The sequence below is a fragment of the Gymnogyps californianus genome, chromosome 1 (genome assembly GCF_018139145.2).
Source record: "Gymnogyps californianus isolate 813 chromosome 1, ASM1813914v2, whole genome shotgun sequence".
NCBI classification, from domain to species: Eukaryota; Metazoa; Chordata; class Aves; order Accipitriformes; family Cathartidae; genus Gymnogyps; species Gymnogyps californianus.
In genome coordinates, this window is record NC_059471.1 from 206,930,307 (window position 1) to 207,002,395 (window position 72,089).

General features: G+C 40.0%; 1 protein-coding gene across 1 annotated transcript; it reads right to left on the reverse strand.

Annotated features, from left to right (window-relative positions):
* Positions 1–28,618: 28,618 nt before the first annotated feature.
* On the reverse strand, positions 28,619–55,087 carry GNAT3 (G protein subunit alpha transducin 3). Its single transcript, XM_050915249.1, has 8 exons — positions 54,970–55,087; positions 48,194–48,236; positions 43,032–43,173; positions 38,974–39,131; positions 34,905–35,033; positions 30,564–30,693; positions 30,208–30,361; positions 28,619–28,809 (listed from the first exon to the last, which is right to left on the reverse strand). The coding sequence occupies exons 1-8, from the start codon at positions 55,085–55,087 to the stop codon at positions 28,619–28,621; spliced, it is 1,065 nt and encodes a 354-aa protein (XP_050771206.1).
* Between the last annotated feature and the right edge of the window lie 17,002 nt (positions 55,088–72,089).

A 72,089-nucleotide genomic window follows, 5' to 3' on the forward strand; every position in this document is an offset into this window, starting at 1 on the left:
CAGGGAGCTGTCTCACTTGGGACCCCCAGTGCAGTTCTCTGTTGATAACTGCTGTTACCCCAGCTGCTACCCACAGTGCCTTTTCCTCCCCTATTTGAGGAATGAAGTATTCAGTACAGAGGAATGAACAGAGGTGAGGGCTTCCACATTTTTTTTCCACTTCCTTTCCTCAAAATGTTCCCACCACAAAGGTGGCTTAAGTTTAAATATCCTTTCCTAAGCCACTGTTCAAACTGAGCTCAGGTAAGTCATAGGTATTTGATGGGAGAGGAGAAAATAATGAGTCATCTCATCTCAAATTATTATGAAGAGGAATGTGATTAGTATCCCCTTACTCTAGTTGTCTTCAGTATGGCTGCTTCCATCAGAGTTAGTCATCCTTGGAACTCCTGTTAAAACCAAAGGAGAAAAATAGGCACCTTTATAGCAAGCCACCTGGCCTATTTTATCTTTATTAGGCTGCTCCAAAAGTGCCTCTTTCTCTCCATGAACTAAACAGCCTAAATGACTGGCTCTACGCTGGGGATGCTTGCATTTAATGAGATAAATTCCACTGCTGCTGACATTTTTTTGGAACGTAATGAAGAGTCTCCTGACGGAGCAGAGACCCCAGTACCTGTTTGTCACCCACACTGCCGTGAAGCATCGTGAGGGGGCAGTGGAAGGAAGTGATCGCTCCCGATGCTATTTCTGGCCTGAAAATGCATGCCTTACTTGGAAAATGGCAGTGGGATTTTTATCTGAGTAAGGATGGGTAGGGAGAGGGGAGAGTCAGCCAGTTATGGATAAACAAAGGATTTGTATCCCTGTCAGCATCAGTCTGACATCTCTCACCTTCTCCTATTTTCACCAGAAAACCACACAGGCAGAGAAGTCAAAAAGCACAGAAAATTTAGAATGCTGCATGAAAATAAACTAAACGGTTATGAGAATTTGTCAGAAACATGGTTTCCAGAGCTAAGATGCCTATTGTTACCTATTCTTATCTGTAACTGATGCTGTTCTCTGAAGTACCAAAGTATGCTGTTTCTCACTATGTTTTCTCTCATACTTGCTAGTTACTCATCAACAAAATCCAGCTTCTGACGGTAAGAAACATAGCAAAAAAAATGTTTCCTCGAGTTTTGTTATGCAGCTCACAAGCTGGTTCCAGCTACATGTGAATCACTACCTCCTGGCTGGGCACAACCCATCCATGGCTTTTTGTGGGAGGCTTTGTAATTTGTTTTGGGAGCCAGATATGAGAGACCCTGTCACCTCCTTGTAGGCAGGGATTTTCCTGGGGTTTAGGTGACCTGCTAAAAAGTACTTCTAGGTTTTGTTTTGCCCCGTGTAAAAAGTGCCCTAGAGACTGCAGAGTACTGCTCCATTACCTAATTAATATTTAATAATTAATATTAAGTGGAGTATTTCTCATGAAAGATTAGGAAAGAATCACTCCCATAGTTCGCTTGCAGGGACAAGCCCCTAACGCTAGTGCTCTTGATTCCCAGCAGGCTCTGACCCTAGGTTGCTACAGCCGAAGGGAATGCTCTTAGCATAATGAAATCAGTATGTTTTAATAAAATTCCAATTTTCAATGAAAATTTTCTTCCAAAATTGTTCAGCCAGCCCCACATTCTGGTTCCACTAATGGGCCATTGTGGCTCAAGTGTATTTTTCATTCAGTGGAGAATGCCTCCTGGGTTTCAAATGAGTGATTCCGAAATAAGAAGGTGAAATAGTAGCTTGAAAAAGATGACGTTTTGCAATGACCTTTCTCTTTAGTGTCCTGAAAATTGCAGCCAAAACCTAACTTGGTGGAGAAATACATGACTGGCTGATTGATTGATAGCCTGAAGGCAGCTTTTTCGTAAGTTAATTCATCCAGGCAGATTCTTCAGGGAATTCTTAAATACTGTGAAAGTTTCTAGGAGGTAAACTGGATGGATGAATCTTCAAATGTTAGTCACATTAAAAAGACCTAGTTTAAATTTGTTCTCTGTCTTGTACTTGCTATAATTGCCTACAGACAGTAAATTGGATGCCATATCTGAACATCAGTGCGGTGCATCTTTTTTGTGCAGATAACAGTGCTTATACGGAACAGATAGCATGGAAAACTCAGTCTGCGGATTGAACACCCATGTGCCAAGACTAGAAGCACAGAGCTTAATTTAATACGAGTTGTGACAGTAAATTAGTGACAGCAGGGTTATTGTTCTGTTTCACATGTAGGAATTCCTGGCCTGCTACCAAAGGAAGAATAAATATTCAGGGAGAAGCAGCTGAAAAAGGAAGTGGTTGTATTTGGTTATTCCTGATTCCCTCAGCATGTAAAAGCAAAAGGGGAGAATCCTCCAGCTCCATCTCGGAGATGCTGAGTTCTGCTCCGACAGGACCTCTCGCTCCGGGCTGGGATGGCTAACAGGCGAAGGCAAGAGACTCGCTAGAGGAGCGATGAGGGAGTTTAGACACTCAAAGCCAAGATGTGCTCAGTGGTGGAAACAGGCGGGATGAGCTAGCCGAGACAAAAAGTTTCTCAGATCAGATGAACCAGACCACTAAAAGCAAAATCTAACTGGAATGGTGTCTACTTCTCTTGATCACAGGAAAACACAAACTGAAGCAAGATAGTTATTTTCAAGTAATTCTGTGTGTAGAGCAGCCATAGGTAGACAGTCATGATAAAACAGCTGGAATCTCTGAATCTCAGAAGCAGTCCCCCACTTAGAGAAGTTGTTTGGCTCTGGTCCTTCAGCTTCTCTGATGCACCAGAGGGGAATAAAACCTCGCCACACTCAGCTGAACTCTTGTGCAATCCTCAAGGAACCAGCAAAATGAGCTTCCCCAAACCAGCAGAGCAAAGTGAGATGATGTGGGACTTGGCAGGGCACCGGTGGCTGAAAATAAAGCCCCTAAAAGTGATGTTAATGTTGTGATCGACTCCTGTGGTATTTGGATTAGGCTTTTAGTGGAAGAGAGTTGCTGGCTGTGTTGTGTCTTAGGACATATGAGTGCTAATCCTAGTGCTTCGTTCAGGGAATTCAAGTGACTAATAAGGGACTTAAGATATTGGATTAAAAGATCTGTAGAGATTATTTTCAGGTAAATCCCCTCTTGTATTTTCCTTAAGTCTCAGCATAACCTGTGGAGGAGAACGGAGCTGGAAAGCTTTATCATTAGGGATCCCAAGCAAACCGGCATCCTCTCCCTCCTCTGGGCAATCCCCTGGGGCTCACTGTCAGAAGTGAGCCCACTGGCTATTTTTTTCAGTGTCCCTTTAATGCATGCAAGCTTCTCCTCAGTGTGCATAGAGGTGGCCGCCGGGGAAGTAGAGAAGTTGAGGGACGGGAAAGGACACAGTGAACCTAACACAGGAACCAAATTTAAGCATTAAGTCTTAAATCTGCCTCCTCACAGCCACGGCCGCAGCAGGGGGCGGGCAGCAGTGACTTCAGTCCTGGTATAAGCATTTAATTTCCACATGCTCTCACAGGAAGAAGGTTGCTCCTCAGCAGATGTCCAGAGGGAGACCTGGTTCACCTAAATTATGCACCCATTCCACTGAGGGTGTAGTGAACCAATGTGAAACGTTAGGTGTGATACCCGGTCAATATAGTTCTGAAAGCAGATGTGCAACGGGGAGAGTTGGCTTTAAAAAAATGGTGTCTGTACCCTGCTGTCATTTCTGTAGCTGCCTGGGAGACGTTGCTATTTGAGGGGGCTTGGACCTACACTTGCCCCCTTTTAGAGCAGCGCCCTAACAAGGAGGCTGATGTGCAGAAACTATTCACAGCCGTCCCCAACTGCCACAAGAAGCTCATAGTGGTCAAAACAGTAGTTACGCAGTTGAAGGGAAAGGCAGGTGCAGCTTAGGTAGCTGCCTTGTATCCAGCTTTTGTGTACCCAGCTTGGAATCACAACAGCGTTCTCTAGGTAGCAGATACCTCTCAAAACCACCACTTCCAGTGCAATTTGGGGTAAGCAGGGGAGCATCTAATAAGCTTAGCTGCCTACAGACTCAGCTGTTTTGTCAGTCTTCTTTCCAAGATCCCCTTTGTAACATATCCAACAAGCCTCACTTTAAGCTTTTTCATAAACTTTATTATATTTCTGTCTAATTCTTCTCACCAAAAGAAGTCAAATTTAGTGATGGTAATGATAATTCTTTTTGAGATTCTGATATTTTTGGACCCTGAATTTCAAAATGGATAGGAAAGTAAATATTGCTGGCCTATATGAAGTGATGTACAAGATAAATAAAAAAAGATTGTCACACAACCTGCAGTTGAGATTTACCACCATTTGTATTTCTTTGCAGTTCATGAATACCACACTTCTGATATGAAAGACCTATTAACTTTCTCTCTTTTTTTACCTATCAGTAACATTCAAACTGTGATCAAGTAACCTTCATTCTTCCTGTTCAAATATCCATTAATATGGAATATGCTACTCAAGGGATTTGAACTGATTCCCAAAACTACCTGTAGATTTGAAAATGCTTCAGACTATGATACAGTACCAAAATCCAAATGAACAGTTCCTATGGCAACTACTGTTTACATGTGGAAATCATCTGTCATAAACAATCCATTCAGTGATGCCTGAATCAGATACTAGTAAGAATTACAGGATTTTCTACGACATTAATTTAAAATCCTAATTCTTTCTCACTAAGGCTAAGATCACACGAGGTGGACTATTACCAGACTGTTGCCTTGCTGAGGTGCACTTAAAAGACTGTATCATCTGTAGCAAGGATGCTGACAATTCATTCTAATAGCATTTGGCAATTTATAATTGCTATGTTCTGTCTGAAGACCTTCTGTCATATTCACATAATCACTATCAGAGATTTCCAAACAAAATGAATCATAAAGAGCCATAATTAATTGGAAGAAAGCCAGATATCTAAAACAAACACTACCATTAGCATCTCTGGCAAGCCCAAAATAGCCTCTAGAGATGCCACTGTCACAATGAAAAAGCTTTCAAAACAGTATGAAGACGTATTCTACATGTTAATGGAATGATTCTGCACAGTCCAAGACCTTGAGAGCTATATTTAGAATACTGTTTTGTGAAACTAAGGTGACTACATCATTGCTGCTAGCTGTGTAACAGCCGCCTCTAATTTAAGGACCAGGTCATGGCACATTTTGTTTGCCCAAAGTGCAAAGGGAACCCAAAATGCCACCTTAACCCAGCTGAAAGCTCCAGCCTAGGAGGGCAACATGAAAGAAGGAGATTTCACTCGACCACCATTTGCTGTCATCTTTATGTATATGAGAAGGTGTGAAGAGTGTGGAAATTCAGTACTCAATATAGCAGCTAATTTGGATGTGCAAACATTAGGGTGCACTGTAAAGCCTATAATCAACCTTACCGTATTTTTCTCTTGTGTATCTGAATTATGGGAAAGGGCATGTACCTTGGATAAGCACATAAGCATGTTACTGGTATTAATTCAGGAAAAAAACTATTAGCAATCAAGAGAACATTTCATACAAAAAACCCACAGGAAAACAGCATAGATAAACGAGATGGAGGGTGTTATTCAAGACTTCTTTAATTGAATTAAACATGCTTCGTCAGTAACTATTCTAATCAATAATGATACCGAAAATATACATAGTTCACCTTTTAATATAACAGGCCAAATTTCTACTTCATCAGCAAGAGCTGTAAGCAGCAAGTTACGGCTTCCTGGTCCTTTGCCCAACATTGGCTTGCGAGCTGGTTAGGGCACCCTAGACACTGCTCCTAAGTGCATCTGCTGGCCAGGGGAAAATTTAGAGCTGTGGGTTAGCCAAGTGCACAGTTTTCTAACCACATTTCCTCTCTGCCCCTCCTTGTGCCTGACAGTGACCCTGCCGTTAGAGGAGGTAGGAGGGAAGGGTAAAAATTAGCTTAACCTGTTATATGCATAAGTGAAACTGTATACTATTGGCTTACTTGTAAGCTCTTTAGGGTAAGGGACTCTTAGTCTTTTTTACAGTGTATTTTATTGATTCAGATACATTAATGATTTTGTAATATAAATAATTAGGAGCCTGATTCTGTGGGTAACAGGGAGAGAAAGCTTTATGTGCCTTCCCCTGTCTTGCAAAGTAGATACCAACCAGATTGTTCAATACCAGCAATCAGTGAACTGGAGCAGGCAGGTTTATCTCCTTAATTTTGGAGGCCTGAAATTCACCTGAGTGAAGGCTAGCAATGTCGCCTACTTCTGTACTTTCTGTCAAATCAGACAGTCCTTTAGCTCTGAGCTTTGAAAGGCTGAGAGGCTTCTGTGAGCATGTGCTCTACTCAACGTCATATTCAAATCTATGTTTTCATCAACGATATACTTACTATAAGTGGGTCTTGTAAAGAGGTGCTTTCATGCCATGTTTTTTCCTTTCTGAAAACTTTAACAATATTGGCTATATTGAATAAAAGGGGGTGAAAGGAGAAAGAACTTTATTTGGAGTGTGCATACTGCTTGACAGAAATCTGAATTAAATGGATACTTTCTACTCAGTAAGACTGAATCTGAAATTCCTCACAAGCTCTGTATGTGCCTAGACGAATTTAAGATATATTTAAGCTACTGATGGAAAATAGATCCAGTTTTCTGATACACCAAAAAGAATCAAGTTCTGTGGTAGATCTGCCTGCAGATATGTAATTTCATATAGCATAGTGCAGAAAGAATTGCATGGAATTGACTGGCTGAAGAGGAAAGATAGGCGAGTATGGGAAAGCTGTGAAGTGAAACATCCTGTCCTCAGTGAATTAAAAATCTACAAGTCTGTGTCAACCTATAGGTGTGAACATTCCTCCTCAAATGCAAAGTGGAAGCCCTAGCAGCAATCAAGGGCAATCCTAGAGGAGATTGAGGAGAAAAGCCTGTTATTACCATTGTCAGGAAATGTAATGAAGCACTACCCCTCCCCATTAAAATGGGATGCAAGCCTGAAATATAAGCATGCTAACCATCAAGGAGTAAGGCTAGCTGGGGGGGATGAATTTGTGGATGAGTTGTGCTGATTAGCAGGCCTATAAACAAAGGTTCTTTCAAAGGTCTATTTTGCCTCTGTGCTACTGTCAAGTTCTCAGACAGAAATAAAAGATATGGAGTAAAAATCAAAGGGGATTTAAAAATATCTAAAATCAGTGTTTCATCCATTTCTGTACAGCTTTCAAGACACATTGGTCTGGTAACGCAGGTAATAAAAGCAACACAACTTTACTTCAATCGGCTGCTCCAAGGGCAGAGCTACTCACTGTGTGTTCACTTTCTCTGCATGCAGTAATTCACCTCCTCATCAGACTCAGCCTCCTTGTTTTCCCAGTCACCTCTTCCTAACTGTTTCCTTGCCTGCACCCTGCATGTGATAACACTAACCCCCTTCAGGAAAGCTGTTGCTTCCCTTCCAGGCACAACTAGAATGGGTATGAATAGTCCGTATGCTGTGACCCAATCCTTTTCAATTTAAAATAAAACAATTTCAGGGTCGGTAGATGGACAAGATTCCTTCAGCAGATTCAAGAGTGTTTGACTAGCTAACCTGGATGAACTTGAAGATTTCTGTCAGAGTCCACTAGCTCCACGTGCCCTGATCTCTAACCTCTTCAGTGCAATCCTATGCCATTGCCCTCCTGATATGCTTGCAGGAAAAGCCACCTAAAGACGGATGATTTGCTCACATTCATTCCCAGCCATTGATGTGCTTTTTTATTGTTAGTAAATTAAAAGTGGCTAAAATCACTCTTGGTTTCTATGAGAAGTGCTTAACTTCTGCATTGCAAAAATTAGAAGGAAGTATATCCTGTCGTGGTTTAACCCCAGCCGGCAGCTAAGCACCACGCAGCCGTTCGCTCACTCCCCTCTCGGTGGAATGGGGGAGAGAATCGGAAGAGCAAAAGTGAGAAAACTCATGGGTTGAGATAAAGACAGTTTAATGGGTAAAGCAAAAGCCATGCACACAAGCAAAGCAAAACAAGGAATTCATTCACCACTTCCCATCGGCAGGCAGGTGTTCAGCCATCTCCAGGAAAGCAGGGCTCCATCACGCGTAACGGTTTCTTGGGAAGACAAACGCCATCACTCTGAACGTCCCCTCCTTCCTTCTTCTTCCCCCAGCTTTATATGCTGCGCATGACATCATACGGTACGGAATATCCCTTTGGTCAGTTGGGGTCAGCTGTCCCGGCTGTGTCCCCTCCCAGCTTCTTGTGCACCCCCAGCCTGCTCGCTGGTGGGGTGGGGTGAGAAGCAGAGAAGGCCTTGACTCTGCGTAAGCACTGCTCAGCAGTAAGGAAAACATCCCTGAATTATCAACACTGTTTCCAGCACAAATCCAAAACACAGCCCCATACTGGCTACTATGAAGAAAATTAACTCTACCCCAGCCAGAAACAGCACAATCCCATTTACCTGCTGCATTTATCCTGGATGATAATACTGCCTTTTGTACCCTGTTCTCCTTTGGAAGCCACAGAATCAGTGACATTGCCATGTCTCATTCACGAATATGTTGGCACTGGAGCTGCCTTCCAATAAACACAGCTGGGAGATAATTCTGTGAAAGGTGTTTGGGAGACGTTAAGTCTGGAGGTAAGCCTCTGAACATGCAGATATGCCAATATGATTAAGAACTTTAGTTGGATCAATGCATTTGATGGACCAGATGGACACAGTGCTGGTTGTGAGTAGCTATCGCTTTATGGCTTAACGGCACAACCAGAGCAACATCCTCTGTTGAGATGATTAGGAAACAGGTTTTGTTTTGAATCATACTTGATAAAAGATAACAGGAGTAAAGAAAGCCATAGAAGGTATTTGATAATTGAATATCAGGAAGTTCAGCAAGATATGCAGAAAGCTGGAAGCTTCTCTGTCTCTTATTTACTGCCCACTGCAGTATGGACAAGTGGTTCCTCCAGGACAAGGCTTTTCCACGATGGTTGGCTGATGGAGGTGTAGGTAGAATCTGAATGGCTGTCTGCTAAACTTAGACCACACTAGAGATCTTATTAGGAAGTAAGCACCTTTCTCCCCAGAATTGTAATCTTGGAGCATGAATGCGCGACAAACTACTCACTTAGGGTTGCATTAAGCAGGGACCTACTTACAGAGTTACTGCTAGGAAGTTGTCAGATGAGAGCTAAGTGGTCTGTACTCTTTCCGTGTGTTAGCGGAGATAGCTGAGCACATGAAGACTCAGAACTGATTAGCTTGGTTGTCGCAAATCTAATACGCGTGTCTCTCTCTCCTTAGGCCTAAGAAGGCATAAAGTCTAACTCACCCAAAGAGATAACTTAATTTTTAGAAATTTTGGATGTATCTTTGTATCTTAACTCAGAAAGGGATCTCTGAGAGGGAATTGAGAATTAGTATCTCTGTCCATGGAGTACCTGATATAGCTGAGAAATGCAGTGGAATATGGAGGCATCTGTGGACTGAGCAATATTTTCCACTAGCACAAAAAATGAAACTTCTGTGATGTATATTACGCTGCTGCCTTCCACCTTCATTACTTGTTTTGCTCAGGGATCTTCAGGATGCAACTGTGGCTACACTGATATCTCCTGCCAGAGTGAAAAACCCTATTGTGTCTGAAAAGATTTGCCTTTTCCAGTGAGGAATTGTGCTGAAATGGGTTATCTTTCAAACCCAGGAAATGTTACAGGATATCTGCTGATTTCATCTTGCTTTGCTCCAGATGATTTTGCCTAGGCAATGAAAACGTTTAGACTGTGACCCTTCCCCTCTCTAGTATTTGTTGGTGGTTTTTTGATTTTAGTCTTCTGATAAGAATAAAAGGTCCCCATACCTTTGTAGGGAGATGGGAAGTAAGAAACAGTTTAAATGCTGCTCTTGCCAATAGAAATAGAAGTGAGTGAGAATCTTATTCTCCTTATCTCTAGTGGGCCACTTTTTGCATCTGGACTAGAGCAAAATGAAATAATCAGCATCATATGTCATCTTATCCCCTAGCTGAAACAGATAAAGAATGATAAAGCAGCTGTACTGCTGTCCTGGAAGAGGAATTCAGCTCTTCAAATGGCCTTCTACATACTGTTTTGGTATACCTTGCTCCTAATAGTGCATATACCACAGCTTGAAATTCTGGAAGAGACTGAAGACTACGTATTAATGAGCCTTTGATAAAAATTTTCACACAGGTCCTGCTATTGATATATCAAAGACCAAATAACATGCTAGGAACTATTTAATGGCAGTAGCGCTTCAATGATTAGGAGAAAATGTTAAATACATTGGGTAAAAACACATCTGGTAGGAAGACATCAGTAAGTCACACTCATGAAAGTCTTTTTTCAATAGAAGAATATAATATAGATGCAGAGCCTAAGTGAAATGTCCCTAGAACTATGATCTCTGTCTCCTGCGGCATCATTCATGTCACTGTAGATATTTGAGTGAAGTGTGTGCTTCACTTCATTTTTCCTTTCTTTTCATCTACAAAGGGAAAAAAAGCATTAACTAAAAAACTCTGTTCTGTCAATGAGAAATAAAGTGTGCAAGCCCTTGTACTCTGAGATCCAAAGGTATCGGACAGCAAAGTGAATTCACCTCTGGAAATACAAATTAAATTTAAATTGAGGTGATGTGTTATCATTTTAATATGCAATAGTAGTATTGTTTTCAATTGGAGTCTACTAATCACTCTGTGAAGAGTTAAAACAGGACTTTCCAAATGAAACTGGTCATAAAAGAGAGAAAGCTTTTCTGGTTTTTTTTGCCAGCAGAAACCAGTTTGGAACTTAGCTGAATATTCACACTAGCCCTTCTTAGTTTTTTTTATTTTTACAATTTTATTTTTGTAGTTTGGAGGTCACGGAAAATAGGAATATGAAAAAATTCCATTGTGATGTACTCTACAACTGAGTCAAAAAAGAGCCCTGGATTCTGGGAAATGCACCACAACAGAAAACAAACTCCATAAGGCCGTTGTTTATCTTATAAAACTATGTAACAAGCAGATACCTACATATGAACGTGTATTTTCTATCTTCTCAGATAAAGTAATTAGTGTTTAATGTATACACATTTATACGTATGAAAAGTTTAATGTGTGTATATATATACACAAACGTTAATGAACAGCATGATAGTCATAACCAGCTGGACAAATATGGCAGGTATCACTTGGCATTAGACTTTGCTCCTAGTGCTTTTTGACTCACCATTGGATCAATTCCTTGTCCAGAAACATCGTGTCTCATATGGGTAAGCAGGGGAATGGCGTGATGGAACAGCATCAACATCAAGCAGCAGAGGTTTCACCAGCACAGCAGAAGAGCCTCGGGCATGGAACTTTTTAGAACGTGAAATTAACAGCCAAGGTCTCATTCATTGATTTTTGGCCTTTAGAAAGGACAGCAGAGCCACTGATTCCTGTGGGGTATCTGCTCTGAGAAGGGCTAAACTTAACAAGGTTGCTTCCATTGACTGTACCAGTCTTCACGTTGGGAAGCAGAATGGCTATTCTGAGTCAGACCAGCCTCTACCTAAAGTAGAAGCTTGTCTCCAATACTGTGATTTTAACCTTGAGATAAGTTCAAAAGAGCTACAGAGGACAACAGCAGGATTAACATAGCCCACAGCATGCTTTCTACCAATCTGTCATACTTGGAGGTGGAGTGCTCCCCTAATGAAGCAGATCACCTAACATATTGGATCCTCTCTCAGACTTTGGGCTATTTTTTAAAATCATACCTAAGAATATTGTTTTTCACAAACCCATATATTTTGACTGGTAAGGTATGTTTTTATGTGCAGTTGCAGTTGACCATGCTCCCCCCATCCACACAACAAGCAAAAGCCAATTTGAGATCTGGAAGCTGTGTGAATACAGTTCATTTGCTGAAGAGTGTGACCTAATTAGCCATGCTAAAGGGGAATTGTACTAACTGAGGAATGGTGTTTATTATGACAGTCCAGAATACAGATGACCCACTCCTCCCCTGCACCTGTCCCCACAACCACAGGGATGTCTGTTACGTGACTTTTGATCTCTGAAACACCCTGTATGTCTTTACTTCTTTTACATCACTTTAATGTTCCACCTTTTCTTTTCAATTAATGTCTTGCTAGTTTTGAGGGTGCTTCTGCGGACTGATTGTTTTCCCCTTCTTATAAAACAGGCAGAGCAGAAGTTTTTACTTTGCTGCCTGTAACCTGTACTTTTCTCTGTGTGTGTGTTTGCATGTGCAGTTTGGAGGTCATGGAAAATATAAATGTGAAAAAAGTCTATTCTGATGTACTTTCTCTTATTCATCGTGTTCCTTCGGTAGCCAATATCCCACTCTTTATACACAAGTTATTTCGGAAATAATACTTTCCCAGAATTCTGACACAGAATTATGACACTTTTATGTGTTAGGGATAACAATAATCACCTAACAGAGGATTTATCTTTTTAAGTGCACTGAACTAAAGTAAGGCTGGATCGCTTTTTCCGTTTCCATTGTTCTTTTCTCAAGTTTCAAATAGACTTAAACAAAACAGACAAACACACAAAAAATTCCTTTACTCACAAAAAAGCTTTCAAATTTCTTGAGGAAAGCAGAAAATAATTTATAGAAAGTCCTTGATGCCTACAAAAACATAGAGGCCTTTGGGACTTCAGATGACTGAAATTCTGATAACTGAAATGGAAAGACAGAGGTCAGACCTTGAGATCTGCAGAAGCTTGGATGGAATTCGGTTGCTAGGAAGTCATAAATTTTTAAATTTACTATATAAAAATATTTTGAAAGGATTTAAAAAGATTTCATATAAAATATTTTCTTAATTTACAGAAATAAGTTATTTTTATTATATGCCCTGCTTTTATTGATTTGAAATGATAACGTCAGCTGCTTTCTATCTTGCAAATGTAAAGTTATGCAATTTAACCTCTATGCTACTATGTTACTAACACACCAGAGAGTATGCCTGCAAATGCTTATTCATCCATGTTTGTACATGTGGGTGATCCCATGAAAATCAATGGGAAAGGTCCTGAATATGTAAAGTTTTTCACCTGTTTGAACTTTCTTCAGAAATCTATTTGCTTTACCACTTTTTTGTACTAGAGGCTAAGGAGAGCACCCTGCTATCAGCAAATTCACTGTAAATCCAAAATAAATCTCCTAAATTCACTGGAATCATCTGGGATTTACACCGGTGTGTACAGGGAATGGCAACACTTCACTAATGACCGTGGCAGGAGGAGCCCACATGCAGCGCTGCAAAGAGCACAGGCAAAAGACAGGAGCAAACCCGGGCAGTCAGCCGGGAGGCAGGTCCCTTGGATCTGGTCTGTGCCTCCAGCACAACCCCGGGGGCCGCTCATGATGAGAAAAGGCAGCAGACTGTGCACACAGCATCTTCCGCTTAAGGAAAATATCGCAACAGCAAAATCCCCTGCTAAACTGCATGAAAATAAAACCATGAATAGACTTGAAATATTTGATGCAAGGTCGGTTTCACATTCTTTCTACAGTCTGGCTGCAAAATGACATCTGCAATCAGCTCAGACTTTATAGCTGTACATTTGTCACCATGCCCAGAATACTCCCCTAAGGCTGTGTAGTTTGTGTGATACAAACAAGACCCCCAAGGTATGGCAGGTGGCTATCTGTCCAGAGCACCTTCCCAGTGATTCAGATTCCATTCTACAATTGAGGAGGGGAAAAACAGGATCACATCCTAAAAACTTCTGCCCTGAGAAAGAGTCCAGCAGACAGAAACAGAGAGAAAAATTTGCCGTGATCTAATATTCCTATTATGTTATGATTATCTGCAGAGCTCTGGCTCTGCAGTCTTTCTCTCTTTCTCTTGCTCTAATCTATGTGGGCATTTCTATTATGCCTGTCAGCACAGTGCCTGAATGCCTTCCAAGCAAGAAGAAATACTACCTCTTTCCCCCCCCATCAGCAAAATATGGACTTTATCTCAGCTAGCATGGAGTCTTCTAAAAATGTCAGTGTGCCAAGAAGGAGAGTATGGAGATTTATCATAGATATAACACCTCGTTCTCCAGTCTGTTTTCTGTTCTGTTTATGCATTGCATTGGGTGTCTCTGTGACAATGAGAACAAGCTGATGACTATGGTACTTATAGGGTATTTATATAAGCAATAGTTCTTTACGTACAGCGACAAGGTTAAGTGTGATGTAGCAACTCAAGAAGTGCTTTCAATAAACTGGGTAACTCCTCCCAGAAAAGCATTGTCTGCTTTATTTATATTGCAAAGCTCACTGAAATGTAAGATACTTAGCGATACTACTTGCAGTACTAGGTCTGTCTTCTATATGGTTTTGTCGTACACAGTCTCTGTAGAAAGAGACCCACAATAAGCCACAAAGTAATCACAAGTCACTGTGTAACAGATGCTTTAGTTGTGGTTTATATGATGTAAAGCTCATAAAAAGATGCTCACAGTAAGTTATGTTGTCTTGACAGGGCTTTAATTAAAGTTTCAACTCAGTCAGCCCCTGTTCTGCTGCTGACCAAGGAAGCAGAGTAGAGCCCTCTCACCTCCATTCACATTTCAAAATGAATGAACCTACCGACAATACTTTCTTTGCACCTTCACTGACTAGAGAGAGACAGAGAGGTAACGTGTAAAGGTCCTTATAATTTTAAGAACATTTATTTTACCTTCTACTTCATATTAGTAATTCAAACTGTCATACAGTATACTTTAAGAATGAGGCAGGAAGGAGCTTGTTCACATCTTCGTGTGTTTTGTTTTTTTTTTTCTCAGAACAGTCCTTTGAAACCTTATTTGCATTGAAAATACTTATTGAAAAGCTGAGTCTCATGTCAGGGTTCCTATTCTACTCAGAGGATGTAATTTTGCTTTGTAAATTGGTCTCTCATCTTGAATGAGCAAATAAGCATCCCGGTGGATGCCAATTAGATGAACTTTTGTATCTCAAGTAGAACTGCTGAGAGCAATTTTGATGGACTGATTTTGCATTTGAATATGCTTTCAACTGGATCTAAAACACATTGTAAAATCAGATTGATCTCTCCAGAGTTTCTCCAATGAAAAAGATTCCAGTAATGTTTAGACATTTTATTTGGACAGATTCAGAGCAAGACATTTTGATTTCTGTTTAGTCCCTAAGGCTTTTTTTTCTTTTAACTACCCAAATATCATATCTTAAAAAGTCAGTGTGAAAATATTTCAATTTTGCCAAAAGTAAACATTGACAATGGCTCCAGCTTTTTTGTTTGTGTGCGTTTGAGACTTATCTTCAAGGAAAAATCTGGAACACTGATTCCTATCAGAATCAAGTCAAACATTGAAATCCTGAAATTCTCTTTTGAAATGCAACTTCCATTCTCACTGCTTATCTGTAGAGGGAAATGCATTGGTTGCTTAAAATGTTTCCAGCTGCAATAGTCTAAATCAGGAATTTAAAAACATTTTTGATAGGCGCTGCCTTTGGTAATGGCAGCACTGGGTATAATCACTGACAGGAATAGCACTGATTACTGGTATCAGTCAAAAGCACTTCCAGCTCAGACTGTCTGTCATTTAGAGCCAGCTTCCATACCCTTACTGTTTTATGTAGTGCCTCCAGAACTGCTGGGATTGGTACCAGGGTTTGTGGTTACTGGAGTGTGTACTAACCTGGACTTTCACTGCTTCCTCACATCTGAGTCTGATGTTAAGGGAATTCTAAGTACGTTCAGGGAAACTATTTTTCAGGAGGAGGTGTTGATCATCATCCTTCCAAGAGCAGGCAGGATTAGTGTGCACTTTTAAAACCTGTTCCACTGCATCCTAAACCCCCCAAGCTCCAGTGAAAGCACGTACTTACTTCATCTTGCCTTTGGAAAAATGATATACCAGTCTTTCGCTGTAAAAATACTTTTCTCTCAGCTCCATGGAGCTACAGACTGGTGCTATTGATGTACTGCTGTAATTCTTGTTCATCTGGACTCACACACATAACACCAAATCTTTTTGGAAGCAACTGTCAGGGAAGATGAAAGGTGCCGTACTTCTTATAAAACCGCTTGTGAATTGTTAATTCTGCTTGGGTTTAAAAGATCAGATTCAGCAGTAGTGGGTGTTGCAGCATAAGGACAGGCACTGGCCAGTGCTCTGTGATAAGGGATCACACCATCTGGCTGAACAGAGGTTACCCAAGACATCACTCTTATGTAGTTCCTGAAGTTTACAATAAAATCCTGTATCAGTGAGAGGCATTGCGTCCAGCATTGCGGGCTAAAAAGGAATCGCTAAAGGAACGACAGCTCAGTGAACATAGAAAGAATCTCCCGTTCTTAAAGTAGCAATAGTAGAAGTTACTGTACTTCATTGAAACAGAGGGAGAGTGAGCAAGACACGCCTCTCTCCCTTCCTTTATCAGCAGTCTATGCTACATCAAGGACATTTTTCTAAGGACTTCCCAGCACGGCTAACCTCATCCCAGTGCTAGACCTGATGGGAGCCCTGGTGAAGACATGTGGCTACTACTGTTGTTTTATGTAACCCTGATCAGAATAAACATAACTGAATCAGTCATTTAAAATCAGCAACCAGAGGCTGAGCTGGAGGAGCCATTCTGCGGGAAGCCTTCTCCTGCGTCAGGCTGCACAAATCAGCCAAGGGACTGCTCTGTAACCCAGAGCCCCCGAGAGTGCCCATCCTCAGATGGCCGCTGTCTCCCCCACAGGCTCAGTTCCCAGCCCCAGCACCCCTTCTCTGCTGGAGTTTGCAAGAGATGGTGTGTAACACCAGCCCTGAGGCGTTGTGCTGCTTCCACTGCCTCTTACAGCACCTGTGTGCGCTCAGGAGAATTGGGGAGGAAGGAGAAATGTCTTCCCTAGCTTTTTGCCCTTTCTTTTGAAGGGAGCTATTTCTTCAGTCACCACCTTTACAATTCCCCCACGCTCCTGTGCCGTGAGCTGTTTCTTTGTAGCCAAAAGGAAGCTGAATTTATCAGATGATGTCTGTTCAGCCACTAAGTCTGTATCACGGTGAATGTTTCTGTGGGCAGCCGATGTAATGACAGGGAACCTTTGAAGGGCCTGGAAGGGAGGAAGGAGGGAGAACTGTGTCATCTTGACGTCTCAAAAGCCTATCGGTTTCCAGGAATAAAGATCGCCCTTACCCCTTCCACACCCTCCCAGCCATCAGGTCCCACCTCTCCAGGCCCATCTCCCACAAACCCCTGGCGTGCACTGCTCTGTGAAGGAGAACCCCACATTCTTCACAGTCTTTACATAAAGATCTGATGCACACAAAGGCAAGCCTGTGTTTATAACGGCAGCTAGACAAACTCATAAACAATACCTCTCGTAACAGCCCAAGTTCATATGAAATCCTCGTCTTCAGGGAGCTGGAGGATAAACATGAATCTGCGTTGTTCTTTGCAAATGCCAAAGAGCAGAGCCTTAAATAGAAAGCTCCACAGCAAATGATGGCTTTGTCTCTTTAAATGCCTGCCCCACAATTTTGGGGGATAAAGTTTGAGTCTTTATTATAGGTTACTAGAAGCACAAGAAACACTTTGCTACAGCTAAGAAAAGCCTTCACATCATTACGATTTTAAAGCTTCATGTTGTTCATGCTGCTGGCTTAGCAGCCTCCTAACTGTGCTGTAATTTTTGTAGCTGCAGAAAATGGTATGTTGCAGCTCAGAACTGTTTGGGAGAAAGTATCTACTGCATACAGATGGAGGGGTTGGGATTTTTTACCCCCAGGAGGGCTCTCTGAAATGGAATATATCAAAAGCAACCCATAAACTTTTCATATTCTCATATAAAGATGCTTGCATGTATCCACACATGCACATTTTGACACACCACTTCGTTCTGACTTATGTCCAGTGACAGCACTTCATCTTGTGGGCCAAGTTTGCTTTAGCCATTTCTTTTCCAGACAGAGCCAGCCTAACATCTTCACCTCACTTCTATTCAGCTAGCCTGCTGAGAGGTCAAAGTTCGAAGTATAGTTTCCAGAGACTCTCTGTATAATCAGTACCAAGGTATAGTCACCTTCAGCAAAATTATCCAGGTCATCTTGCCCCTAGGAAATCTGGAAAATGGCCAAAAAAAAAAAAAAAAAAAAAATCCTTTCCAGAAGGTTCAAAAGCCTTTGGATTGCTTGTCACAAGGCGTGGGAGAAAACACTATCCTAATGCTCTGCTTGAGCTTCTTTCTGTTGGTGGTCAGCTGGTGCTGCTGACCTGGACCCCTCCTCAGACAACACAAAGGGTTACCTGGCAAATGTTTGTACAGTGCTTTGCAAACATGAAATGGAGATTTGATGCAGTCCTGCTGAAGGCTGCAGGCTTGTCTAGGAGAAATTGAAGGCAAGATCTGCCCTTGTTACATTGCATGTTTTTCCTCTCATCAAACAAAATTGCCAAAGTGCAGAGTGTTTCATTGGAAATCACTTTCCTCAGAGGAAGAAAGCGAAGCTAATGAACCTGGGAAAGGAAAACTCAGTGTTAGCAATACAGAATCTCTCCTATTCATGAGGAACCCTCTGTTTCAGCCTGCCAGATTGAACAGTCATTATTAATCTCATTTCACAGCACTGATTACATTAACATTATTCTTTTGTATTGTACAATGCTATGTAACACTGAAACCTTGAGGAGACAGAAGCTAAACAGTGAGGCTAAGAAGAAGAATCCATTATTCCACAAGCTAAAAAAATCTGACCTGTGGCTGCTGCAACTTGAGCAGGAAAGATCCACTTCCTAATAAACTATTCAGAGAGAGGGAGAAAGAGAGAGAGAACAGGCTGAACCTTTTACAAGATGCTAAGTGCAAATTTTTTCTTGGCTAACATTTTTTCAGTCATGACAGCGCTCAGTCAATTCCAGATGAAAGCAGCTGCTTCCCTAGAATGGGCTGCAGCTTTCCTGACTTCTGTCTCTTGGCCTCATGTCTGTCAGAATTCGATATACAAACTTTCACTAAAAAGCATATGTAAGCCTTTTTTTTTGCTTATGAATATATTCTTGCAATAATCTTTAAACCTACCACATGTTCCATTGCCTCAGAAATGTGTTCTCTGTAATACCTTTTTCCAATATTCTCTTTATAACTATTCAATGTGCGGCTTTTTTACTTATTTTTATTGTACATGTAAATTCCATGATATGTTGCTGTTTTCTGTCATTAGGTGGATGTTATTTGATTTTAGCATTCAATTACCATTAAGAAAATGGAAACACTGAGGCACATTCAGACTTTTGGCACTTTTGCTTATTTTCACAAATCCTATACGCTGTTCTTGTTGCAGAACCCATTTACAAAGCAAGTAACATTTCAGGGCCCAATTCTATCAAGTGCTGAGTACTTCCAGCAAAGCGCTCGAGTCCCTTTACAAAGGGACCTAGGTAGCAAGGTCTTTTTTGGTATTAGATTCTCCTTCAAGGAGGTGTCTGCGTTCCCACTTATGTTTAGAAAAGTCAATCTCTCGGCAGCAAAACCTTCTCTACAGGATTTCCTATTGACCGCACTGAGCTCCTTCTGCAGCATGCAGGCTCTTGCTACCTCAGTCTGACTTGCTGAACTCTTCCCTCTCACTTTGTAGGCAATTTCACCACTGTACTCAGGGAAGTGAATTTTGCTTCAAGATCTGCTAAATCCCTTTGCTCCATGTAAACTGCAGGGCAGAAGCATTTCCCAGCACCCAGGCCTGGATGTCTGAGCTACCTGACTACGCTGCAATGAGAGCCACCACCTTATTTTGGGTGCTTAAAAACTGAGAAATCTAAAAGCAAAGGCAATCTTTGAATATGCTGTACTTTAAAATCAGTGAGTCTGTTTGCATTTTGCTTTCTGCCTCCTACTCCTTCACAATCCATCTGTTGGATTTGTACCAGCAGTCAGAACCACATGACTTGCACTACAGGATGAAATGACTTTAAATGGCAACGTGGCACTAGTACAGCATTAACATCTCAGCAGCAGACACTGTGAGATTAATGTCACAATTAGCAAGTGGATGTTTGATATCTTAACCTCAAGGATTCATTGGACTTGTAAATCTGTAGGGGCTCAGTTGGGTGTTCAGTTGTTACAGATCACAGAGATAATGTAAACAGGCATTTACTGGGGCCTGGCGGAACCAGAAGGTTTCTGTTTGCACAAACAGTCTTTTTAAAAGGTAGAAATCTTGTTATAATATAAACACCAAGGTATATGCAGATAAACATTGTTTTATGGAAGAAAAATTAATAAACCTAAATTCAGTAAACAGAAATTAAAAGCAACTCCATATTAAACATTGAAAGGGGAAAGCAGCAGCTCCTTCATACTTGTGAGCTCAGAGATGATAAGTTTAAGCAAATACTGTGGGCAGAATTCCTCACTGTTCCTGTCAACCTGAAGAAAAATATAAATGAGAACGGCAAAATACTGAGCACTATCACCTGTGCAGACCCTGAGCAGGGAGGACTAAGGCATAACAAGCAGCCCTGATTTTGAGAGAGCTTTCTGGCTGCCACCTGGAAGTTAGTGCCCACAGGCCCCACGGTGTACCTAAACCAAACAAAAACCACTTAGACCTTGCAGGCTCTAGCCCTTAATGATGGGGGTACTACTGCTCTCTGCTGGTGCAAAGTCAGACTTAGTAAAACATTGCTGCACGCAAACCAACTCGGAGAAAATGAATGCTGCTGCCTAGAGCTCTGCAGAGAATGGGCATTCCCCATCAGGGAAGATTTTGAGATTTTCAACATTTGTCTTTGTTTCTGTTTTTAACAGACGCTGGTAGTTCTTCACACATGAAAAGGGAAATAATTGGCATCGATCAAAATATTTTATTTCAACAAAACAAACTTTTGTCTGAGCTTTGAAACTTTTCAGTTATAATATGCAAAATTAAAAAAATAAAAACGGTTTTGAAAGGGAGAAAATGGGTGTTATTTAGTCTGAAAATGTACCTGTCCTTCATTTAATTCCTTTCCTTTGAGCCTGGCCACTTTCACCTTGTTTGTCTGGTTCCTGTTCTCTGAAGCCCCAAAATTGTTATACAAGTATTTTCTCTGCCTCATGTGGCTTTTCAGAGGGAGATTTCTTTAGAATTTCAGATTACTTACAGTATGAAAAACAGTGGCTGTAAACGAGCTCTAAAGTAAATGATAGTTCGTTTATTCCAAAGAAGTAGTGTAATGTATTTTACTAAGATCTAGCTGTCATTTTACTTTCATGTAAGTTCTACTTACAGTTTCTATTTAACTAATGGCTTCTTTTTTTCAATGGAAGAAACCCTGTTTTTTCTAACTGTTCTCTACTCTAAGCACTGAATTGAAGCACATTCGATTAAACAACAAGACACATTATTCAACAGGGTCATTATTGATCCCATGTAAAATAAAAACAAGGAAAGAGAGAAGAAAATAAACTTAGACATTGACACACACATATACATAAAAATTCAGTGGAAATTCTTGAAGACCCAACATATAAACTGCTAATTGCTGTTCTATTACTAATACAATATATAGTGAACATCAATTTTAAGCAGAACTCCTAAACAAGGTTTGTATTGGCTTTCCAATAATAGCACAATACGGGAGAAAAAAGTTACCGGATCAAACTAAGCACAAGGAAAAAATATCCCCTATAGTACATCACGTTATTGATGTTAAGCAGAACAACCCACTAACTTTTAATTCATGGTGAGCTCTGATCAAAACTGAGTGGCATGACATGATCCACCTATAACTACAGTGGGTGTAGCTCACAAACCAACTAACCTCCTGTTTTACAGGGAAAACATACACTTAAGAGAGACATTAAGGTTTCCTTTTTACAAATCTCTATTCGTAATAGGAATAAACATGATGTCCCCTTAAGCTGCAGCTCTTTAGCACAGCTTCAGTCAACGCACACAAATTGTAAAAATATCCTCAGCTCTACTATATTCTTTCCCCTCATAAACCAAATAGAGTTATCCGTCCATCTCACTCCTCTCTACACATCCTGCTATCACAAAAGCAGCCACTGAACAGTGGTGCTAGGTAGCAAATTGTAGTTTTGTATCTTTTGAGTAAGATCCCATATGAATGCATCTCCTGGCTGTGTAATTTCATTTTACAGCTTCTTGCTCCTGTGTGGACAGGATTTGCATCCATGGGTAAACACAGTTAGCGGTTTTGATCAATGCGTGTTCAGCATGTAAGTGCCCTTGGATCTTAGGTCTCAGATGATCCTTCTATGTGCTCCTTCAGAATTTATGATTTGTTTTTAATGGACTGTACCAAGGATAAGAAGCTTTCGCAATGCTCATCATCAGAGTCTCACTGACACGTAATGTGTCTTATAGATACACATTATAAGGAGGGTATATTATCTTTTCTGAGTGTCTTGCAACCTTCATTGACACTAATAAGATTTACATGTCCCAGTGGGTGAAAGAATGGACTGCAGAGTCTTTAATTCAATTTATTAGAATGAGTGGCTGACTCAGAGTTGAGAAGGAGCATGACCTTTCCACATCAGTCGTTTGCTCCTAGGGCCAATGTAGAAAAACTCCTTGTAATCCCCAGGGAAAAAAATATTCTTTGGGTGGTTCTTGAGTGGCTTTTCTGGCCATTTTGGGCCTAGTACAGCGGCTCTACAGTACAGCAGTTTCACGTGCTTAAACGGTTCTTTTCACGTTCTCAGCGACTGATGTTTTTGCTAAATCAGGGCCCTGGGAAGTGTTTCAACTTCAAAGATAAAGCAGTGCAAAAGTAAGTACATCACAGGATGACTTGTTTCCTTCTCTAGGACTTTGCTTATTGCCAGTTCTCAAGGGAAGAGTTGAGATTTTTTTTTCCCCTCTTATGATAAAAGGAGTCAAACATTGGAGCAGGTTGCCCAGAGAAGTTGTGGATGCCCCATTCCTGCAAGTGTTCAAGGCCAGGTTGGACGGGGCTTTGAGCAACCTGATCTAGTGAAAGACGTCCCTGCCCATGGCAAAGGGGGTCAAATTAGCTGATCTTTAAAGGTGCCTTCCAACCCAAACCATTCTATGATTCTATGATCCTTAATGCCTCTGGATGCTTCCCAGGATTAGGCACAGGAAAACAGAATGAATGGGGATGCAGTAAAAGGAAGCAATTAGTTAAAAAAAGAGGAAGAAGACTGACAGAAACCTAGGAAAGGGAAATCTAGAATGCATGTAGAGACATCTAGTCGCTGAAGTGGTCCATGTCCCAGATAAGACCTCATGGATGTTTCACTTGTAGCTTTTGAATTTCAGAAAAGGTGAAAGTAGTCAAGGTCTAGTCTATTTCTTGAAATTGTAGGGATAATAATATTAGTAATCGATCAGACATAAAAAATAAAACCCTAGTGTCATTGCCTATATAGAAGCCCTTTTAGTAATGTTTAAGGTTGACGCACAGCGCTTCACGCCCTTTATGTAACAGAGGGACACACCATCAGCACAAGTTCAACGCATGAACAAAATGATCTCACACAGCCAATTGAGCTGGATTTGCAGTGCTATAGAAAGCAAAGCCTCTCTGTGAGGTTTTGGATGCCAGTTTCAAGTTAAAGATGGGTTATTCCAACATTCATGGACTATCAAAGCCACGTGTACAATACTGTAACGATGGTACAAACTAAAACCAACTTAATGGCAATGCACTGAAAGCTGGCAGCTTTTGAGCATTCCTTCCGTAGGTTAATGATGCCTGTTGAAGAGTTTGCAAAGTAAGCAAAACCAATAATGTTCTTTGTAACAAATCCATTCTTTTCTCTTTTGCTTCCTGGAAGAGTCCATACCCACAGTAAATGCTGAACAAACTTAGGAAATGGAATATACAGAATTGGAACCGTAGTTCTTGAAATGAGAAGCTCAAAGAGAGTTACAAAGAAGTGTGATGTCAAATGCAGCGAATCTTTTGTCATCTTATCCTATTGCAGTGCATGCATTCCTGGAGATCATCTGAAGTGCAAGGGCAGGGATGAGATTACCGGTTTGATACCACTACTACCCCAGAGTATCTGTACATGCCACATATGTTGTGCCTAAGCATCTTGTTATGGGCAAAGGAAGGACCACACCTTGTACCGGAAGCCAAAATTTTATTGTTAATCTAATTTAAAGATTTGACTGTATAACCAAAATACAGGAAACAGTTGATGTTAGTTATTTTAAATGCAGTTTAAATTTTCCAGATTAAAAAAATATAACTTATCAACAATATTATAGTTAAAAGTTGCAATAAAAACCCCCTCCTAGTATCTAATGCTTTTTCTCTGGTGCTACATTTACCTCTCCACTGCTCCTCTAGCTGCCTTGTCTGAGGGAAGAGGTGTGACAGCAAGTTGTCCTCCTGAGATATTTGCTGGCAGGAGTATGATGTTCATGGTAGGTTTTTTTCTCCTCTTTGCTAGGAGGAGCGTGATGTTGATGTTGATGGCTGCTTCCTCCTTGCTCTAGGGGCCACTTGGGCCCATTTTTTTATGTTTATTAACATGCTCTACACTGATTTTTCTTCCTTGGCCCACAATTCTTATGTTGCACCTAACTTTACTATTTATGGTAGGGCTTATACACATAAGACAGTTTTGTTTTTTGTTATGCCTACAACCGGTTTTACCCAGCTCCTAGGTTAGCAGTGCCCTCACTGGTGAGTTACCGATGGCCCTGGGGCCTTTGGTGTTATCCTATGCTCAAAGCTTAACAGCCACCACTATCGCAACATAACTTTACTTCTTTATGCTGCATCATTAGTCTAGGGTCACAGATAGTTCATTCTACACAGCCCAATTACTTGTTATTCCTATTTATATTAAACACTTTTAACAACAGACTTTACACCAATTATACAAAGCTAAGCAAAACTAAAACAGAAAAGGTGAGAGCCACCTGGACATTATACAATTGCTGACACAGATAAACAAGCTGAAACAAAGCTCCAAGCTAGTTGAGACCTGACAAGCTCTCAGGCTTGTGTTACCACAAAGCCTGTGGCTTATTACCAGCAACAGCAATACTGTATTTACCAATGCATGGGGCTACACAGGGCATTAACTAAGAAGGAGAAGAGATTCCAAGGGATCTGGTAAGAGATCCCAAGGGATCCAGTCCTTTTTTTACTATCTAATGATTAATTTTACATCTCTGAAACGTACTGTACTTGCAGTGAAAGTTAGGATGACAGCTGACGATAGGATTATGTTTTAGACAAGAACAGTTTTGAGAAACCTAAATTCTTAATGCATCATGGAGAACCCTGAGAAAAAAGGAAAAGGGCTCATCTTGGTCTAAGGTCCTGCTTTACCTTCTGTCATTCACTTCTCGAGGACTGGACCCAATTTCTAGCCTAGGGTAGATTTAAAACTTGGAGTAGGGCTAGAATTTGGGAAAGTGCAGGCTGAGCAGCCCAGGTTCCTGCTGCATCCTGGAGGTCCCCCGGAGCTGGGAAGAGGACTCATGCCATTTTCCTCAAAACTATTTTTCCTTAACCCTTTGTTGGCTCCTGTCTCATGCCTACCTTTACATTTTGAAATGAGGTAGGACCACGATCAGGTTTACAACTAGGGTTTTGGAAAGCAGGCTCATGAGCCCAGGTTCCTGCTGCAACTTGGAGGTCCCTGAGTGCATAGAATAGGTTTCAAACTGTTGAAGACACCTTTTCTTCATCATTCTCTGCTCATGGGATCAACTTCTTTTCTAGCTAAGGCAAAAATTGCAGTTAGGGTTAGGGATTGGGAAAGTTGTTTTCTATTATTTAGTGTCTTTTCTAAGGAAAGTGCAGGCACGTTCCTGGGAAGATTGTTGGAAACCTCTGGCTATCTTTTCTCTGGAAATCATGTTTCATGTTTCCATCTGGTCTCAAAGATTTCTTTCGCTTGTGAATAATAACCCATTTTCAACAAAAATGGGAAGACGGTTTTTCTGTGTGTACATGGAGAGAAAAGTATAAAAAGTCTACCATGTACGAAAAACAGATGGTACAGATATCAGAGTCTTCCCTCTTCTTCCTCCCCTCCAATACAGCCTGTTCACTGTAGTCCTCCTCACACCTCACTTTTTGGCCCCCCCTGGGAAATCAGGCGGAGTTCAGGTCGCTGCAGGCCTACAGCAGGGTCAGACTTCAGTGCGAGGTGCGTGCTGATGCAGGTCTGGCACCGCTAACCACGGGTCGGTGCCTGAAGTTAGAAGCTCAGTGACTGCGCGAGGTAAATTCGGAGATACTTAACAAACTTAAAGGATTAGCCAGTCTTGAGAAGAGAGTGATCCAGCTCACCGTCTGGGGTAATCCAGCCCAAGCGGGATGCAGGTGACCTGGATTACACCCCACGTAGTCAGAGCCGTCGCACTTGGACATGCCAGGTTCCCTAAAAAAAAAATTAAATTAAAGATGAACACTTTGTCAGCAGGACAGCGGGCTCCCTCTCCCCGCCCTTTCCCTGCCTCCCTCTGCCAACCGAGCTCCGTGTCTGCGTGTAGGAAGAAAGCAGAGCGGGGGGACGAGGCCGCACTCCCCGCCGCGGCCTGGCCCGCTGTGCCCGCCCGGCCCCGGCCCCCGCCTCCCCGGGCCCGCAGGCCCCAGCGGCGGCCCTTGGGCGCAGCGGTGACACTGCGGCCCCTGGCGGCCGCGCCTCACGGCCGCCGGCGAGGCGGGAAGCGGCGGGCGGCCCCAGGGGAGGCCGGGCGGCCCCGCCCGCAGCACGCTTGCCTGCAGCGCTGGGTACAGGCGCTGGGTACAGGCGCCCGGCCCGCCCGCGCTCCCCGCGCCCGGGGGTGCTGGTTTCACTGGGAGCCGGAGGTGCCGGCTGGGCTCGGGGAGGTGCCCGCGCCCCCTGCCCTGTCCTCACAGCTTGGCCCTCCAGCCCCCTGGGGAGCCCAGTGACACCGCCCGCAGCCCTTTCTCTTGGAGGGTCACAACGCCTAGAGCTCGCTCCTGTCACTGGTTTGCCAGAAACTCGGGCAAACTTAGGCCGGCCTAACTTCTTGAAGCATAAGTAGGAAATCCAATCTGTACAGTCTTACCTGTATGAACTTTGAGGCTACGGTGTAAAGTCCGCCCGATTTCTTAGGCGTTTGCTTGAAGAATATGTTTGAGAGATGTGTCTGTTCATGGATTTGTTTCTTAAAGACCTTGGCTTTTATTATGCTGCCAAGGCATCCAGAAATTAATGTTGATGTCACCATAGTTCAAATTATTCATTTTAAATCAGATTTATTGCTGGAAATGAATCCAGAAACCTTACCACTGGAAATCCATTATTTTCAATACAAACAAGGAATTAATCAAGCGAAGCATTACAGATCAGGCAGCAACAGAAATCCAGACAGTGCAAAACGTATTTTAGCTCTCCACTTCCTACTTCTGCTGGGAGACCTGCACACACCGATGACCTTGCTCATGTGGACAGCTTTGCAGGACTGCTGTTCAGTGACCAAGTTGCCTATTCTAGTGTTTTCAATAATTAGATTAACCAGAACACAGTGAGTGTATGGTGAAAATTAGATCGAAATGTATTTAAAAAAAAAAGAAAAAAACGGAAACATTTTGTCAGTGATCAGATTTCAAAAGTGAGTGTTGTTTCAAAACCAAATTTCAAAATTCAGTTGAATATATTTAGAACTCCCATTCTGTTTAACATAGTTAAATATTTTCTGTAGTTATAGTCACAGTAAATCAGGAGGAGTTAAAGGGGAGCCGTTCTTCATCAGCAAGTTCTTTGCATAGAGAATGCATCTCTGCGCCAAAGTCCCAACGATGTGTTTTTGCCACGAGGACTGGTGGGTTTACATCTGCTCTGCACTGGTGGAAATGACTGCTGCAGTCACAGGGCACTGGAGAACCTGTCCAGCAGCAGGTCTATTAATTATTATTAAAAAAAAAAAAAGTCTCATCTTTAACTGTTAAAAAAAAAATGTTTCAACTTGCCCTTATGGCCTATGCAGGAACTGACAGTTACTATAATATTGTTTTCTCCCTTAGGGATTCAAAAAACTTGCCTCCATCTTACTGTGTTTTATTTTTTTTCCAAACCGGATCGCAGCATTTGTTGATTTTATACATGTGCAGTTTTTATGTACATGTCCCTCAGCTCTTCTAACAAAACAGTATAATTAAACATTCAGATTTGCACGGCTCTTTGTCATACACCAGTTAAGTCTGGGGGGGTTGCCTCTGTTGAATTAATGGTATGTCATTTTTAATTGTGTATGTAACATGAAAACAACAGAGTACTGAATGGAAATTATCTATTGATACTGTTTAATGCTACAGCTTTTGTAAGGTTTCAAATACAAACAAAAGTCAGTTATCTGTTATATATTTTTTTTTTCTCTCATCACTGGAAAACACAGGGTACTGAGGTGTCCCTAGTTTCCTGAGAAGTGCTGATTATCTCCAAATCATATTGATTAAAATAGGAATTTCCCTTTGATTCCAGTAGGATTTATCAACGGCTGGCATTTCTGTGGAGCAGGAACATTTTTTTCAATCTTCTTGTGACATACAGAAATTCAGTGTTGGTCTGCAATGCTCAGGCTATACCCAAGACTTCAACTGACAGCTAATGAAAGCCTAATTGATATTGTTTCTTCCCTAGAGTTTTTTATTTCAGTCAGCACACAGGATGAAGAGAGGAAAGTGGACCGAGATGAAGTCAGGCTATGAGCAGGGGAATGAAGGGCTAGAAAAGCCCACAGTCTTTCAGATTTTCTTTGATTATTATGTCCGTGACTGCATCAAATACAAACTTGACATTCTGGGTGTCCGTGGCACATGTCAAGTGAGAATATATCTCTTTATCTTCTTTCCTTATGTTCAAGTCTAGAAATTGTTTCTTGATGTAATTTCCAGCATCTTCAAATGTATTTAGTCCTAGTGGAGAGAGCAGTAAAAGAAAGAGAAGACACATTTCAACTGGTACTTCCTCACAGCTGCTAAGAAACAGGACTTCTTTTTTTCTGTTTTTTTCTTTCTTTCTTTTATTTTTTTTCTAAAGGGAATTAACTTCATGCATTAGGTATGAAAATTTTGTATCTAAGCTGCCCACCTAAATTTAAACTTCAATGCCTAACCAGAAGTCCTCATTTCTGAAGTGCAATGCTCCTGAGTAAGTCAGTGTGAAACAGTTAAGGCTCCTGAGTAAGTCGGTGTGAAACAGTTAAGGACCTTAGAGAGAGAGCAGAAAGTGAGAGAAACAGAAGAAAAAAGGAAGGAGCATAAATTCAAAGGGAATCAGGTAGATAGCAGGCAAAACTGGTGGGAAATACAAAAATGAAGAGATAAAGAAATGAAGAAGGAAAAGGGGAAAATTCAGATGCTCATAGAGTCGGTCACAATTTCTTCACGCAGCTTTTCTGCCCTTCGGTCGTACTCCTTTAGAACAACAGCAGGTGTGAACGCCGGTACCGCGGACGCGCTGTCGGTCTGGGGCAGGATGAGACTCCTGGAGGCAGGCTGCTGCTGAGAGCCCTTGCTGCCTCCCGTCCTGCCTGAAGCCTCAGGCAGTGTAAGGTGGCGTAGCCCCACTGAGTCTAGCACAGAATGTTCGATTATCCCAGTGAAGCACTGAGCAATTTTGGGTTGCTGTGTTGATGTGTCCTGAGAAAGGGAGTGAAGGAGCTGGTTTTCAGGAAGTGCACAGGACCCATCTTCTCATAATAATACTGCTTTGAGTATGCTTCATTCTGGACACTCCCTATCCCAAATACATTAGGTTAATACTAAAATACCGACAGATTTTGTTTTTTCTCTGGCACTTTCTGACATAGCCTCATATATTCTCCTGCATCAGCTGGGAACAGCTGCTGTTTTTTATTTCCAGTAGACACTACTGTGGCATACAAAAAGAGGCAGACTTCCTTTATGGAATGGGTTTTCAAAACAGGGACAAAAAACTTGGATTCAGTTATGGTGTGTGTGAGTGATAAGCCACTGACTTGTACTGAAATATTGGCTGGGTTCATCACACCACACTTCAGCCATCTGAAACTTCTAGTTCTCTCAGCTTCCTCTACCGCCAATGGAGAGAAATAAGCATCTCCAGAGAAAGATGACCCCACCCGAGGATAAGCATGATGAGTAGGTGAGATGAATTGGATTCTGGCCATCTCTGTCCCATACCATTCTTTTGAGAGAAAGGCTAGGTGCTTAGATAAGATGCTTAGTATTTAAATGGTTACATATAGATGACCTGAGTCAAAGTCTCAGTCTTTAATGCATGGCCTACACTAATCATTTGAATGTATTTTCTTCTGAAAACCCCAAACTTACCATTATACTCAGGAAAGCAGATATTCAGATGAACTTTTTTTATTTTCTCTTGAAAGAGGTCTTTTTTGTTTAGAAACAGCACAATGGAAGTGGCTGCAAAGCACTTGTGGTTGCAGATGCTGTTGAACAGCTGAAGGCTTTCATGCATTCTGTTCTGTTGAGATGCAAAAGGTAAACATGAGAGACTGACAAATCTCATCCCCATATGTCATTTTTACTGTAATGTTCTTTACTGGCAAGAACCGATACAGCATAATAGCCTTTAAATGGTTATCAGGGAACAGGAACAGTTCTGATATGTGATCAGAGAGTACATTAAAACTTAGCAGCAAAAAGGGTTGTCTCTTCTGACTCACCACTTCTTTATCTTCCACCAGAACCATGTCATAGGCACTGAGTGCAGCACAGAATATGATGCAAGTAACTCCCTCAAAGCAATGAATCCACTTTTTTCTCTCTGATCGCTGTCCACCCACATCAAACATCCTTTGGAGAAAGAATAACACATGTACAATGTAAAGCACTAACTAATAAGGACGTAGTCACGCTGTTAATGTGCAGAGTGCAACTGGAGATGAATGACAATCAAATACCCAGCTTTTCCAAGTATTGGTCTGTTTCTATCCCAACAGGTCAAGGAGTACTATGTATTGTTTACAGCTTTGTAGTGGGCATAAAATGAAATGTAAAGGCTTAAATACTTGCATATAGGAAATAATACATTCAGTACTTTCAGGTGGCACTTCGTGTTGAGGAAGTGGGGCTCTGCATAGGAGCTCAGTGCAGGACTAAGCCCTGCAGGCAAGGATTTATTCAGGACAGAGTTAATCCGTGAAACATTGACAAAAGACCCTCAAATCCACAGTCATTTGTTACTTCATAGTTTTGCTTGTAGTGAACTGACACATTGATCAATAAGGCATACGAGTGGAAGCCGGTCACGGGTTGGCCCACTGGTTATGTTTAATTGGCTGATGTAGATCTATATGTAGTCATCTATTCCTTGCCCTGGTGCTATCACTTAGCTAGCTGTATAACCTCAGCATGCGTTTGTGTGTGGGGGGTCTCTGCCCTATCAATCTCATTAGTTGCTCTATAAGCAGCAATTCATGGGGAGCAGGAATCCCTTCATTTGTAGAGAGGGAAATGTAGGGCTGTCCTCCTCTGCATTAATTTCCTTCAGACTTTGCCAGAAATTACTACCTTTGGGTAGAGTCATATGAACTTTTTATGGACTCTTTATATGGGGTCCGAAGCCAACTGAGCATACCTAGCTGGGACCTAGTTAGGGCCCTAGTTAGGGCCCAACTGAGATGGAGCTGTCGTTAAAGCTACTGTTGTTCTGCTTAGCACTAGCTTTCAAAATTCCCACTTACATTTGCAGTTCTTCAGTGATAAGGGATAGGGCTTTCTTTTCACATTTTTTCTGACATAAAAGGTGCCAAACTTGAACATTTTTCAAGTGCATTAGGAAGGAGAAAAAACATGTAAAAAATCAAATTTATCCTACCCTTACTTTTTCTGTTTCCTTATGTGCATGATGACTTTTCCCTGTGATGCCTGTTGTTGAACTTAAAACTGTAAAACCTAATCCCCTGTTGCATTATCCCTTCCTTCAAGAAAATGCATCAGATCTTACTCTCTGGATGTATCTCCTGCAGTATCCAAAAATTAAACACAACTCGATTTTTATAGCAATGAAAATATTGGGATTCAGTATGAAAAAAATCATGTCAGTAATAAACAGAGCAAGAATAATTTATTACCGAAACACCATTTTTTGCAGTATATTGATCCTCTGTTTTCTTCACCATCAGCAATGCAGCTAATGGAACAAAGGTTATTGTTTATCATTTTTCATCCTGCTTAGAAGAAATGAAACCCTTCCCAATGCTCGTGATTAACTGTTTCTGCAGCTGAGGAGTAATTAGAGAAAATTATTTTTTTTCTAGTACATTTAATCTCTTTGTCTGATCATTGGGTGTCTATAAATGTGAATTATTAGGAAATCAGGAAGCTGTTGTGGAGCAAGATTTTGATAACAGTAATGGCATTCTTCCAAGCATATCTTCACGGAGTTCAGTATGCCTACTGAAGAGTGAGGTCAGCATGAATAAAGCATCTTGACTTTTGGCTGTGATTAGTGCCCAAGAGTCACCTGCCATTACATGTCTTCCTTGGTTTGTGGTATGTAACTCTGAAATCAGGGTTATGGGGAGGGAAAAAAGCTTCAAAATTTAGTCTGCAGTAAAGTTTCGCAAGCATACATAATCATATGAATCTATATTCACTTCATGCAAGCTTTTAGCATATGGCCCTGTGAATATTCATGAGAAGTCAGTTAGAACAGGACAAGATCAAGGCCAGAGGCAATGCTTATGGGCAGTTTCTGTTGTACTAACCTTAGTTTGCTTAGCTCTTCTCATGTCAGCCCAGAACTTAACACATGCACATGTAAAACTGAAGTCCCTCTGTGAGTGGTAGAAAATGTATTTCTGAGATGATCTTTTTCTTTTACCAAGACAGTCAAAGTTAGTCTTGAAAGCTCTATATTTTCCCAGCATTGCTCTTGGAAAACTTAGCTACAAATATGGGACTAGCCGTGTATTCATTTGTCCTAATGGTACATATAGTGAGACCTGAAGACTAAAATAAAGCTTGCCTGATTTCAGTCAAACTCTTCTAGCACATCAATCGAAAAGACAGCAGGAGGGGACCTATGAAGATCAGACCTTCCTTTAAAAATATTTAAGTATGTTCTGAGCTCTGGAAATCAAAGTCAACATTAGTGAAATAGATTGAAGAGCACAAGAAAGCTAAATTACACTAAACCAGCAACATAAGCACTAAGAAGGTAGCAAATAACAAGAGATGTTGTTTGTTCAACTGTAATTCAGTTCCCTGGAGCAGTACTGGGATTTAGACTTTTACTGCACAGATACAAAATGTTTTCTGCCTCATTCAGTTCAGAAGAGGGACAAGTGTTTAGTGAATGAGGCATCTGTTCATGTTTTCTTTTTATCCATGTATGGCGTGTGACCCCAAGCCTCATTTAAGTACATCAACCAAACCTCACTCTGAATGTGGAAGTGTTCCTCTCTTTATAGATGTTTCTATGGTACTTATCAAACTAAGTGCAGAGTCATCCGGATCCCCCAGCTGTTTTGCATTGCTCTGGCAATGTAAAGTAGCAGGAACTGACTGGTTAAGATGGATTTATAGCTGCTCTGCATCCCTATAGCAGCTCAAAACCCTCAGACTATTTTGTAGTGATTTTACCTCATATTACTCAAGTGCCTAAAGCCACCAATGAGTTTACTCACGTAACACTGCTGTGATGGATAGCAGAGAGGCTAAACCCAGTGTTTTTTGTGTTTGTGGTGGCACTAGGAGCCTTCCTCTTGTTTACAGACACTCAGGTAACTTAATTCTCAGTTGTGCTGCATTTCAGTTGGACCTAGACATTAATTCTGATATTCTGATACCGGGACTGGTAGCATTCATGTCAAAGCGGGTTTGCATTCTGATGATTTCTTTCTCCATCCTGATTTTATTTCTTACATAAACTATGATTGTAACTGAAGGTGCTCAGATTTCCAGTGTACAAAGCTGTCTGGAAATACGTTAATCAGACAAAAAGGAGATGATGTCTATGACATTGCACCATAGCGTTTGTGGGTAAGTGCTGAATTTTCACAAGTGATCAGTGTACTAATAGGTGATAATAATTTATTTGTAGGGCATCTACTTCAGAATCTTATTTTGTATATGTAATCTCTGTTGTGTCAAAGCATCTGTGTGGTAGCGTAGATGGTTTGGGGGATGTTTAATTGCCACATGAGGAGAAAAAAAGAACCCCAATGAAAAATGTAAAAGTTATAATCCTGGTGCTTTATACATCTGTCTATCTCTACAGACAGTTTCTTGTTTAGACTACATTCCTCAATATGCACCCCAGCCTTTAAATTAAGAATTAAATGGAGTTCAGTCCATAGAGAAAAGCATTATAGAACACTGAAACTATCATAATTCATTCAAATACATTTTCATGTGGAATTAGATGTTTTTAATTGGTTCACCAAGCATAAAGAAATCTTGAGTATCTGAAAGGCTCAATTATTTTCAGTCAAATTTCTCAGAGACATTATTTTCAAGATTTTTTTCTGAACATTTTGCTTTTCATCTTAAATGAGCAGGAAGGCATGCACGCTAATACTGAAATTTCCCATGGGACAGAAACTATTATTTTTTTGCCAACTGTAATGCATTCCAGTGTTAAGAACAGTTATTTCTGTTCTCAAAAGAAGAGAGTGAAAGGTCGAGAGTGCATGCAAATTAGCAGTCATCGAATATTTTGCATGCTGTTAAGGACATTTAGGTAGGCAAATTTCATAAATGTCACAAATAATTATTCAAATGGCAGGATACAAATAATGCTTTTTAGACACTTACATATGTAAAAATGTCCTTTTAGAACCTGATATTCTGAGATCTCTTAATAATGGTCCATTATATGCTTAAATTTGGAGTACTGGTGCTAAAATATCTTGCTTTTTTGGCTGTTTCAAAATATTAAATAAGAGTGGATTCAAGGATATCACAATGGGATTACCAGTATTATAATAGGTCGATACCTTTGAAGAAAAATACTTAAGAAAGATAAAACCACAGAAAACTGTCAAATACGTCTTTCATACCTGAAGTTCAAATCCTTGAAAGAAAACTGAGTCTCTATAATCCCAGTTGTTTTTACTCGGGAGTGCAAAACATCTTGTTCACTTGGCACGTAGTCCGGCATTGCTAGCCTATCCAAATCGTTGAGGTAACTAAGGAGAGTAAAAAGAAATGGTGATTGGTGAATTCAAAAGGTGAAATGAACATTACATAATCACTTCAGATTGAGTTGCTTTTGAATATTTTATGTAAATTACACGTTTAAATACAATACTGTTGGTTTTTATACAACGTAGATCCATAATCCAGAGCCTTTCTTTTTTTCTTCTTTTTTTTCCTTGTATGTAGAAGTGTAATTTAGTTGTATATAATAAACATCTTTCTGAGAAATTCAGTTGAGGAAAATCCTGATTTTCCTCAGGGATGCTAAAAACCCACCTTGTCAGGAAAGGGCTTTTGTCCATTTGCTTTCAGCAAGTGGGAATTGCCATCACAGGGGAAGAACCACAAGCGTTTTTCAGAAGCAGATTGACTAGAAGTTATGGCAGCCTATCATCAGACCTGTTGTAACAGTATCTTCCTTCCTAAGTGAAAGGGAGGGCGTAATATTTTGGAGGAATTCACATTTAGGGGCTGTTTTCCCTGCAGACCTATCAGTTTACAAGAGGAAGGTACATGATAATTTAAGAAAAATATATTTTGTAATCAAAACCAGAAGCTTCAATGAAGCTGAGGACCCCCTAGGTTAGAATTCTCACAACCCTCTGGAAAAGAGTGGATTATCTGGTTTTATGTCTGGCATACAGAGATGAAATCTGCATGAAACCAGATCTTTGAAGCCTGTTCTTGTCCTACCACCAACCCTTCTCCTGTCTCTTCCAGGGGCATGCAGCTTTCTTGAAATGGCCGGACAGAGCCTATGAATCCTACTGGCTGGTCTAGGAATCTGTGTAAAGAGGTTATGAATTGACAAAAGGAAAAGAAGAGGTGATGTCTGGGTAGCCTCCTACCTTTTAACTACTAATATTCAAATAAAGAACAAAGCCAAAAGGAGGAAACCACACACAATAGTTGAAGCATTTTCAAGCTTTCGGTGTCCCAGTTGGCACCTTTCCATTTGTAGCCTCTTGTCTCTGACAAACAAAGCATGGTCTCTCTAATGTTTATTAGGCTTCATGCCTTTCTTTTTTTCTTCTCTAACACAAAGTCTGCCCACCATAAAGTTCTGCTGTTCAGTTTAACCAGACAACTGCCAAAACAAACCTCACAGCTCATCATCCTTGTCTGCAATATTTAATACATCTGTAAGTAAAAAAAAAAAAAAAATACAACAAAATAAATTTTTAAGAAGCTAGAATCTTCTATATGGAGATTTGTAAGTAATGCTTGGAAATGGGATTTTCTTATTTTAAGTTGAATAGACTGAATCCACTCAGCAAGGAGTGCTGAAGATGATCTGAGTAATTCAATGTTTGCCCATTATTTGAGTCCAGGAAACAATTTGTTCTTAAAAAAAAAGCAATATAGCTCTGGTTCTCTGAGTAAGGCCTGAGGCAAACTCATCTCCGCTCACCTTCGTGGAAGGCAGAAACAAAAGACATTTAGCAATTTATAACGCTTGTAAGCACTAAAATAAACACTTGTATATAGAATACATTACAAAGATCTGATAGTTGTTAGTCACAAATACCTGAATTTAATCCAACACAGCCAATTGTAATTGTATAAAAAGTTAGACCAAGTTAATTATCTAGTTAATGGAGCAAGAGAGGCTTCTTCAGATTCTTCCTAGAGCTGTAGGCAGCTTCAAGGGGACACTCTGCAGGCTGGCTCTCCACTGGCAAAAAAGGGAATGCAAACAGTAGGTCTGTCTAAATGCCTGATCTTTCCTTGGCTTGAATTAGGTGACATGGATCCTACCCTGAGAGGCAAATGACTGAGCAAGCAATAAGCACCGTGTACTACTGGTAGCTATAAAATGACATTTAAGGTCACAATTTGTAATCCTGATTTTGCCCCTTCCTTACCCATCACTCTGTCTTAAAACAGGATTAATTCCAGGTGAGTCTAAGGAAGAAATTCCAGCCAAATTTGACATACAGGGGATTTTCTATTATTCAGAAGATCTCATTTTTTTCAATTAAAACACACAGAGGAAAGGTAGTGATCAAACTTCATTAGCATGAATTAATAATGAAAAGACTCAGAGAAGATAACCTCAGAAAGTCACAGTCTACACAGTGTAAGTCAATACTCTGTGTAGGAGCTGATTTACAGGAGCTGAGAAACAGGGTTTTGGTTTTGAAAGAAATTGAAATGTAGCATTAGATGGTTGATTGACTCTAGCTGGTTTTGAACTGATCATGAGAACCTCGGCAGCAAGGGCAAAAATTAAGTTGATTTTAATGGTTCAGAGCCAAAGGCTAGATTTTCGGAAGCATCAGGTACCGAAAGATGAAGACAGAGGATTAGCAGGATTTTCAGAAGTGTTCAAGCAGATGAAAAACATATCATTGTTGTTTTTAATGTAACTCCAGCAATAAATAATGATTATTGGCTCCTGTACAGTCTGTACTAGCTCCCTTAAATACTGAAACCTATTGAAGGTTAAAACATGACACAGCCCATAACACTGAGAGGGAATTACTTTAGACTATCCTATCTTCTTTTTAGGCAACAAAACCTAATCTGCCAGGCATAGTGTACACACTAGAACGTTAGCTGGTACACAGGTAATATATTTTTTTTTTCTGCATTAGGGTTTGGGTTTTTTTTGTTTTGTGTTTTTTTTTTTTTTTAATTTCAAGAAGTGTTTTTCCTTTTAGTTATGATGACTGACTTATTACAGGCTTTTAGTGCTGGGAACTGCAGTGTGGCCTGTCAGAAAGGATATGTCAGGAAACAAAAGATTGCTCTGTACTATTCCTATAGAAATACAAGGCTGCCATAAAATACTGCCAAATCAGGCACAAATCAACACAGGCAGTATTTTCTTTGTTTTGGTAGCTTGCAGAAAGGTCTTCACTCTTGAAGATATAAAGAAAAGAAGAGTTTTTAATATTTTCATGGTATATCCCTTCTACTATCTACAGTTAGTGAGCTGTTACTGCCTTCAGTTTGGCTGGCTCCTGGCCCAGCCTCCGATCGCACCTTTCCCTGCCGAGTAGAAGGGGGACCCAGCACCTTGTGAGGTCTCACCCCGCAGGTGCCCTCAGCCTGCAGGAGGAGCTGCAGGAGCAGAGAAACCTCCACCTGCAGACCTTGGAAGACGACCTCAGCTGGAACAACCCTCTGCCCCAGGTCTAGAGTCAGACTTACGCACTCTAGGAGAACTCCGACCCGGGTGACACCTCCCTTCTCGGTCTTGTATGAGCTTAGGGAGAAAACAGCAGAGCAGGACCGCTGTAGCCTGCAAGAACAGCTGTAGAAGCAACTAAACCAGGGACTCCTGAAAAGTCGAAGCTTACTGACTGCATCTAAGCTCGGAGATGTACCCCAGCTGAATGCTGGCCCTTCGTGGAGTCGGAGCTGAGCAGCCCTAGTCCCCTGCTTATCTCCCTGCCACCTCCCAGGCTGCAGGAAAGGAACTGGGGTCATCAGGTTGGAGAGCGGCTGCAGCACCACTGGCCAAGACCAGCTGGATGCTGAGACGGCGATGGCCCAGGGAACACCCGTCCGTGCAGCCAGATTAGTTTAGAGGAAAGTTTTTATAGTTTTCTCCAGACTCATGTTTAGCAGCTTGAAATGTATACATTCAAAGTACAACACTAGGTAAAATCTAAGCAGTTTCTTTTCACCTTTTCCCTCATTTTGTCAATCTTAGAATTACCTAGAAAGAGAATAGACCTTTTTTTTTACAGTTTAGACAAACTGAAAGAAACAAGTTGTTTCTTGTTTTCACTTGTTTCCTTCAGTTAAACATTTCTAATATATTATAAACATTAGCAAAAAACCTCATTCTTTTTCAGATTAATGAGCAATAATTTTCGTAGGCTATTCTGCACATGAAGAAGAGTTCTTGTCGCAAGCCTTCCTACGCTGTCCGTTACGGTAATAGCCAGCTGTTCAGCACCTGCAGCTGGTGTCACCTACTAGGCTGCCGAGTCACTGAGCTGGTACTCCGCTGCCCTTGCGAAGCAGGCCTGGGTCCCGCCGTCGCTCCACAATTGTTTGATGAGTTCAACCAATTCAGAAGACATGTCGCCATCCTCCAGAGTTGTTGCCATGGCACACAGCTTCGTTTCATCTTCCTAAAGAGAGATTTCAGTAAATATTGTGCAAGCACACTGTGCCCCTCCACCTCCTTGAAGACGTGCTTGGTTTACAATGAGTTACAGGGGCAAAATTTCTCATTTTCACCAATTTTTCCAGGTAGCTGTACTTGCCTGTGCGTGTAAGCATCCTTTTACAAGCTCACTTCCCTTTAGTTAGTGCCAAGGTGTCCTGGTTTTGGCTGGGAGGGAGCCAAACAGCCAGGACAGCTGACCCGAACTAGCCAAAGGGATATTCCATACCATGGAACGTCATGTTCCCAGTATGGAACTCCCCAACTGGGGGGAGTTGGCCGGGAGGGGTGGATCGCTGCTCAGGCATCAGTCAGCGGGTGGTGAGCAATTGCATTGTGCATCACTTGTCTTTTCTTGGGTGTTATTTCTTTTTTTTTTTTTTAACATTCCTTTTCATTACAATTATTATTATTATATTATTATTATTCTTAGTTAGTAGTGTATTTTGTTTTATTTTAAACTGTTTGTATCTCAGCCCATGAGTTTTACTTTTTTTTTCCTCCTCCCCACCCCACTGGGAGGGGGGAGGGGGAAGCGGCTGCGTGGTGCTGAGTTGCTGGCTGGGGTTAAACCATGACACAAGGTTAGACTTAAATTGTGATACACAGAGTTTTCTTCTTTTTATTGTTTTGTTTTGGTCATACAAGGGCTCAGTTTCATCTTACCATAGGTGTTCACAAAGGGTCCAACTTGGCTTTTATTGTAAGAGAGAGTAGTGGGGTATCAAAAACTAAATTAAAAAGGATATTTAAAGCTTAAACATATTATAACTACATCAAAGCAGAAATATATAGCTAATAAATTTTTGAATGTACGTGGAAGAAAAAATTTCTAGCTTTAGGCCACAGTGAGAAATGTGGCAAAGTGAATATAACTAGTGAATACATTTCTTGTATGTTTTTTTTATTTGGGGAAGAAGAAACCTGTAACTGAATAAAATCCCAAATATTTTAAATGTATCATTCTGTAATTTCTTCCTTTTGCAGTCAATCCAAAAAGACTTCAAGTAATCTATTACATTAAAAATATTTCTTTTCAGTGGTTAACAGCTTAGGAATGTACTGTAAATAAAGAGCATGATTAAAATAGGGCCACTTGATACACTGTCGCAGCAGTGGATAATTATAGAATATAATTCCTTCCTAGCCGTATAAGTAGACAACTGAAGTGTCTGGCAGTCAATAGTTGCAAAAGTATAAATGGATTCTGACAGACACTGTTTTGGCAGGGAGTATGTTTTATTCAAAAATAGAAAACATCTTCACAGTAATTTGTAACAATTTTATTTTAGGAATGTACTATATTTTTATGTTTCAATAGAAATTGCAGTTTATGGAAACTTTCTAAAAGTCAGAGACTGATCAAAAATAAAACACTGCAGGTTTTCTAAAATATTGGAGAAATTGAGTTAGCATGGAGAAAAAGGAAAAAAAGGGGGGAATAACCGCTAGAGAATTGCCTTCATGTGAAGGAGGAAGGAGGATAGCTGTACAATTGCCCTTCTACATTAAACAACAGCGGCTCCATTTACACCCCCATTGTCTCGCTCAATGCTGGGATCAGCAGAACTGAGTCATGCTTTCTCGTGTGTGCCCCTCATTTGTCTCCAGGGCTGCTCTCCAGGGCGCACACTTGTTCAGCTTCAAGATAAGAGCTGGAATGTTCTCCCCTTCAAGATATCACATATCATTTAATCATTATAGCTATCCTCCTACAATGTTGAATTTGTTGGTTGAATAGCCTACAAGGAGAAGCCTTGAGCTCGGAGCCTCCAGGTCTACGGTAAATGTTCACTGATTATTATGCAAAAGGTGGCAACTGTGGATTTTGATGCTTACGTAAAAAAGGAAGATAGTGGCAGACAGAGTTTATCATAACCCTGATTTATATAATGTTTTGTTCCTCTCTGGCATTTAGACAGCCTTCAGATAATTTTCATGTTGAAACCAGATTGCAATGGTACTTTAGGAAGAAAAAAATACCTCTCTCCCCAGAACAGATGTTATTCAAAATTACGTGCTGAGGCACTTTCAGGACCACTAAGAGGTATTTGCGGGCAGTCCTGGAACACGGATAAACCCATTGCTTTCAGGCCCAAGATAAGCCCAGTCTTTGGGCTAGATGACTTCAAGCAGCTAAATCCGGACTAGAACACAGCAAGAACAAAGTCGAGCTGAAATCAAAGCTTATATCAAAACAACTCAAGCTTATAAATGGCTTATGATTTTACAGAAAATGTAAGCTAAGTTTGTTTTTGGAAGAAAGGGCAATGTTTAGTGGTGATTCAAATAAATGTGACCAAAATTTCTATTTTCTTTAAAACTCACATCCAGGTTGCTCTTATGTGGTTGTGGGGGAAAAGAAGGCAAGGACTGCAAATATTTTATACAGGTGTATTCAACTGTATTCCTAGAGGCCTATTCTGCCAATGACAGTAAGAGTGGGCTTACTGTGCTACAGGTGATAAAGTTACAAAAGCTGTATTTTCTGCATTTGGTTTTATATAGTGCTAAGAAATGAACTGGGCTATTTAACAAAAATTTTCAGTTCCCAGTTCCCCAGGCTGTGAAGTCCCTTGAAAATAATGTCTACGAAACTGGCATAGATGATAGATGGTGAGTGAACACGTATAAACCTCTCAGAAAGTTTGGCAGGGCTGAGAAAAGAGGCTGAAGTACCGGGGCTCAGGCAGAACGTATCTCAATTACAGATGGCAAACGGAGTCTGGACCACGTAGTGGATCTTAGAGGCTGAGCCAGGACCTGTGGCTAGGTGCTGCAAGGTTCAGCAGCATTAGGCCATGCAGACTGGTAGATGGGTCCTTATGCAGTACACGTGTCTGTCACAACTGAGGAGACGGGCCAAGTTGCAGCATATTCACGTGGGCCTATTTTCTGTGTGCTGCTTTTGGGCACCGTTGTGTTTGTTTGAATGACCTGCATTCACGGACCCTTAAAAGAATACAGGAAGAAAACATTTAGTTTCTATTTTGTCAAATGACTGTATGAGTTTTAGTAACCTCTGAAGCATTTGTTTATCATTTTTTAGGTCAAAGTACCACATGTCATTGTAATTTCTGGAAAGAGAAAGGCTCTTTCAGATAAGCAGATCTAATTCCTTCTAAGATAAACCTCTAGAGAATAGGCAGAATTTGCCAAAACTGGAACCAGCTGATATTCTGACAGGCCTTTGAGAAATTCTCAGCAAGGTCTGAATTACAGGCAATAAACTAAATGATTGCACTGAGAAGAACAGCATGTGTTTTTCCTTTACTTCTGTCCCTGAAAACTCAGTGTGATTGCCAGAAGATAGTAGGTCTTCTTGCTGTGGCTTTTCCTCTGTGCACGAGCGCATAGGATTGCTAACTGCGTCAGGAAGGTCAGACTCCACTTCTCTGCGGTGCCAATGCGCCGGTGCTGCTTCTGTACAACGGGGAGGTCTCTGCTCCAGGAGCAATGCCAAACTGAAATATTCCCAACATGTCTAGATGACCCTTCCTTACATGGCTGAGCCCCAAGGTTTGTTCATAAAAGGGAAATATTTATTACATTTCCCAATAGCAATAAATAAGTGACTAAGCAGCTAAGAAAAGGTTCTTTTTTTAAATTTTCTTATGTCTTTGCAAGTTGAACATTTCTTTTGTAACAAACTAAATGGCAGCTTATGCAAAGGTTGGACCTCAGGCACCAGTCTTGAGAAAATAAAAATAAGTAAGGACATCTTGTCACACATAACTCAAGCAGTACTTAGCTTCCCCTGTCATAAAGCAAATACTGAACCTTCTTTGTTCTACTAGTTTCTACTATTATATTACAAAAAATTGTATTCTAATGCCAATTTCAAGAGAAAGGACGTCATACTCACAATTCTAGCTGGGTTTTCATAACTGATTCCTAACTTAGTCATTGCTTTCACGATAGACAGGATAGACTGCACTGTGTTACTGTAAATGACAGGTCTGAACTCCATGCGTTCCTGGTAGGTGAAACCATGTTTATGGATGATCCTGGTGCAAAAATAGAAAACAAAAGGTTTATGGGATGCATTAAAAAAAAAGTAATGAAAAGTTGGATCAGATGCTTTTGTGGTCAGCGTGAGAAAGAACTGAATCCATCTGGCCCTTGGAAAAGCATTTATCAATGGTTGATCTGCCTATTCTGCTGGAACAGGTAAACAGCAGTTCCTGCAACTATGTGAGGTTGAATTTATGAGGCTAGGTTTTGACTTCCCAGTCTGAGTGAATAGGTATTGGTTTTTTGCCTTGTGGGTCAACATAAGATAACGTATGAATCCAGAACAAGACCCAGGCCCATTCCTGTGGATACAGGGCAAGATGCATGGCTATACTTAGATCCCAAATCTTTTATTATTGATATCTACAATGTTAGTCATGGGCTGTCACATTACTTGTTTAATCATTCTCATTTTTATCCAGAATGTTACCTAGAGTAGAAAAATTATTGCAAAAAGTATTTCTACACTGTGAGGTACTTCCTCAAGAAAACAACAAAAAAATCTTTAATATTTCTTTGTACATCAGTTACAATTTCTAGTTATTGAAAGGTGTTACTGTTATTATCTACAGGCTTTGGGGACATACATACTGCTCCAGAGGATTTGGCCTGTATTCCAGAGGACAAAGTACCTTAGCAGTCAACTTCAATTAATCTAATTCTGACAGAGGGATTATAATTTCATAATCCTCCTTGACTGGAGAATGGGATGTGGTTAAAGTTCTCCAAGATCAGTGTGCAGATTATATCATGACTCAGAGACATCTTTTTCCATGAGTTGTGAAAAAGGATGAAAACTTCACTCGTTTTGGTCTAGTGTACTCTCAATGAACAGACACCAAACTGCCTTGGCTGCTGCTGGAACCAAGACTCTTATTCTTCCTCACCTCAGTTGTTCAGAGATGAATGCCAGGTTATTAAATAAATAATTTCTGGGGTTTGTGGTTTGTTTTTTTTTCCCTGTCTCTTGCCAGAGATACAGTCTGGACAGAGCTATACAAGCAGAAAGGGATGATGTGAAAGGATCTGACAGGTTAGCCCAGAATGAGTATAGGTGTGTCTCGGCGAGACTTTCCCTTCAAGGGCAGAAGTCAGCCCTGTCAGCAAATAATTCACTCACACACACACGCACAAAACCCAGATCACAACTGAATGTGTCTTAACATCTCTCTGACTTATGGATGTCAGAAAATTCAAAAGTTGCATTCTTGTGTCTGTAGGAATAGCATCTGTAGGAAAAAAGGGTTCTCTAAATGTTTCCCCAATCACTTCTAGACCAGGCAAATCTATAAACTCTGTTTTGAAGCTTTGGTTTTTTGAATGCTGTTTTCACCATGAATTCAAGCGAATCTGCAAGATTCAAAGGAATCCTATTGAACTTGGGAGAAAGAAAAAGGGGAGCTGTGTTACGGAGTCTGGTATACTAGTGAACCTTTTTTTGCCATCCTCTGAAATATCCATGTAGCCCTGTGTCAACACAGTGATTTGAATGAAATAATAAGAATTGTTCAGAGGAGAGGCTTATTCACTTCGTGGAGTCTAATGTAACTCCATGATAGTGCACTGGATAATCTGCATTGCTGCTTGGGGATGGCCTGAGCAACGTCCTGTCTGCGAAGCACCACAGAGCCCAGAGCTCCCCACTGGTGTAGGCGGCCTCCTTTAATGGGTCGGATCACCGTTAACAGGAAATAATTTCAGCTGCCATCAATGTTGAACCTTGCACTAGTACTTAAGCATATTCTTCTCACTCTTACCCTTACTACCTGTGAAAGCAGCAGCTTTTCTATAAATAAAGGAATGAAATATATAGAAACTGAAACCCCATGAAGTACATGAACTTGGTTTAACTACTTCATGTGTCTCACAGCGGTGGCCATAACAGGATTTCTGGGGAAGACGGGTGTTTTGCCTGTGGCTGCAAAAATCTGGGATGAGAGAGAAGGAAAGGCCCTAACACAGTCCACAAATGGCTGTTTTATATTTTCATGCTTTCCCTCTGAAGAACAAAGGAAGGAAGAAAATATAAGATTCTGAAATAAAACTAGATTCTGTAATTACAGAAAGAAAACTTGGTTTTGCTTGAGGCTTTTCTTTTTTTTTTGTTTTGCTTTGGTGTTGGCTTTTTTAAAAATAATATATTTATGTCCTGTGGCAGAAGGTATGTTAGCCAGCCTGTTAAATCAGTAGTAATTCAGCAGAATTTTGCTGCTTTTATTAAAGATCTGTCATTCTTAAGGAAGGGTTGTAAAACAGGCTGACATCTTGTATGGCCAGAAGGAGCATTTTAGCCAATGGAAAATTTTGTTCCCCGATCCTCCTTGAAAAAATAAACAACCTTTAAAAAATAAATGCAGGATGCTGAAGGCATGAGGTGTTAGGCTACCAGTCATAATATCTAAATTATGTTTCTATTGGAGGAAAAATGTTAGTCTCCTGGTTTTTTTCACGCAAGGAGGGCTTCTCACCAGATAGGTGGAGTTGATTCAATATCAACAGGCATGATGAGTTACCAAATATTATGTTCCCTGCTTCTCATTCGCTGAATTATTTATAGTAGGTTTGTGCTGCTAACTTAGAGTACAGCACAGAAATACTGAACTTGGTTTTAAAAAAGTTAGATCACACATTGGAAATTATCTAGTCAGAAGCACTGAGCTCCAGAGAAGCTTTTTTTTTTTTCCTTTTTAGTTATCCTTCATAACCATCCTAGCCTTCTTAGGGCCTTGCAGCGTATCTATATTTTGAGCATCAGAAGATATTGTGCAAAGCTTAGAGGAAGCATTTAAGTTTGATTGAAATCTTCAGTCTGGAAAGAATGAGGTTTATGAATTAGAAAATTATATTAATAGGAGTAGAATTACCCTGATTTTGGTGGAAAATTGTATTTTCAGCAAAATTACTTCTTTTGTAAGCAGCTATCAGTCTTCTCTAGAAAATGTTATGCTTCACTGAAAAAATCAATAACTGAAATCGGGTTTTTTTCTGAAAAATTTCCCTTTTTAAAAAAAAAGACCTTGGTTGTGACAGAAAGATGACAATTTATATGAAAAATGATAATTTTCCTGAACAGTTTTCTTGTAAAATAATTCATATTTGTGATCAGGTTGACAGCTCATAAATGCATAGAGCTCTAAAGATAACTCTCAGCTTTGCAGCTTTCTGTCCCCTCCTCGATGCTGTTAAGGGTTATCAGCCTTCTTAAAGTGCTCAATTCAGAGGAGCATCTTTAATCTGCTTCTACCTGGGGAAGCTTTCAGCACAAGACATTTCAATGGTTTGCTGAATAGGGAGGGTCTCCTGATTGGAACTCAAAACAGAAATAAAATTATCCACCATTTAACTGGAACAAAAAAGTTAGCAAAATATTTGATGGATGGTTCTGAATCTGTCTTACTACAAAATGAGCTGCTTAAATAGTAGAAAATTGCTCTTATGACATAACATTTTTTACTTCACTCTTTAAAATGGGTTGGTGAAGATATGAAATAGAAGAACTTAAATTTGGAATAATATTGCTGATTTCGTCAAACAGTCTGATTTTTACACTGGAAGAGATTGGTGCTTACAAAGTGGGGTCATGTCTAAACAGTTACAATGCCTGCGTAATTTTTTTCTTTATTTGGACAGGTGTAGGGAGCAGACCTGGACACTGTCTGTGAAAATAAGACTAGATACAACAGCAATATCTTAACAGGTTACACAGTTAAGGAGGACTTTTGCTGCCTGTGTAAGTGTGATCTCTGGAACTCAGGTGGGTTATCTATTTAAACCAGATACATGATTAGTATTTTGGCTACCCTTAAAACAATAACATGAATGAATTTAGTTTTAGCCTGTTTTACTATATGTGAAAAAATTGTGATAGTAAATTGTAAATGGGGACACAGGCACACAAATTTGACCTTCCTCTGAAGCCAGGAAATAAAGCTGCTGACCTCAATCTGTGTGGCACCATGTGCACTTTGAACAAACATCTACAAGTATTGTTGCAGTAGATTTATTTATTCCTAACAGATATTCAGTCCGAATTTGAACAGGGATTTCTGCATTTGAGCTTGTACAGCCTGTTTTTTCCCAGATTGATTATTGTTTGAAAACTTTTTGCGGTAATACTTTCCTTCCTAAAAGCAGTTCCTACCCATGCTAGATGGTGGGCAGCAGCTGCTCACTGTGTAGGCTGGTGGCTAAAAATGTTCTCACCTAGCCTGTGGGAGACCTGAGAGCAATCTTTCTGACCACTGGCAGGAGCTGGAACAAGACTGTGGAGACAAGAATGATCTACAGAGCCCAGTTTGGGGAAAAAAAAAAACAAAAAACTTTGCGCTATTATACAACGTGAATACTTCAGTATTTTCTCTTGCAATCCAGTGAAATCAAATGAAATTAATAGGGACCAAATTAAAATTGAACAACGGGAGATGATTCACATCACATGTAATTAAACTGTGGAACTACCTGCCATAGAATATTGTGGATGTTATTAGTTTACATTGGTTCAAAAAAGATTCAGGAGAAATATAGGCATGAATTAATTGAGGGCTATTAAACACAGTGATACCGTCTCTGGTTCAGGATCCTGCCTGAGTCACAGATCATCAGATACTGTCAAGGTATCCAGCGCAAGTATTACTGTGTGTTTGCTTGTCTGGTCTGATGATCTTCTGAAAACATCCTTCATTAGCTACTGCAGGAGATGGGTACTAGGCTAGGTGGATCTGCCATGGCTGGTTGTCTTATACGTTCATGTTCTCACTACAGTACTGTAACTCCTACCAAAGCCAATGAAGAAGCTTCCCTGGTCTTCAGTAAGGAGTGCATGATTTGATCAGACAGATTTGATTACCAATCCAGCTGTGTCTCTTAGTCACTTTGTGTTTTTCTTTATGTGGTTGAATGAGAACTTGATTTTAATGATTCAAATAAGCATAAATATTGTAATAAGACATTAGCTAGATAGCTTATACTACAAATACCAAATTCAACAACGGATATGAATATTCATATACTTACTTCATTTGCTTTACAATAGTGCTCTTTCCTGACTCTCCAGCACCTGCAGAAGGGGAATGTTGAGAAGATGTGATTGATATATGAATAAGTAGCAAGAATTAAAAATAACTCTCTGGAACATAGGATTTTGTATCTATGAAGAGACATACAGATGTTTTAGATCCACATTGTACTACCTGTAACCCTCCCTAGTGTTCATTCAGACTTAAAAAGAATGAAATCTTGGTAAAAGTATTAATTCTGAAAAGGAAAGGGACATCTGAAAAGAAAGGAACATTCAATCAATTAAGAGAAAAATATAGACTCTTTAATTACCAAGGAAATAAAATATGGGTCATATTTTGATTTCATCCCTGGCAGATGGGCAGAAAGACATGAACAAACCACAGCTTCTGACAGTGTCCCATTTCTTACGTGATTTGTAGCTGCTCATTTAATGTGTATCATGACCTTTTGTAAGCCAAACCAGCCAGTTCCGTGCTCTTTAGCCAGCCTCTTTGAGCAACTGGAAAAACAGGGCATGGAGACTTGCATGTGGTCCAGCTCATGATGCAGAGGCAGCATATGAGCAAATGTCTTGACACTCGTGTTTTGTTCCCTGCCCCGTGGTCTTCTGCTATGAAGTAGTGTGGCTGGAAGTGGGAAACCTGCAGAGCAATGCAACAGATCCAGCTTGGGAATGATTCTGCAGGAAATCCCCATAGCTGGCAGGGATGTACAGGCGTTTGCTTGCACAGCCACTTGCAGAACTAGGGCATAGGTTTGGTCAGATTACGTACGATTAATTTGCCCTTCTTATGGAAAGTGAGTAATCACAATGCAAACCTTCTCCATTGGAAATCAGTGCGAGTGACTGTCATCTTCTGTCAGTGAGAGTGATGAGGCTTGTCAAGAACTGCCAAAGAAGAGCTGGATTTTGAAAGCGCCTGAAGAGAGGACTTAACTTTGGCTGTGAATCCATGGGACAGGATTCATCACTGCTTTTCTCTTTGCAGATTATCATTTACCTGACTGGACGGTGTCAAATACTTCTGACGAAAGAGGAAATCTGGGGCATAGCTATTTTAACTGAGGGCTTCTCAGTGAATGGAACAAACTGATTACAGACTTTCCAAACAGATTTTGTAAAGGTAATCACATTTAAATGACAGGGATTAATTTACTCAAATGAATCGCAACAGACAGCAAACCATACGCAAAGCATTTTCTAAAACCCATGATGTGAACGGCAGAAAGTGAGAGAGAAAAACAAGCCCATGCAAAATGGGCTGATGCTGCCATCTGCCACAGTTTGGAAAAAATGCAAATTTTTTGCATGCAAATGTAGATCATTTATTATCCCTTCAATGGCCTTCTGAAGAACTTGGTGAAGCCCTGTCAGCAAGGTGGCGTTTGCTACACTTTTTGTAGGGAAGAGAGCAGGCTGTGCTGAGAATTTATACATTCACCTCATGGAAAGATGCCAGGAAACATAATATAGAAATGAACCTCTCTTCCAGATCTGAAAAGCAAAGTTAAAATGGAGTGGAAGGCATAATTTATATCTTTTGGGTGCATTTTTCTACCTCTGTTCATCTCTAATTTATGATCCAGTAATGCCTTTATCTAAACAACAGATGACTATCAGACTTTGGCTTCACTCTGGAGTATTGTGTGAGTCATAGCAGCGTTTGCACTCCAGGAAATGGGTCAGAAACAATTTACTTTGCACCTGCTTCCTTTCTTCCTTTCCCCTCCTGTGCAGCCTGCTCCTCTGGCCAGGGCCCCAGGGCAGGAGAGCAGGGCCAGGGCTGCGTTTCCACCCACCGCAGTAGCCTTCCACTCACAGAAACACCAGCAAGAGTGCATCGTGATGGCCCTTACGTGACTGCACGGGGACCTGAAGGCAGCTTCTCTTTAGGAGGCAGTGAGAAGGTCAATTATAATCAAGCCCAGGTTTTCTGAATAAAAGACGAGAACTTAGGCCAAACTTAGTCCTGTCCTAAAGCTTGGAAAGTTTAATTGGCTTTTGAAAACTCTCTGCCACTGTGAAGATTTATAGCTCAGCCTGATAGGGACCAGTGATAATATGCCATAGCCCGTATTTTGCATTTCACATATTTAAGATCTTCTAGCTTTTTCAAATTTACCTCTGATTTCTCTGTCTCTATCTGGATGCCGAGTTTCCTTGACATGGATAAAGGCACAGAAAATAAAGGCACAGAAATCTCAGTCAATGCCTGACACTCTGTCCCCGCTCCTGGGAGCTGAAAGATGTCCCCGCTACCAGTAAGGCTGATGGATGTTTGCTCCCACACTTCTTCCCAGAGATCACATTCACCATGCCCCAGGGCATGCCACATCCACCTTCAGCGAGGTGCTGTACACGCAGCACTCTGGCAGACTGTTACCTGCCTCTCTTCTTGCTTTGGATGTTTCAAACTGCACACCCCCACGTCCCAAGCCCATTATGTTTCTGGGCACACTGGGGCTGCAGAGGAGACTCAAGAAGAAGTGCCGTGCAGCGTGGCTGCAGGCACCGAGCTGCAAAGGAGCCGTTCCCCAGCAGCCTGACATGAATCGCCCCGCTGCTCTGGGACTGCCTAACCTCTTCCCTGCAGGCCACCAAGGCATACAGACAGAGCAGAAATAATAGAGAAAAAACTTGAGGTGCCTTGAAAGCTGGTGAGAATCTCTCAAATTCAAAGGAGAACAGAACCCAGGAACTCAGCTGTAACTTGATGTTACTGTTTTTCTAAGCAGAATTTGTTTGAATAGTTGTGGAAACTGGGGAGAGTACAAGCCCCTTTCATGATTAGCATCTGCTGAGCCATTGAAGAAAGTTCTTTTTATGTATTAAGCTGCTTTTGTGTCTCAGATCAAGAACTATTATCTCTTTACAGTTATTATTTATGTGGAAGTAAAGGTTTGATTTAGGAAAGCTTCCAGAAGTAAAGGTAAGAAAATAAAAAAACCCTCCTGCCTGAATATTTTGTTTGAAACCTGTCACAAAAGCCACTGATGATGCCATAAAGCAGCAAAAAGCAGGAAAAGGAAAACTTCAAATGAAAATCAGAAACAGTTTCACACCTCTGAGCCTTGTCTGTGCCATTCAGAGCTCTGGAAACTGTGAACTAGACTGGAAAGTATATCTTCCTGGTCCTCTTACCAGACTCAAAAAACTATCTCCATGACAGAAAGAAGCTAGAGAAAAGATCTAAGATCTAACCCTCTTGAGGGAATAAGGTCCTTAAATGCTGCCCCACCCCCCAAAAAAGAAAGTCAGTGTATTCCAATCCATAGGATTATTGGGCTGTCTTTGTGCTCAAAGTCTTTGCTTCCAGCGCAGGTGTTAGTAACAGGAACTTAAGCCTGACTTCAGTACTACTGTAACTGATCCATTTAACTGGTTTTCAATGTCTATACTATGACCTTCTGCATTCAGACTGCTTATCAGGGACCTCTTATAGTCAGTGGAGAAAAATATTTGCTACTAAAACTAAAACAAACAAACAAACAAACGAACGCCTTCCATTTTTGTCACCCTGAAGCAAATGTTTAAATTAAAGTGGGTGAGTTGTGCCCTAAAAGTGAGTATTTCTCAGTAAAGTGAGCTGAGGATGACCAGCTCAAATGAGGGTGAATTTTGTCCTGCCACTGAAAACTGTAGACAATGAGACCATGGAATAATACTTTGAAAATAAATAAGTTCAAAGTTTTAATGATTATTTAAACTGAAGCTAAGTTCTTACTTCTGTGAAACATCACTGTGAGCATCAGCTGTGTTGGCCACGTTTGAAATGTGCACTGTACTTTGCACACGAATAAATTGCAAGCTGGCCTCCTACAAAGTACATTAACTCTGTGTGATGTGGTAGGCAAGATATGGCCCTGATACAAAGGAAATAAAACTTTCACCTTGGAGTTTGTTCCAGACTTGTAAAACAATCTGATTTTTTTTGAAGTATAAACATGTAGAGGCTAGATTTGCAGACAAGGTGGTGGGGGGTGAGATGGCCTTGACAACATAGGAACATCTAACAGAGTGGACTGAACCCTCCTGGCTCCTGGACAACTCGTGAGGAACATCAGAAAGTGGCATAATTTTCCCCCTCCCCCAGTTTATATGTGCAGTTTTTATGTGCATGTCATATAAACTAAATTATCACGTCAACACAGATAACATGTTTGCCCAGATAATGGAACTTAACCTAAACTAATGTGGTGTCTTTGTTTTCTGGATATGATTTCTTTTTTGTAAAGGGACCTATTGGAGGACGCAGAGAGACCAGACTAGATATTAAATAATCCTCTTGGAAAATGGTCAGAATACTTTTTTTTTGACATTTTAAGGGTAAGATCACACTGAAAAACTTATGATATACATATCCATTTTTTTCTGAGTATTTTCCAGTATGATTCCATATCAATCTGCCTACTGCAAAAGAAACAATAGTGACATCTGGTCTGTAATATAGAGGCAACATATGGTCTGAATGAACAGAAACCTAGGACTAGAGTAGGACTAGGCTGGTTGGCTTGAATCGAGCTGCCCTTGATTTACGAAGTGTAAAATTTGAATCATATCTGATATCACCTCAGAGGTATGGAAAGGTAACAGGTACAGATCTGAACACAGTAGATTTAATCCTCTCCTATCTGGCCATTTCACTGGTTGACTATGGAAGGGGCTATCTGGTGCCCCTTATACACACTGCTTCAGCAGCTGTGATTCCAGGTGTTCAAGAGACACTTTCACTCTAGCTGTGCAATAGGCTCAAAACAGACTGACATTTTATTCACCTTTTGCTTTTTTAAGAACAAGAAAATTCAAGCTGTTAAGTCTATAATCTTTTTTTTCTCTCTCCAACATGTTTTCTACCAAGTCCTTGTGATCTGTTGTAACAGTTCCCCAGGAGAAAAAACCTTCCAAAACGTTACCCACTGACAAATTTTGAATCTTTATCATGTGTGACATGAATAAAGGAAGATATTGTAGAAATATATTCCATAAAGAAGACTTCAGCAAAAGTATGTCGGATTCTGATGATCATCTTGTCTCATGAAAAGAGTGCTTGTATAGTTGGTGAAACTGAAATATGTTCAGATTTGAAATGAATGAAATAATAGAAGACTTTTTCACATAGCTTGCAATTAATCTCAAAGTATTTTACTACAGGTATCTTGAGACTGATATTAATAGTGTCAGAAGAAGACTTATACAGATTATATACATCAGGAAACATTTAAAACTAAAGTCCTTAATACTAAATACATACATATGTTCTGGGAGGGGTAATTTAGTTTGTGTCCTGGTGTAGGACAGACTCCAGTACTACTGCCAAAGCATGAAAGCTTGAAGATCAAAATATATCATCAGACTCCTTATCTTATAAATTCCTCTTTATCTTATAAATTCCTCTTTATCCTATAAATTCCTCTTAAAGGATTTCTTACATCTTCTTCATGGATCAGTGTTGGATAAGGTCAGACAGGATGCTGGACTAGATGGACCCTGGTTCTAACTTGATATGCCAATTCCTTTTTGTAAGACTATACAGAAAGTACTGAAACTTTATGAAAGTTTAAATGAAAATATAATTCTGGTTTTTGACCAACTCAAGCGTGCCTCAGTAAGAGCAATATTTTGTATTAATGTGGCACAGAAAATCTTCATATTCTCCACTGGACTGAAAAGCTTTGTAAACCGCAATCTGAATACTGATGGTACATAAAGTGTATCAAACTACTACTTTCCTATTATTATTTGAGAAATCTTCATGGTTGTGTTTTTCTCTTATTTCTTTATTAATAATAATAGTTAGATTCTCAACAGGTATAAATAGACTTTTTGCATAAGATACAAAACAACAGAGTTAAGCCGATTTACTTTATCCAAGGGATCTAGCTAAGTCTGAATAAATGTCAGTTTAAAAGCATTTGTAAGCATTGCAGTTACAATGAAGGAAAAAATAGAAACATTTCAATGATCAAAGACTGTTTTTCTATTCATTTGGAGAAGTCAGTGTAAACTTTCATAACAGGCATCATACTGTTAGAAGAAAAATATTAAGAGGGTGGCAGTGTTATTGTGCTCTTGGACATTTCTTGTAGGCTGCGCATTACCGTGGAAAAAAAGAGAGAAGAATAAAGCTGTATCAAGAAAAAAGATCATTTTTCTTTTGCCATTACACCTGCTGGCTCTTAATAAATTGATCATAGTGTGGATTAGAAGTAGTAGTCTGAGAACATTCATCTGTATTCATCTCATTTCATTACCTTCCATTCCACTCTCCACAATATCATTTTTATAAATCGAAAAAAGCCCTTCTAAGTCACTTTCTGCTTCTGTAAAAAATGAAGTGCAACAGTTTGGAAAATAAGCAATATCAATACCTTGTGGCACCTGTGGATTTTCTATGTAACCAGTTATCTCACTTAATCCTCCTGCAAATGAATGCATATAGATCTACGAAAAAAAAATGTCTGTGCTACATTCTGTGTAAGTAAGCATCATAACATTTATTCTAACAGTAGGTTCTCATTTCTCAAATCTTTTCAAGATCAAGGATTTATAATATTTAAAATTGAATACATGCAGTGATATGGCCATTTCCAGCCCGTTCTTGTGACTTCACGAGTGTCCACAACCAGAAAACAATTTGTGGAGGTATTACAGGATTGTCTTCTTCAAATAAAACAGTGAGAGGTGGGAAATTCACTGTACTGAAATGTAATTCCAGAGCAAAATAACCCCTCAATGGAAAAGCATTATGAGCAATTTTTATTCTATTTACCCAACAGTAGTAGTTTCACTGTCCTGGCTTCCCGCTCTGCATCTGCCTGGAGTTTCTTTTCCAGTTCTCTGGATCTCCTGGCCGACTCCTTGCTCTCAGAACTGGCTCCACTGCCCATCCTGAGGTGTTAAAAATCCTCTGTTTGTCCAGCTGATTTACTTCTTATCACACTAGTTGCTTTAATTCAGAAGAAGGACAACAGCCTGGGCTTAAAGAAAATTTAAAAATCCCATTCAACCTCTGTGTTCAGCCTTCAAATCAAATGGTCCCTTTTCACCTGTCACATGATCTGGAGATGCTATAGTCAAGGATTTATATAGGGACATAAAAACGTACTGTTATGATGTCATAGGATTAAAATGATCCATTGAAGAGCAAAACCAAGGTATGGATAGATCTCTGTCCTTGTTCGGACAGGTTCCAGCTTCACATGCTTCAAAGAAATGTGCAGAATGTCTCAAAACAATAAAATCGGGAATAACTCTGCTCAAGGAAAAAATTTTCAGCTTGTGAATCAGTGTTTATGCCCTGAAGCAAAAAAAGGTTTATATGTCTTTGAAGCATTTGCATAATTTATTTTTCATCTTTCTCAGTGGTCATAGCTCTAAATATATGTATTCTTTATTTAAAAGTGACAGTATTTGGATTTATATAGTTAAGACTTTTTTTTTTTAAATTATTAATTAACATGCAGAATGTTTGCTGCGTTTTCGTATTACGGCAAGTACATTTATTTTCTTGTAATGGTAATGGGTACTTTACTGCAATTTGTAACATCTGTGGGATACTTTTGTGCAGCCATTCCTTGATGAATGTCATAGTCTTTTCCATTTGTCTATGATTTTATTAGCAGTTAACAGTTTTGGCTGAAAGCACCATGCCTTTTTTGTGTAAGAAAGGACACAGGTCAGATTCTCCCCACTGATGTAAAAATTTCATCTTAGTTTCTTCATAGTGCAATAGTAATATAGAAGTGGTTTATGCAACATGGTGGAAATATTACTTGGCATGTGGTGTCAGCAGTATATTGAGAAAATATACTCTACTATAATATTGTGGTAGTGGGTAAGAGTAGAATTACTGTCAGGACTAAAAGATCCAAACTACTTTCTTTTTGGTCCCTTCTCTTCAGATTAAGAATTTCAATAAAATAAATCTCACTAGTGTGCGAGACTATAATTAATTGTAATATACTTATTCATTTTATAAAGTATTTCAATTATATAAAACATATAAACATGAAATTATATTACAATCCTACAATTATTGACTAGTAATAGTCAATAACGCTCTGACTTTGCAGTATGTAAGCTTATAAGGTTTAGCCTGGAAATAATGTTTAAGGGAAATATAAGCATACAGGTCAGTTTGAGTGATGTTAGACTTATTTTTAGGTCAGAAGATAAATAAGGAAGAGGGCCAGAGGCAAAGCATTTAACTCATCCCATCCTATTGAAAAGAAACTTTCCCACAGCGGAACTAGGTGGACCCCAGATGTAACAGGAAGGTACTGGATGGGGGAGATGGGAGTGAGATGATAAAAATCAGCAGTGGTACTAACGAGGTCTGTGGCATTAGAATAAGAGAGCTGTCTTCTGAGAAAAGGCAGGTCTTTGCTGTGCTCATCCCATTCAATAGTGAGTGTCTTCTCAGACTTAAAATTAAGACCACATACTGCAATAAAGATCTGAAGTTGTGCTTTTTCAGTATATGCTTCTCAATCAGTGGAGCAGGAAGCCCTGTTTTCAGTCTCCTTGCACTGCTTTGCCAGAAATGAATAATCGGTACTTGTTAACAGCTGAAGTTTTGCATATACATTTACAATGCAAGAAAATGCTCTGTTTTGTTAAGCCTGTATTCCTACTTTGTTTATTCTTTAAAATAGGCCATAATAAGATCTTTATGCAGCCATAGTAGCAACTGGTTTGTTTAAAAAACGAACATAAGCAGCTTCAGAAATGTGGTATCAGTGCCAGGTGTCTGTTTATCAGAACCGTAGGCAAGTACAGTGCTCATGGATTTCAGTGGGTTTGAAAAGTAAGTCTGAGCATTTCTGAACACTGAATTTACAAATTAACTGATATAGTCACAAATCATGGAGATGAACATCATCTCCAGATGAAGAGCCCAATTCACTACTGAGTTGTTCCAGGCATATACTAGTATAACTCTATTCATTTTGCATTTAATTTTTACAGTATCGAACTGGAATAGTGTAATGGTAAACTAAGTCCTATTCAGTTATACTGGAAGAAAATGAATGTAAATAAGTCAAGATGAAAGCTTTACATCATTTTTCCTAGATGGAAAGCAATGGAAAATCAGGTGTGCATCCCATAGCGTAAGTTTCCTAGCATTCTCTGTTGCTATTGTGACTACATACAGGAATTGACTTTAAATAAGTAGGTGTCTGATAGAAGCAGGCTGTAAACAGAATGTGTATAGAAATAACACTAAAAACAATTACTTCATAAACATGCAATATCTATAACATCCATTTGATTTGCTCACTTCTGCCTTGAAACTCTTAACTAAATAGTTTACTGAAAAAACACAGCAATCTTTCTATTTCTCTGGAGAGCAAACAGGATTCTGTTCTGCTTTGGACATCTTCTTCTTCTTCTTCTCCTTCTCCTTCTCCTTCTTCGTCGTCTTCTTCATCATCATCATCACTACATTTTGATTGAGGAAATTTCTGCTGATGATTAAGCCAGAAGCAATAGACACTGCCTCACAGGGTTCAGTTGAATCCAAAATGTTTTGTGATATCTTTTATCCACCACTTCTAGGTGCAATAATAAAAATAATGTCTCTCCCTGCCTCTCTTCTATTGTATCAGCCATGTATATTTGATATGGAAGTCTTTGAAAGAGTAAGTCTGGAAAATGCTCCTTTGAAATGCAATCACACTTTGTAAAGAATATTAGTTTCATGTTATTGGAGTTGTTTCTAGTGATGCTCTCTAGGTGGTGCTGATAATATAGAGTGTACACTAAAGGCATTCTGTAGCTAGTAAGAGTTCTAAGAGACTTTCTGAAAGGCTCTTTCAAATGATCTGTTCAGAAGTCATGGATTTGGGATTCTGGATTCCAATTCCAAATTTTTATTCCAGAACATATATTAAAGGTGTGCTGGTTTGGGATTTTTGTTTGGCAAATAATATAGATTGTTCCGTTAATAGAGTCCTTCAATTAACTTAGGTTTTCATTTTCAGTTTCTTCTGAAAGTACTATACTCTTCCCAGGCAAAGAAAGAGGGATAGCTTAGGAAATTCACACCTTCTAAGTTTTTCTCTCTTATTTTCTTTCTAGGTCTTTGCATTTACAAACTGTTCAGACTGACGTCTGCTCATCTTTTCCACGTTTCACTATAACTAATGTTTTCCCTTTTCCCTGATAAAATTTGGACGAATGACATTGATGAAAAAGGAGGAAGTTTTAGTAAGAATAGAATTCTCTAAATTTAGGAACTTTCAATACATTTCCTTCAGTATGCTCCTAAGTAAAGGAATCCTGAAAAATCTTCAGTACAATGCCTGTTACAATCAAAGGAAACCCTTCAGCTCTTTCAGTTGGCTACTGAATTGCTTCCAATGCACTAGAAGAAACAAAACAACTCCGAATTACTCTGTTGCGCGTTGGCAACTTTTTAGTGGGAAAAAAAGTTTTCCTTACACCCTGAACATTGACAAGCCCATCTAGACTTTTGTAACTACTGTTGTGCAGAGATATCTGCTGAATGACAGATATTCTAGAGACAAAACGAAGCCGGTACAGAGACTCCTTATATGCTCCCAGTCAGCACTGGTATTAGCTCGGATCCATGGCAAGCTGCATTAACATGGCACAAGGCCAGAGCTTTTGAAACCTGTTAAGAGCCAAGGTTTATTACCTCTGGCACTCGGCCACAGTCATGGGGCTGAAATGTTTGTGGATCTGAGGTACTATCTCCACATAGGTCTGTGTTTCACTATGTGATGTTTACAGTTTGGATTGTCATCTACTTTGTACAGTGTAGGCATACCCATATTGCTTGACTGCTATAAGTGATATACCAGATGGATGTTAATCCTTCTGTGAGCTTTTCATCTCTCAGACTCGCAAGGACGTAAGATGGACCTGGAAGAAGCTGGGAGGATTGACTTCAGAACTGGCCATCTAGCCTAGCAGTAAAATGTAACAGGTGGAGAATCTTTGGGTAGTAGATTGGCCACGGAGGGCTTCTCAAGCTGTCTCCTCTTGCCACTCTGATCCTCTTCCAAGATATTGTGACTCAGTCACAAAACTGAAACTGTTGAAGCTTGAGTGTGACATGAAGCCCACAAAAAATTGTCCACATAAGTATCTAGCTCCTCTTAAGAATCGTACCCATACATCTCAAGCCAAAGGGAAAATGTAACAATATCTCAACACCAACTGTACTATGGCACTGAGATATCTGACATAGACCAAGCAAATGTGACAATCACCAAACTGGTGTTACCAGCCAGCTTCATACTACTGTAAATGTTTATAGAAATGACAGTAGGAGACTGAATTACTTCTGTTATTCATCATTCTGTCTCCACGATGGAAGCAGACCTTCCAGTGTTGCTGGCAGCAGGTTCTCCAGGTTCTTTGGTTTTCCCTGTAGCACTGCTGCCATCCATTCTGCCAGTGCACATATGTGACATGCTCAATCTTGTTGACTCAAGGGTAGTCAGAGCTCAGACTTCCTCAGTTTCCTACTGGGGAATCCAGACACTCCTTTGGGCACACTACCTTTAAGAGTTTGGCCACAAGATCCAGTAGAGAGATAAGCATTTAGATCTCACCATGCTACTACCCTTTGTTCAGTTATCTTGTATGTATAAGATAAGGTGACTTAATCAGAAAACCCCCTCTGGACTGTTTGTCCTCTCAGCAGGGGAATATATTGAAATTCATGGTTGCAGATCAAGTTCACAGGTTGGTCTCCTGTGTTCTAGTCTGGATGAGCAGCAGTTCTGTTTGTGAATATGCACAATTATAAGGTGGGATCCATTGAGTTTATTGACAGAGAAGGTTGAGATGTTATGGGACGGAGGTCCATTTATACTTCAGATGCCTATGCTGGAGCAGTCAAAACAGAATACATTGACATGAAAGTCAGGTGATACCTGGGATATATCATTCACCAGCAAGGATGGCATATCTTTTCCTACTCCCCCCTTCTCCAGACACACAGGTAAGTGGTCTTTTACTGAAATGATTTTATATTAAAATATAGAGGTTCCTTAAGAAAGAGGCATCGCAGAGTGTCATGTCAAACTCCTTGAGGCCTTAGAAACTCATAGACCAGCTTCATAACTTAAAGTTAAGGTAAAACTAGTTGAGATTTCTCTAAGAAAATAATAGAACAATTTAGGCTGGAAGGGACGTCCCGAGGTTTCTAGTCCAACCCTCAGCTCGAAGCAGAGATAAGTGCAAAGTTAAAGTTTCTCAGGGCTTTGCATTGCTAAATTATGAAGTATCCAAAGACGAAAATTTCATAGCCTCTCCAGGTAGCCTGTTCCAGCATTTAAACAGTGTGAAGAATTTTTTCCATTTCTCTGGTTGGAATTTCCTTTGCTGGAGCATGTGACTGTTGCCTTTTTACTCAGGAGGGTTTGGCTCTGTCAGCTCCTCTTTTTCTTAATGGAAGACTACAGTTAGATCCTCTCCTTAGCCAGGCTGAGCAAACCCAGCACCATCTTCCCCATGTGCTTCAGCCTTCTAATCTTCTTCATTGGCTCATGACAATCTCTTTTTTTTATTAGTGGTGCAAAACCTAGAAACATTTCTCTGAATGTGCCCTCAAGAGAGCTCAGTGGAGGGATTCCCTTGACCCAATGGCTGTATTCTTAAGGCAGCCCAGTATGTGGCTGGCCTTGCCTAAGGGCATGTTGCTATTCATACTCAACTTACTGTCCACCATTCAGGTCCTTTTCTGCAAAGCCACTTTCTCTCTAGTTGGATCCCAGCCTGTAATGTTTCATGGAGTTATTCTGTTCCAGATGCAGGAGTTTGCATTTGCCTTTGAGCTTCATGAGGTTCATGTTGACCTCTAGCTTACTGAGGTCTGTCTGAAAGGCAGCCCTGCCCCGTAGCATACCAACCACTAATAAGGACTGTCCAAAGTTAATGTTAAGTTAATCCAGAGCAGTACACAAGCACACTTGAAATTCAGTGTTGGGGCAACAGCACTATTTCCTACTGGAAAAAGTTAACAAGTTACTTGAGTCTTTTCAAGCACCACTGAAAGCATATCATCATAAAAACAGACAAACATTTAACTCAGAGCAACTCAAGTATATGATCCAGCAATTCCTTAATATTATTCATATTATGTACCCATTGTGAAGTCTTTTCTGTATGCACCGCATGCTTCCACAGTGATTTAAATATTATGTTATGTGAAAGATAAGCTTCTTGTAGTCCTCATGCCTGTAATTGTGTTTACTTCAGATTCCATTTATTGATGAATCCTGCTGTTTATCCTCTTGCTTCAATAAAAAAAAAAAAAATATCAGATCTACATAGCTCTTCTCATGATTTTTAAGAAATTAAAATAACTGTAACATAGCTGTTTCAGAAGGGTCACATAACTGAACTTAGTGTTCTAGATATCGTCCTGGATGTTTGTGTGGTGAACTATCATCTGTATTTTCCATGCTATGGAAAAAAGCCTTATTAAAGTAAGAATAATATTTTGCAGATTTAATATCCATGTTAACTGTATTCATGTCAGAAAAGGATATGATTGTGGGGTCTTCAGCTCTGTGGCTTCCTTTATAAGCACTATTATTCTTAAACTTCAGGTTCCTGAAATTTTCCAACTGAAAACAAAAAAACCCCACTCTTAAGTTTTTCATGAGGAAGAAAATATTGTTTCTGTGAAAAACATTCAAAAGCAAAGAATACATTGATAGCTTCCTTAAGTTGAAAATTTTGCCTTTTTTCTCAAAATATTAAAAAATAGAAAATTTGGATTCTTTTCTTTTTATTTGTCTGCTCCTTCCTAATCTTTCTGTTTCCTTTTTCTGCATTGGATATAAGCTTTTCGGGTTCCCCCCCCCACTTTGTCATCTCTTATCTAGGAAACATTACCAAATAGCAGAAGAAAAAAGCAAATCTTCTCCCTTAGCTCTATAGTAGTATCACAGTAATGACACTGTAACATTTGCAAAGCCATTTAGTTGTATAAGAAAGGGACAAGGAATGGTGTAGTCCTTCATTTTTACTGCTTACAGAGGTGAAAAGGAAGTTGAAGAAGGAAAGAAACGTTACAAATGTCAAGAGGAAATATTTTTAAAATAATAAAGAGTTGTTACATTTTCAATCCTGTCAAACAGATTTTTTTCCCAAAATACTGACATATGCAATAATTCTTTTCCCTTTTTGTGAAAATCTCAAACTCAGTATGAGATACGTGAACTGTACTAGCTTCAGTACACTCATTATCCTTGGTTCTATATTTGCAACACATGCTGATGCAATGGAGTATGTGACATCATGTAAGCCAAGATTATTGAGTGCTGGGTGGGGGCTCGCTGGCTGAGTATTGGTCCAGATGAGACTCACATAATTTTGGCAAGTTTACTAATACTTTAGCTGAACGTAGGCTGTGTTCTCAGTGAACCTATGCCAATTTTGTGACAATAGATGTGTGGCTGAGCTACTATGTTCAGATTAAGAACTGGTCATTCCAAAAGTTTGAAACCTGATGTATAGATTTGGCTGACCAGTGAAAAAGCAACATCCAGTGCAAAGCTATAAAAGAAGACCAAACTCTTCAGTCTCTCCTGAACCAATACACTGACTCCAGACCACGCTTATGGGATGTCTGTGATATATTTGAGAGAGTTATGAACTGCACTGAGTACTGCTGATTTCCCCTGATTTCTCACATGAGGACAGCCAATATCTCAGGGTCTGACCTTTCTGCAAAGATTAACAAATGATCTCTCTGCTATGGTGAGTTTAAATTTTCTCCTGGCTTATTGCTGATTCACCCAAGAAAATGAAAAAGAACAGTCAGAATGTAATGCATTATAATGAATAAGTGATTTGAGGTCTTTGAACTGATTCACATGTATTTCCCACTGGAGTGTCTGACACTCCTGCTGACTCATGCAAGAGGTGCATCTCGTATTTTGGGGGGGAAAAGAAAAAGACAAAAAAAAGAAAAAGGGAATCTTAGCGAGAAAATGAGTGCTGCCTTCTATCTCTGCTAAAAGGATTTAGTTTCTAGTACAAGGTGAACACTCAACATAGTACGTTAAAAAAAAAGCTTAAAACAATGGGGAGATATTTTGTCAACATCCCACTCTGAGCATTTCCAATTCCCAGTAGACCCATATATTAAGACCTGCCAAGTCCCACAGTGTCTTGCACAGCCAGAAATGAACAAAGAGTAAAAGCAAACACTGTTCTGATTTGACTTGTAGAACTCTTTGAATAACAAACATTTTAACCTTTCCTTTTGGTGTCAAACTAACATGCAAGGAAAAATATGGAAAAGACGAAAAGACATTTTTCCCAGCAGGCTAGCATTCCTTCCTTTTTATCTGGCAGACTTGTTCCAGCTAAGCCAGCCTGTGACCACAGTCCTTTCAGCAGAATACGAGCAGCTCTGCACTATAACACAGCTGTGTACTGGCTGGATAAAATTTGATTTCTGAATGCTGAAGAGGACGTAAGTAGGTAGCTTCAGAGCTTGGAGTGATTTCCAGGATGTCAGCTGAGTTGAACTATGCTGCGTGAAGTGTGTCCACCGAATTTCGTTTCCGTAAGACCTGTTGCCATATTGTAACAATCCCTATAGAAAAGACTGTAGAAGAGATTGTTCTGCTGCTGAGATAATGCACTGCATCTGAAGAGATCTGTTTTATTCTATATGGATTCTTATACTACATACTTATGGAAGCTGGCTAACATCTGCTGCATGATATTTGTTCTTTCATTCACACTCCAGGCCATATTAATAACTAAATAAAATCCTTATTTTGGTAGGTTTTTAGATAGGATGGTGGTGTTAAATTTTTTAAAGATACATTTCACTGTAACTCTGTGTTAAACCTGATTAATTCAAAGAATGGAGCACAGCAGCAAAATGTGGTAAGGCAAAAGAGAGAGAGAGATTTCCTAGGGAAGTCAGTCTATAGTATTGAAATTATTCTGGGAAAACTGTGTCTCCTGCTCAGTATAACTTCTGGAAGGAAAGTTATTTCTCCAGAGGAGCAAAGTTGTTTCTCATTATCTTTGTGGCTTGTAACCATTTTAGCCTCTGATTGAGCCCTATACATTGTCTTCTTCTGTGGTCAGATCTGCTTAACTTTCAAATGTCTTCAACCAGGATACCTAAAGTACTTTCCATCTTGATGGTATTTTGAAATACTGTGAGGTAGCGGCATGACCCATGCAGCATGTGGAGGAAATACTGGGAATTTTCACTCTCTGGGGATTGTAAGAATTAACGATGTTTTTAGTATTCTTCCATTCTGCTTATAAAGCAGTGTTCTAATTGATACAACCCTAGGTGACACTTTTCCTAGAAAAATATATATTGTCCTGGGAAGAATTCAACGGAAAATGGCAATTATCTCATTCTTCTCAGCTCCCACTCTCCTTAAAGAGGAACTTAGAAGCTGAGCATTTCTTCCTGAGCTAGACCGGCCTCCACCCCAAAAATGTTCTGTTCTTAGAGAGGGAAGGAAAAACAAAATCCAAATGTTTTTACTACTCTCCTGAATGGAATGAGCACAGATCAGACTCCCTGGGTATTTGGGAAAGGAGATCTTAAGCACGTATGTTAAGAACTCCACCCACATACAATAAGTTGATGGGAAAAAAAGTAAACCTCTGAATCCTCAGGTCTCATAAGAAATGAAGTCAGGACTTAGGTGCAAAGGAAATGGAAGAGCCTACAAGACTAGCCAGATGTTTTGTGAATGCCAATAGTGTCTAAGTGCTATTCCATAACAGATTACAGCTGGGACTGGGTCTCCATCTTCGATGGTGTCCAACTTCAACTGCCTAAAAGGAAGCACGAACCTCATTTGGTAATTATAGAATAACATGTTGAGATGGGGACCGCCTCCGTACCTTCAGGCAGCACATTAGTTTATGCCTTCAAGAGTGATGTTTTTGTTCCTCAAAACCACATGATCATTTCCAGAATTAAATATTATCCTTCCAGTTTTATTCTCAAAGTTGTAACTTTAAGTAGAATTACTTTCTAGTCTCCTGAGGTCTTGTTCGCTTGGCGTCTACAGATGCTTTGTGCAAATGTCTCTCTCCTTAACTTCTTTTCTTTCCAGCATTTATCATCTCTCAAAGTTGGCTTTATCTGAGTCTGCCACTAACTGAAGTGCAGAACAGAATCTGCCAGTTCTTTGGACAGTGACTGTGTTTTCCCATTTGCTCATTTGAGTATTTTTCTCATTAGAGATTCTGCAAGGTAGGGCTGCAGCTATTTAAGATACTCTGTGGGATAATTTGGGTTATCGCATGTTATAGTGTCCTGTGTCCCAAATGTTTTGTTTGTTCTGGCAATTGATTTTGTGTTTTCATATTTATTATTAAATCTGTTGTGGCAGTACTTTCATGGGGTGCAGGGTGAGATTTCCTCCAGAAGTCATTGTAGTGCCCATTCCTTATTTTAAAGTGTTGTGCGGCTGGCAAGCTGTATTACTGATATTTCACACAGCTCTGTCAGGCTCTTTATTTATCTGTGTGCCCTCTGCTGCTCCAGAGTCACCCTGATGGAAAGCCATCTCTGGGCTGAAGTGCTGGCCGGATGCCATGCACTGCCCTGTGTGATTCCAGCTCCGTGGAGAGGGGGTCACATACCTGTCATGGTCCTGCTGGCTAAGCAGTCACGCCTCATGCTTCAGGGTGGTGCTCTGCTTGGGTCTTAGATTTCATTTGTGCCTGCTCAGTTTTTAAGTCCCTCTGAACTGCAGACACTGCAGGGCTGGACTTCAGCAGTTCTGATCAAATTTCTCATATATATACATTCAACCCCATATTCTGTTCAGATTTCCACTTCGTAGTTAAACCATTCCCTATATATATAGCTTAGCAATGCAGGTTGCTTTTCCAGATGACTGGCTCTCCTGGATTATCTTGTGGCATGTGACAGAAAGAAATAAGTCTTTTCACTCAGTATTTGCCCCCTACCCTCAGTTATCTGTTGAATTTATAGGCAGCAGCTATATTAGTAAATTCAAGAATGCCTGGCAATTATCCTGGAACTGGATTGTCTGTGCTTGTAAATTGTTAGGACAGTCCCGGTAAAGAATTTAGTGTGTTTATGACATTCCCTGGACAATTCATAGACTTGGCTTGCCAAAGAAAATTGGCACAACTAAAGGCAGATTACTTACAACCTGTTTGGTTTGAAGGCTGTGACAGTTCATTAATAGACTTGAGGTGGACTGTGATAATTGCTCTCGGTTACTGTAGGTGTAAGCCATACGTTCTGAAGCTGACATGATGTAAAGGACAAAGTGTTTGCAAGCTGTTTCATGATCAGCCTTTCTGGATCTTGACTCTGAAAGCTTTATTCTGCATTATTCTTCTTCCTGTGCTTCCTAAGTTAGCGTTAGAGTGTGAGAACAGGCTGAGGTGGTTTCCATGCCCACAATATGCACGAATCTGCAACATCAGAGATGGGAGTTTTGCTTACAGCAGGAAGAACCACTTAGATCACAAGTGTGCTCCGAACTTTAGAGGAAGTTTTTCCAGTATGTTATGCGATACTAACATAATATTATTGTATTGCGTAGTTTATTTACGTATGTCAGGATGCTGCTGCCAAGATGCTTTAGCTTCCTGGATTTTTTAACCTTTATTATAGCCATCTCTTCTCTCTCCTCATCTGCTGAAATCCCTTAAATTAAGAGTACCTTTAGCATAGTAATAGACTTAGAAAACAAAAGGTCACTAGAAGCATTATTTGTCTTGTGGCTTCATTAATATCTTCAACTGTTAGAGTAAATAATTAGTCAATACATGGCAGACAAACACTTTGAAGAATGCACTTCTCTTCAGATGGCTGCAGCATCCTACTTATTTTACAGTACAATCTATGCTGATCCGTGTGTGCAAGGAAGCCAATACCTGGGTCCCATAGGAATAAAAAGACTATTTAGCAAAGCGGTCCTTTCAGCGCTGTTCAGGCGTCTTGCAGCTCCCTTCCACTCCTGCCGCATCGCTAAGCACTACCAAGCGAGAAGAAGAGCAGCCTATTTTCCTAGTTTGCCCAACAGTTTATTTCATAATATCCTTCTCTGATTTGTGGGGAATGCTTGAGGTTAACATTTGGAAAAGTGCTGCCTTCAGAAGTGAACAAGAAAGGATGAGCTCCCTGCTACTCTGTTGAAATTATTAGTCTGCCTCTGGTCTGTGATTGCATCAGTATCCACAACTGCATTTTTTGGTCAAGGTGCTGATCAGCCACCTGCTCAGCATCCTCCCCACATCGTCCTCTTAGAAGATATGATCCTATATAGTAAGGGTAAATTGTGAAAATGTCTTGCCACTTCCAAGATCCAAGACTGAGGAGAGTTTTTGGGAAAACAACACCATATAACAAAGGAAAACAGATGATAAATCATTGTGAATAGAGACCTACAGTGTGGGCAATACTGTCCTTTTCCTCTCTTTTTTTGTATATCAGAGATGTCACAGTGGCCAAAGGTAAAAATGTCATGAGTTGTGTGAGAACTGTAAGAGTAGGAGGAAGAGATGTAACTTTTTGCGTGTCCAAAGAAGGGCAGCAAAGCTGGTGAAGGGTCTAGAGCGCAAGTCTTATAAGGAGCGGCTGAGGGAACTGGGGTTGTTTAGCCTAGAGAAAAGGAGGCTGAGGGCAGACCTTATCACTCTCTACAACTACTTGAAAGGAGGTTGTAGCAAGGTGGGTGTCGGTCTCTTTTCCCAAGTAACAAGCGATAGGTTGAGAGGAAATGGCCTCAAGTTGCACCAGGGGAGGTTTAGATTGGATATTAGGAGAAATTTCTTCACCAAAAGGGTTTTCAAGCATTGGACCAGGCTGCCCAGGGAAGTGGTTGAGTCACCATCCCTGGAGGTATTTAAAAGACATGTAGATGTGGTGCTTAGGGACATGGTTTAGTGGTGGACTTGGCAGTGCTACGTTAATGGTTGGACTTGGTGATTTTAAATGTCCTTTCCAACCTAAATGATTCTATGATTCTATGATTCTAAAAGATTCCCGAGAGACATACCCAAAGACAGAAGAGGATATTTCTCTGATGTGTGTGCTTTGGGAAATGCTCATCACGTTCTCCAGGGGCATTTCTAATTATGTGTCACTATGCGAAAAAGAACTGAAAGACCCTCTTACTTTATCGCCATTTGATAGCCCAAGATGCCATTTTGAGCATCCTGTTTGCACAAGTTTGTATCTATGAAAACAAAACAATGTTTATAGATTATATCATATTCTTTTAAAACTGCACATTTGTGTAGAGGCAACAAAAATAAATATGAATATATATAAATAACAATTTATTATTCACTTTTATGTTGTGTGTTCTTTATTGATAATTCATTAGAATCATGAATGCTTAATAAAACCACATTCTGTCACTGCTGTTACAATGTTGAAACATATTTGTTGACATTAGTTGTAACTGTCTGCAGATGCCTACAGCGTACAAGTCTACATCTGGACTAGTCACCTTCTGTCCTTTTTATAGGCAATGAAAAATAATAGGCATTTCCAGAGTTCAGTTTCCTCTCACACTTGCAGCACATAGTGTAGAGGCCTCATCTTTTGCTGCTAAAAATCTTCAGTAAGAATGCGAAAATCTTTTTTATCTCATTTCCATCTGCAGTGCTCTCAGTGTTATTCTCACAAAGGTTCTTCTGAGCATGGTTCTCATCAGAAGCATATCTTTTGCATCAGAACCCTCCAGCTTTTTTTCACTGCTCCAAATTCAGCAATTCTCCAGGGAGAATTTGAATAGTGTCCTTCTCTCATGCAAGTATCTGGTGAAAGATTTCTCTCCCACAGAAGCTAAGGATGAACTGTTTTTCTCAAAGTCATTGGACAAATGACAGTATGTCATCAATGTCCAGAGAGACTCCAAGAGCCAAAGTTCAATTTCTCATTTTAGGAAAACACTGTGTAAAGATCTTGAAGTTAGGAGCCTTTCCAGACTTCAGTGCATGAACACGTTTGACTCATTACTGGAGGTTGCTTGCAGTGGTTAGTGGCAGTCACTCTGGAGACATCCTGATAAACTCCAAGATCTGCTGGGCAACAGGTCCACATGAATCTCATGAGTGGCTCCAAAAAAGTTTGGAAAACTGACAGAAAGTTGGAAAATAGCCAAAGCTAGTGATATTTTCCAACACACTGGAATAGGAGTGACAAGATGAAATAATTTTATTGATAGAAACACGTATTTCACTAAAATAGTCCAGTGGTTGATCTATGAACACAAAATGAGGAAACGGTGATCAAGAGCAATGGGAGACTGGGAGTGTCCCTGTGCTGACAGCCACATGCATCTTTGTGTTGACAAGAGCTCTTCTCTGTGTGAGGTGGTTGGGTTTTTTTCCCTATTCTGCATGCAAGATAACACATTTAATTTCACTTTACTACATTAATTGTATAGTCTAACCATCCATCTAGGTCTCACTTTTGAAAGAACATTTTTATGTCAGAGGTTATATCTAATTAGTAACTAAGAATGAAATCCATCTCTGGAATAATTTCTACCTGCCTTATTGGCCTGTAGTCTGAATATGAAAACATCTGTGCAGAACTCACGGCTTTCAAAATGGAAAAAAAACCAAACCAAAACAACAGAAATAATACAGAACTGTTTTCTCTAGCAGAAAAAGAAATAGAAATTAACTTTACAGGCAAACCAAATTGGCTACTGTGTCTCTGACTACACAGAGTTACAGTCCACTATAGAAAAATATCTGTTTTACTACAGGCCAAGTTCTGAATTGTTTTAAGTCTGTGTGGGTGTACATGGAAATTATGGGGAAAAAAAAAAGAGACATAGCTCTAGGGGCAGGAAAATGTTGAAAGCCTCAGTTCTCCATATATACTAAGGGAAAGAGGAAAGTGGATATACAGACGTCTTCTGAATATGATGCCTGTCTTAGAGTTACAGATTTGTCGTAACAGGCATACCTGAAAGGAATTGTAGCTGATAATCTCCAAGTCAACATAGTCAAGGAGAGTTCTTCCCAGAGATAACATTACACTGCTGAAATACAAGAGGAGTTTCATACAAGACAGTGCTCGATTCCATCATCTCCTTAGAGAAGCCTCTTAGAGCCAAGTGCAGAAGCTCATAATGGAGGCAAAAGTCTAGAAATAGCCTTCTTTCTCCTTGTTACCCATTTTCTGATTGAAAATGTCAGGGGCATTCTAGACAAAAGCCTTATATACGTTCACCTTACCACTTTGTAAGTAAACACCAGCTGAATGTAATGGGCGACAGACCTCCACTATGCCCTAATTTTTACAAGAAATATACAGCAAACTTGTTTTGATGTATTTGTCTAATGTAATATATGCAATCTGAAAGTATGACCATCAAAATTCTTTTATTTCTAATAGTTTTGACAGCTTAGATGCGTTTTTCCATTATTAATTAATAAAGAATATACAAGGGGGTGATGGTGTTTAAGTAGCAAAGCAAAGACAAGTTGTATTAACAATTAGGAAAAAATGAGCTTATGGAAATAATGGTCATAGTGAAAAAAAAAATCAGATTTCTTTTAAGTTTGGAAAATAGACTAACAAGGAAATGAAGTGTGGAAGTGTGAAGTGTGGATGATAGCCTAAAAATACTAAACATGCATTTTGAGGAGAATGGAGATCAGATGTTCAGGTCGGGGAAAAAAAAAGATAGTCATAATTTATAACAAAGAAGATTACTATTAGATCTTATGAAAAACTTCTAACTGTACTGGTAGTTAAGCACTGGGACAAGCTATATATGAGGGTTAAGAAAATCCCTTTGTTTTATAGGAACAAATGGGATTAATTTCTACCAGGGACTGTTATGGCACACTAAATCCAGCCATATTTAACCCAGAGAGACAGAATGGAACTGCTTTTGATGTCCTATGTACTCCAACATTTCATTACTTGTGGTGTCTTTATAAGAATTAGGGCAAATCTGAAGACTTTGTTTCAACAACATTATTTCTCTCCTCATTCGCATGAATCCTAGTGTGCCTTTACACACTATTTAGCTTGCTCAGTGACCTCTTCCTCAAATAGACTTTTCGGCTACTTGCAAAGATCCTCACAATAGTTTCCCTTTCCTTCCTGAATGTTACACTGAAATATTGTACCACATGCCTTAACGATGTATGCCAGATTAGAACATAGCTGTTTACTTACTTTAAAGAAAATTACAAGGATTTCAGAAACTTTTTTTAGACTGAGGATTTTTCCTACAGCCTCCAATCATGTGGTCATGCGTTGCTTTCAACAGGACGCCAGGGCTCAAAGGGGAGTCCAGAGTGAACAAAACAGTATCAAAGAAATAGAAAGCTGTGTATGAAATTCATTCAGAATAGCTGAGCAGTGCCTAGTTACCTCAGTATGCAGTTGTTGATCTGATCCAGATTCAAAATGCAGGCTCTTACCATCTGAATTAGCACCTACTGCGTAGGAGGGCTCGCCTGGACCTGTGAGGCAAGTCAGAGTGCTGAAGTTGGGCACCAAGGTTTGTGGTACCACCAATGGTAGGAGGTCATCACCTCCAGGAGAGATGCTGAACTCTCCAAAGAGGTGCTGAGTGTGAAATATAGCTTAGACTTTTCCACCAAGAACAGAAGATGGTAAGAAGAAGATCATAAAGTAAGATGGCTCTGTAAGCTAGTGGTTGGGTACTCAGTAGCGGGCACTCCAGAATACATTTTTTTTTCTTTTTATCTAGTACTTACCAACTGTTAAAAACAGCAGAAGGGTTTTCTCCCTTCTTTTTTGATAATTAAGCTCACCTTTTCCGGTCTGAATTGGGATGAGAGTTAGGTGGGAACCTCCACAGCTGCTCTGATCAAGATAATTCGAAGGACCTGACTGTGTTCAGGGTTACATGATGCTGGAGAGTGAACATT

Bases quoted from the DNA above. Each gene is read 5' to 3' on its own strand.
- GNAT3 (XM_050915249.1), bottom strand. From the start codon at position 55,087: ATGGGCAGTGGAGCCAGTTCTGAGAGCAAGGAGTCGGCCAGGAGATCC. The intron at 30,362-30,563 runs GTGAGTCAGAAG...GCATCTCAACAG, and splicing joins TGGTGGAAGATAAAGAAGTG to AACAGAATGCATGAAAGCCT. The intron at 28,810-30,207 runs GTAAGTTTGGGG...TCTCTCCACTAG, and splicing joins CTGCTTTCCTGAGTATAATG to GACTAAATACATTTGAAGAT.